A 72,089-nucleotide genomic window follows, 5' to 3' on the forward strand; every position below is an offset into this window, starting at 1 on the left:
TGTATATCTAAGTACGTAGCAAAAGCTATAAATCTATAAAGCCAAAATGTCGTGTAATTTAGAATGGAGGGAGTAGTTGCCAAACACACCTCAAATGGATAAGGTTGTGCAATTTTTTATAAAAATCCTTCCTTTTTCTATAAATTATTATTATGTAACCGTACGTCCTGGTGGATTGTTTATGTGTTGCACTTTAATCACCATGGTTTAACATAACTGTACCTCATAATGCTCATTTTAGACCTTATCACTCCCGCTCTCTCCCTCGGCCCATCGTCACCAGTGGCGGATGCACGATGCGGGATAAGGGGGGGCTAAAACAATAGAAATGTTGATTTGCATGAAGATTTAATGGTGAAATCAAGCTTTTGTTACAGTAATTAGGCTTGAAATCAAGAAATTAGGGGGGCTGGAGGCCCCCCCCCCCCCCCCCCCCCCCCCCCCTCCTCCTGTGGATCCGCCGCTGATTGTCACGTACTCTTATACCCTTCCGCTTTGAGTTTCAAGCTAGAAAACCTTCGTCTCCGTATTACCACTCCTGTCATGGTCTGGCTGCCCGAGGGCATATACATGTCACGGCACACTGGCAGGCATATGAATGGTCTTTTACCTTCTTTTAACTCACATCAAGTGCACACAAAACATAAGGATTAATTTTTGTTGCACTAATATTTATTATGAGCCTTGAAATTTATTTGTTCAAGATTGGGATAAGCCCAGTTAAGTCCAACAAAAATAGGTAGCTCACTGTTATTGGCATGAGCACTCGAAATAAATTGTACGTACTAGCGCACGGACATGTTTCTAGTGTATTACAAAACCTTAGCTTAATCATCAAACAGTACATTCTCAAAAGTGAAATCTGGATCATCTGAATCCGTCATCTTCATCTCCAGCACTTGCTGCATGTCCTCGGGTAGCTTCTGCATGATGCGGACCAAGAAATCCATGAAGCACACGGTGTTGAGCGTCGCTTCCTGGCCTTTCCTCCTATCTTGCTCAGCGACGGGCTTCAGGGCCTTCGTTATGTACGTCGAGCATTCCCGGCACCCATCGTCCTTGTCTTTGTTGAGTTTGCCAACGACACTGCTCGGTGCCTCGAGCGTCGGCCTGTAACCCCAGCAAAACGCGAGGTTTGATGACTCTGAACACTTTAATGTGACGACGCTCTCCAAATTTGCCATGAACATCTTGCCGGTCGTGAGATCGTGCAGAAAGAGCCTGTCGGCATTGTATAAGTTGTCCCTGTAGCATAGGACGAGCACGCCGCCGCAGTCCCGGGCGCCTATGATTGAGCCAGGGTAGATGTGGCGCCCCAAACGTAGCTCGCCGATGAGGCACCTCCGGTGCCACTGGTGATCCACATTGAGCAGCCACAGAGCACAGCCACCGCCATACTCCATCACCACGCATGGACGGCCGGACAACTCCATCAGCCCGGACGTGTACCCAAGTGGATCGCGCGCGATCGGCAAGTCGATGGAAGTGACCATCATCGACGTCAAAAGCAAGGATTGCTGCTGGGTTAGTCTTGCTGTGGCTGAGGAGGAGGTAAATTTTGCCGTCCATGTAAAGCGAGTGCTGGCTGATTGCTGCGTTCCCCCGTACAGCCGGTAGCTCTATCTGTGTTGGTTGCATCCCAAGGCCAGCCAACGCGTAGGTAACCAGCGAAAAATATACAGTGTCATCCTTGCGCCCGGCCGCGAAGGAGAGGTGGCCTCGACGACGACGAGCTGCTTCTGCTTCCTTGCGGCAGCCGGACAGGAGTATAAGCTTGTAGGTTTTACTCCTCTGGCCGTAACCCAACCCGAGTGCGCGATACTCTTTTACGTCCGTCGAAGCATCTGCATCTGCACCTGCACCTGGGACGGACACCTCCTCCACGGCGTCTGCGACGGCCGGGTTCCAGAGGATGCACCTGCTCCGGGCAGAGTACTTGGCACCGGCAAGGAGCACGATGTCGTTGCACGTGTTGATGTATGATGTATCTCACGTCCGAAAACCTCGGTCCCGCGAGCGCGGCACGCATCGGGGCCGGGGCGTTGCTGTTGAACCCGCCGGCGCCACAAACGTGGAAGCCCTGGAACGCGCTGGCGGGCACCTCGTTCTTCCCGGCGGGCCGCGTCCTCACGGTCGTTGTCACGAGGTACGCGATGTGCGGGCGAGGCAGCGGCGGGGCGAGCCGGCAGTGGAGGCTCCGGAACTCGGGGCTGCGGATCAGCCGGCGGTTCTGCTTCGAGATCGAGCGCGATGGACGCCACCGCGGTGCGCGCCGGGACACGGGCGAGGATGTTGCCCACGACGTCAGTCGCACAGGACTGCTGCAGCATCGGTAGTCGGGCTCCATGTGGGGTATGGCGTCCGGTATCCACGAGACAAGACATGGGTTGTACCATCAGAGGTGGCCCAGCCCATAAGATTAAGACGTGTACGGCACTGTTCAGTGTGCACCGTAAGTTATTGTATAGTACCAAATATAATATTTTTCTTGTAATTCTACCCCTCCAGAGTATATAAGGAGAGACAGGGGTCCCCTAACGGACAAGATACATACATCTGCAGGCATGCGATATCATACGATAGCTAATACAAACCAACATACCACAAGAGTAGTGAGTCACGTCATATTGATGGTCTGAACCTGTCTAACTCTGTGTCTCTGTTGTCTTCTTGTTCTTGATCTCACGCTCCTCTGCCGATCAATCTACCTTCGTGGGATATACCTCGAAGGACTGTCGACGATATTCTGTCGACAGTTGGCGCGCCAGGTAGGGGCTTGCATGATGTTTCCTTGTCGAACAAGATGGTTTTTTCCACAGGCTCTTCATTCCTCCCGCAGCCTGGCTAGATCTTCACGGTCGGATCGATCTCGTGGATCGTCAACGCCGACGGAGTCGGAGAGCTCCTCAAGCCGGTGCAGATCGATTCTGCGTCGATCACCCCCGCACCTGTGACTGCAGATCCGATCTCGAAACCACCTCCGAGGTCACCTTCATCAATAACTCGCTTCCCGCTTTCTCGCTACCAGAGGAGGCAGATCAACAACGACGATCTGATCACATCAATCGATCAGGTTGGTCAGAAGCTCGTCGATTGTCTCTCCATCGCCGAATCGGCTCTGGACACTCTGGTTTAGCGCCGACCACCCTCCGATCCAGATCTATCGGAGGCTGCTCGGGATACTCCAGGGGTTACGGCCCTACTCTTCGGGTTCACCAACGCCACCGTCGCTTACCAACATGCCCTGAGGGGCAGATTCACCGACCAGGTTGGAGACGTCCATCCTCTCGCCGACCAGATAACGCCATATGTCGCCCTCTGCCACGCCGATCAGACGTTCTATCTAAAGCTAAGTCATGCTTTAATATTTTTCTAAATATTCTCCGATATTCGTTAATCGCCATAATATTTCTTCGGGCTGTTTTCTTCATGTTTGCTCTCCAAACAATTTTTCGAACCCTCGAACAGTCCTGTTGATGCTCGGACGCCTTCAGAGACGGCCATGTCTCTGGCTCCTCCCTACACGTGCACGAGCGTCTGCCTTCTACGTTATGGGTGATCGGCAGCGGCTCCTTAGCTACGCATGTTCCTCCTACACGTGCACGGGCTCCGCGCTCCGCGTTATGATTAACAGGCTAGATAGGGCCGGAGACTCAGCTACACACTAATTGTTCGGGTGGTTTATATTAAATACATCTTCACATCAACTGATCGGCGAGCTACATGTGCTATTTCATCGTCATTGCTGATTTTTCTCCGGAGTTCATATATTTTTACATCATGTACTACCCGTTCTACATGTTTGTATTACAGGATCATCGTCTAGGTGATCGGACCACCTAGTGCTCGGGCTTCTCCACCGATCAACTGGTCGGACCGCTAGGTCCATAGACTTCGTCGCCGACCAGTTGATCGGACTTTTCGCTGGTCGCTTCTACTCAATGTTCATTTCACCGCCGACCAGTTGACTAGACCGTTCATCGCTCGTCCTTCATCGCCAGCTACGTCGGTTACTCCTCGGTCCTCGGATTCTTCGTGCTCGAGGACTAAGTGGGCACACTTCATCCCACTTCACCTTGCGGACATCGCCAGTTACGCCGGGGACTCCTCGGTGCTCGGACATCGTTAGCTACGCCGAGATCTCCTCGGTGCTCGGACATCGCCAGCTACGCCAGGGACTCCTCTGTGCTCGGACATCGCCAGCTACGCCGGGGGCTCCTCGGGGTTCGGACATCGCCAGCTACGCTGGGGACTCCTCGGTGCTCGGACGTCGCCCGCTACGCCGGGAACTACTCGGTGCTCGGACATCGCTGCCTACACCGGGGACTCCTCGGTGCTCGGACATCGCCAGCTACGCCGGGATCTCCTCGGTGCTCGGACATCGCCAGCGACGCCGGGGACTCCTCGGCGCTCGGACATCGCCAGCTACGCCGGAGACTCCTCGGCGCTCGGACATCGCCAGCTACACCGGGGACTACCGACCATATTCTTGATCTCATGATCCTCTACTAATCAATCTACCTTCGTGGGATACCTTTTAAAAGACTACCGACCATATTCTATCGACACTCCCGCTCCTCCTCTTCTTCACGTCTGGCGTGCCTAACGCCGCCACCAGCCTTCTCTTGCTCCTCTCGGTCTCGCTGTCGCCTGCCCTCTTCTTCCCCATCGTGTCGTATCGTATCGTATCGTATCGTTTCGTATCTAGGACGCGCACGTTCGTTGCTGTTTTTATTCCGAGACACCAACGGTCTTCGTCATTGGGAAGATTTACTCCTACCTTTTGTGATTCAAAAAAAAAAAGAAAAAGAAGAAAAACTTTTTGAAGGGTGCACCATCGTCGAGTCGCAGTTGTATTTGGAATGCATCTTGGCAACTTGATTTGTACGGGCCTACGGGAGATTCGAAGTTGACGTGACGGACCTGGTTACTTTGTTACTCCATCCACGTCACGGGGACGACCGGAAGGAAAGAGGAGGAGAGAGCGTGGGAAGAGTGGACGTGGAAGACCCACGAGAAGGCTGCCACGCCGACGGCATCGGACGTAGGAGAAGAAGAAGAAGAAGACGACCGGGACTCCGGGAGGACATGCCGACGACGCCATCCAACCAGGTCTTTGGCCTTGCAACACGGTTACACGGGAGTCATCTTCCCTATCCCTGAAGAGGTTGACACTTGACACCTCGTCTGCCATTGTCGGCGGCGAAGAGAGAGGGAACATTATCCTGCAGACGACGCCACAAGGTTGTTTGAATGTTTGTCACATGTCTGGAGCTTGTAGCGTGGGCGTAGTGGCGCGACGTGCCGAGCAGTGCAAAAGAGCTCTCGCGGTTTGCATTGACGGCAATGTCTCTATCTCCTCGCCCACCACTCAAACGGACAAACGGTGTTGTGGCCGACGAGACTACCGTCACAACCATCGAATTGCCGGGGAGCGCATCGCATTGCCGCCGCAGAAGGGAGGCACGCCAAGTCGGAGCTGATGGAGATGTCCTGCCTCCTGTGTGCGTGGCGCGAACGCGGTGAGTATGTACGCGATCCATAGCACGTGAACGTCCCGGACCAGCCGAACGACGCTCGTGTCTCCGGGGAGCATCGTCGTCGCCGCAGAAGTGTAGAGGCGGTGTGCCGCCGGATATGTAGTTATGATTAAGATGAAAATCTGAACATGAGCACAAAGGGGTGGTGGCGCAGTTGGCTAGCGCGTAGGTCTCATAGCTGAGCTGAGTTATCCTGAGGTCGAGAGTTCGAGCCTCTCTCACCCCAAATCAATTTTTTTTCCTTTCCCCAATATTTTTCCCGCCTCGAGCTGTCGAGCATGCTGCCTTTCCTGCCGAATTCGCGGCCCCCTGCACGCAGCCCAGCGCCACCCTTTTCTTTATTTATTATCCTTTTTATATCTGCGAGATGGAACAAGAACTCATCATAAGCACATGGTCCGAGCTGAGATATCTTTGCACATGCCGAGTTGGAGTCGCACGATACTTTATTAGCGGAGACTTCACAAACATTCTCTTATCTATCCGCAGGGATAAAAACTTATACCGTTATATATATATATATATATATATATATATATATATATATATATATAGAGAGAGAGAGAGAGAAAATTTTTTATTTGACACTGAGAAAATAAGTTGTTTTTTAGCTCTGAAAATTTTTTCGTTTCCTATTTGACACTCACTTCAATTTTCATCCCTAATATGACACCGCAGTCAAATCTACTAGCTAACGGTGTTAAGTGGCTGTTAAAAAGACATTTTTTCCTCTAGGCGCATGCAGACGTTAGGCCCTAGGCGCATGCATGCAGCGTATCTGGTCGCTGGTTGCTCTCTTTTTTTTCTCAATTTTGCTAGACATGCCGCATGCAAGCTGGCCGCTGTTTTTTTCTTCTTCTCTTTTTGCTGGTGGCCAGTGTGCAGACGCTGGGATGCCATTTTTTCTCTTTTTTTTTCAACATGATACAGCAACATGATTTGTAAGATGTTTATACAATATTTTTTTCACTATTTACACAGCATGATAATGACACATGATATAGCAAGTTCATATGAACAAGGGGGTTAATTCTCTTGTGTTACAAATTAGTTTGCCAAAAGCTAAGTAAAACAAAGAATAAATAAAGGGAGAAAACGGGGGTTAATTCTCCTATAATCAGTTTGCAGCTAGCTGTGCCTTGATCTGTTTCTCTGGGGCAAAATTTCTTCATTGTCTTCTGCCTCTCTCTTGCGGTTGTTGTTGTTATTGCTGCTGCTGCTGTCGTTTGTGGGGTTACTGCATTCGTTGCTGTTGCAGTTGCTTTGCTGGTGCTGTTCCTGGTAGTGCTCCTGCAAGTGTAAAGCAGAAGGTGAACAACCACTGGCAGTGTGAATTTGACTGCTAAATGACATTCATTTGCATCATGAGTACTCAAAAGCGCAAAAAGAGCAAAGGAACTCTACTTACATGCCTACAAGGCGATTACCTTCAGCGAGTTGCCTGCACTTAGCATCTGTAGGCCATCATCGTTTGTAAACAAGCAGCAAACCATTGTTATGTCCTCCAACTTCTCGAGAGTGGAGAGTGATCTAAGGGATTCATTGCTCACCTGCAAAACAAGAGACAAGAAATTGGAGCTCACTTGATTCGCGCACGCGAAATAGAATCTATGTTGGTAAGGGAACAATCTCATAAACTATTAAACTCTAAGAAGAATCTTAATGTTTTTTAAGGAAACAACATTCTACTAGCATTGCCACATTTGTCCCCCATTCTAGTCAGTTCACAAATGATTTAACACTTCTGAATTCTCGACAGGTCAAGTCACAATCATTTTCAATTGAATCCATCAGAGGCTTCAGACCAATCGTACTACTGACCAAAGAGACTGATACGAATTTCAGGGATGCTACCTTGAGGTAGGAGATGTCAACGCTGCGAAGTTCGGGGCACTTCTTGGCGAGCAGCTCGATGCCAAAGTCGGAGATCTCACGGCACCACTTGACGCTGAGCTTCTCCAGCCCGGGGCACCTGACGGCGACCTTGGCGAGCCCGACGTCGGTGACGCCGAGGCACTTGTCCATGACGAGCTCCCTGAGCCCCGCGGCAGCGGCGAGGGCGCCATCTCCCTATCCTCAACGGCGACGCAGTGGGATAGGCCTCGGCTCGCGCGAAGGCGCGGCTGGCGAGGCGGTAGGACTTGCGGTCACGCGGGTCGCACACGCCCGCCAACGCGTGCGCGAGCAGGTCCAGCGACAGCGCGTCCACGCCCTCACCGGCGCCGGCAGAGGAGCTGCCGGGGTCGTCGTGGCTCATCTCGTGGGGCGACGATGGTCGAGATCCGATCCCGCCTGTCGAGCTGGTTGTGGGGAGCGCGTGCCGACCGACGGGGCTCGCGCCCGCAGCCTTCGTGCCCCGCCCAGGGGGGCTCGCCGCCGCCTCTGCAACCAGCCCGAGGGGGCTCACCGCCGGGGGGGGGTCGCCGCCGACGCCTGTGCGCGCCGTCGGGGTGGGCTCGCCGCTGCCGCCCACCCCGCCCGAGGGAGCCACCAGCCGGATCCACATCCTCCCCCGCGCGGATCTCCTTCCATCTTGCCGCCGACGCCCGGCCGCCGCCAGGAATCAGCCCGCCGCCGGATTGGTCTAGGGTTCGAGCCTGGGACACTCACGCACGGGAGAGAGGATGGGAGACGCACACGCACAGGAGAGATTCGACGGAGGCTAATTTTGACCCCAATCAAAATATCTGACAGCATGTCCCAGGATCTCTAACGGAAGAAGCTAACGGAACGGACGGTAGTGTCATATTAGGGATGAAAGTTAAAGTGAGTGTCAAACAGGAAACGAAAAAAATTTTAGGGTCAAATAAGAAACGACTCATTTTCCCAGTGTCAAATAAGAAATTTTCTCTTATATATATGCATTTGCCTACAAGTATGGGATGATGATTCATGATCGTAATGCACGGGCGTCGTCCTGTCCAAAGTCAATTCGTGGCTGACCAGGGGGGCATCAACCGTGCGTGCTGCGCGCGCCGACCGCCGGCGCCCACATGGGCGACGCCGGCCCGACGGAGACCATCCAACAGAAGCACGGCCTATATGCTGCTGCGTACAACGTACTGGCGCGCGTTCGGTGGCGTGGTGCGCATCACGTCGTCCCAGCTAGAGCTAGAGGTTGCCCATGCAGATGCAGAGGAAGCAGAACCACAGCTGGAACGGAGAGGACTGTGGACGGACGACGGGACGACGTCGACCGGTTTCTTGGTGGAGTTTCGGCGTCAGGCGGGCGAGAGGTGTTTTACCCGTCTCTGACTGTACTTCAATGGTTCTACCTGCCAGTGGTTACTGTTTTTTAGTGCTCGAGGACTTCTACTTCTATCTGCGTGCCATTTTTTCTGCGCCTGCTTGTGGTTGTGAGCTGGAATGCATGGAGATCGATGTTTCATATTTCAGTTGGGCCTCGCTGCTCGGTCTATGGTTTGCGACTGTTTTATGGCTTTGGCTGTTCTCCCTACCGTGTATGCCAACAAGAGTAAAGGATACCACCATCAAGTTGCTAACGTTAAGGCGTTGAAGAAATATATTTGGAACATCAAAATTGGAGTTCCAATGAAGAAAAGGAAAATTGGGCACTGTTAGCCAAAATCGGTCTGAGCATATTCCCAAACTGATCTGGTCGGTTTCTCTGTGTTCCATCTGGCAACACAGTCGAGCCCTGTGAAAACCGGCTAGGCCGTTTTCCAGAACCGGTCAGGTCAGTTTTTAGAACCAGACGGGCCGGTTTTAGTGTTCTGAGTACGGTTTGTTTCCAACTCATTAATCCATTTTCGTCCGTGGGAAACTTCAAGATTGTGTCCTAGACATGTTTCCTACCGGGTTAAAACACTCCCTCCATTGCCGATTAAAGAATTCAACTTGCAATTGTCATAAAAATACATCTACTACTTTTTTTACCCTAACTTTTGTAGCCCCTGTTTATTCGTCATGTCTTTTAACAAGATTTGGCGGCATTCTATGTGATCTTGCCGATCCCAGAGCAACCTCGTTGTGCCCCTCCTTGACGTGGCTTCCCGGGAGGTGTTCAGGAGTATATATATATCAAATGAAGAAGGGTTAATTGGATACATGCCATTACAAATATTGTGTTTCAGAGATATATCATTACTATTCATGATATGGGAAGCGCACCATTATAATTTTGCATATCTCTACAATATACCATTACTTACCCCTTTCACATGTGTATCGCAATTTAGACCAAATTGATTGCCCTCATCTTCTTCCTCCCACCTCCCTCTCTCATATTTTGTACGAGCTGTTCACTGCTGGACATGGCCGGGTGTGTGAATATCTGTGCGCAGTGCGCACCTCCCTGCTCATTAGCCCACAAGTATCGCGCTCTCGCTGCCCAGCTCGTCAGCCCCGCCACTGCCCACTGTGGCCGTGCATGCGCACCGGACCCGCACCTCCTGCTCCCGGTCCGCCACAATGGCACATCCGCGGCACTGCTGGCTTGCGAATGGATGGAGCACTCCAGCTTGTCCCTGCGGCACGCCGCACGCTAATTAGATGGTCACAGCGGGGCTAGCTACTCTACAATAATGGAGCTAGCTACTCTATAACTAATAAACGAGGTACATCACGTACATGGACCTCCGTGCAGCCGGTGCTCAGGCACATACGGAGTACTGGCAATCCAGGAGTTGCTCAGGCACCTATGAGAGAGAGAGAGGGAGGTGGGAGGGAGAAGATGAGGGTAATTTGGTCTAGAAATTGTGATAAACATGTCGAAAAGGTAAGTAGTGGTATACTTTGAAGATATATAAAATTATAATGATATGTTTTCGATATCGTGAATACTAATAATATATCTCTGAACCGTGATATTTATAATGACATGTATCCAATTAACCCGACAAAGAACGAGCGATCGCTCTAACTGACTTGCTGGTCGATCTCGCTATTCAACCATGTTTTTTTTCTGCATGCTAGATCGCGTGTGGGCTCGGACGTGCTAGTCCTTGCTGGTATGACTCAATTCGGCTTAACAAGTATATCTAACCTATGCATTAGCGCGTCTCCAATGGTGTTAAAACAGTTAGCTTATAGAATATTTTATTCAACAAAAAGAAAAGAGAATATAAACTACCTCTTTATAAAGAGATAAGCTCATGCACTTTTCTATGATTAATATATCAATGTTTACACAATTTTCTATACTAGCATGTCTATTCTATTTTTTAAAAGTTCGTATAAGCTAACGAGTTGTTTTTTAAGACCGAGAGGAATGCTTGTGGAATGCTTGTGTTCCTCTTTCCTCATAGAAAAAGGGACTACATTGACGTCTCATCCTCTAGGCCTTGTTTAGATTGAGGTTAGGAATTAGTATTTAGCATTATAGCATTTTCGTTTGTATTTGACAATTATTATCCAATCATGGTCTAACTAGGCTCAAAAGATTCGTCTCGTAATCTACAATCAAACTGTGTAATTAGTTATTTTTTTTATCTACATTTAATACTCCATGCATGTATCCAAAAATTTAATAGGATAAAGAGAGAGTAAAAAAACTTATCTGCCTAGGTGCCCAAGGCGCGACTGTTCTCCCACCCAAGTCCCAACATCATCACATCACTGCATCCTATGGGGCTCATATTTTAATCACAAAATAAACGTGCTTTCTAGCAACTGAACCGGACGGGACGTCCGGATGCTTGCAACTACAGCTGTTTCCTGCCCTGTTTCGCATGCCCATGTGGGACCCGCACCATCCCGAACGCCACCAGCATTGAGAAGAGGGGGAGGGGGCGGCGATTGCCCAGCCGACATCGGGAGGAGGAGCAAAAACTAAGGCGAGGCAGCAGAAAACGAGGAGGAAGATGCACCCGATATACTTTCAAAATATCCAGACGCAACGCTTGCAACATATGCCTGAAGGCAAATAAAACACTTGAAACATGCATTTGAAACACTTGCAAAAACACATGTAAAACACTTGAAAACCTTTGTAAAACGTACGCAACATCCAGATAAAATACTCGCAACATATGCGTAAAACATACGCAACATCCAAATAAACACACTTGCAACATATGTCTAAAAAATAGATGAAACATTGTGAACAAAACCTTGCAATATACGTGTACAACCATTGCACATATTCAACATCCCGATCTACTTTTATAACATCCACATGAAACATTTCCAACATACATGAAAACATCTGAAACACTTAGAGCATAGGCTTGCAACATGCGTTTTTCACCCTTCTTCCGTACAATGCGGCGTAGAGCGGGGGTAGGGGGCGGTTCCAACCAGCTAGCAGTCGAGGATGGTGGCGCGGCCTGATAGTAGCCAGTTACTCCTGCACCTGGCCTGGGCTAGGCCAGCGACGGCCCCCTCTCCAGGTCGTCTGGCCTAGGCGTGGCAAAGGATGGAGCACGGCATGGCACTGTAGGGGATGGAGACGCCGTTGCACTTGCGTGAGTACGCGCATGGAGCTTGGAGGAGGAGTGCGAGGTGCCGGCGATCGGGTCCGGTGGCAGCTGTAGTCAGTGGGGCAGCTGGCAGCGTTCCTCGCACGGAGGATTCCTCCTCTCTGCGGGGGATGGCGGCGGCGGCACGCCAAAGTGGGCGCGCGACGCGGGATGGAGGCGGCGACATGGCATATTGGGACGGTCGGACGACCACACGACGCCGTGAAGCCGTGATGGAAGAGCACAGAGTGAGGGAGACAAGCGTTTCCGTGGGGAGATTTGATTTTTTTTTCTCGGGTTCGAACGGACGCCCGTGGCCAAGTATTACCGTAAAATAAAAGTTGGTTCCTTTAATATATTTTTAATAAGAAAAAAATGATTTCCATAGTAACGTTTTTGAAAATTTGTGATGCCTAGAACCGCATGATTCCATTTGAGAGAATTATTTATTTGGCACTAAAACAAACCAGTATTTCGTATTTGGGACTCGAAAATTTGAACTTTCTTATCTGGCATCAAGTTGAAATTTCCTTTCGTAAATGGCACTGCCGTCCATTTAGGGCAGTAACGGTGTCAAGTGACTGACAAAAAGACATAAATACCCTTGTTTGCAGCAGAAACCCATGGTGCCAAATAGAAAAGTTCAAGTATTTTCGTATGGTGCCAAATAGGGAAGTTCAAGTATTTTCGTATGGACGGTATTGGCCTCAACTACTTCCCTCATCCAAGTCACTGACGTGTAGGCCCCACGCGTGCTCATCGTCAACTGCAGCCTCTTCAACCCGACGCCGTCGCTGGCATCCATGGTGGTGCACCACTACAAGATGCGGGAGGACGTCAAGTCGTTCAACCTTGGCGGCATGGGGTGCAGCGCGGGGCTCATCGCCGTGGACCTCGCCAGGGACATGCTGCAAGCGAACCCCGGGGTGCTACGCCGTCGTGGTGAGCACCGAGAACATCACGCTCAACTGGTACTTCGACAACGACTGCTCCATGCTGCTGTCCAACTTCCGCATGGGCGGCGCCGCCGCGCTGCTGTCCAACCGCCACGCCGACGCCGGGCACACCAAGTACCGACTGCTGCACACGGTGCGCACCCACAAAGGCGTCGCAGACGAGTGCTACGGCTGCGTACCAGCGTGAGGATGGCACATGCCGCGTCGGTGTGTCGCTGGCGCGCGAGCTCATGGCCATCGCCCAAACCCATGCCCTTGGCCGCGCAGCAGCCTGCCGAGATACCGCCAGCGCTACCATGCTGCTCTCCCTCTCGCTCGCGGTTATACCTTTGCTCGTTGAGTTCTCCTAATCCGAAAGCAACGGCGGCGCCGCCAGCAGGTTTCCCTTCCCTCATACCGGTACTTACGCCACCCACCATCCACCTCGCAGCTCAAGAGGGCGACGCACAGGCGCAAAGCGGAGTGGGCATCGATCTGGGCGGTGCTTCAGCGCGGAGGCGGGCCCATCTCTTTGACGACCGGTGATTTCGCCCACACAGCCTTCACCGGCGCACGGGCGCGAAGCAGGCCAAAGTCGAGGTGTGCCACAAGGTCGGGGAGAAGGCGCGACGGCCAGGCCGCAGCCACGAAGGCCGAGGGCGAGTGCGGCCTGCACGTCGGCGGGCAGGAGTCGCGCTTGCCTGGGCCTCCAGGCGCGGAGGTCGCGGCGCGGTCGTGAAAGCCGAGGACGGTTGCGGCCTGCACGCCGTCGGGGAGGAGGCGCGCTTGCCCGGGCCTCCAAGCGCGGAGGTTGTGCTCCTCGGTGGCGTCCGATGACCACGCGTTCGCATGTCGTATGGGGAGGGAGCACCGGAGTTGGAGAAGGCACCAGATCGAGACAATGGACAGGAGAGGAGAAGGGGAACAGGGGCGGCCTCCCGCGGGGTGGCCTACTCGCGCTCCGGCCCTAGAGGCAGGGCAACTTCGCACAGTGGCACAACAGAGCCGGTGAAGAAAGGGAAGGAGGTCGCGGGATCTGGGCAGTCTTCTGTACGTAACAGAGGGTACATTAGACATACGAAGAAAAAACTGACACGGTCAAGCCAGTTAACTAACGGATGACCAATGAAAATGGACGGAAGTGCCATTTAAGAAAGAAAATTTTAACTTGATGCCAAATAGAAAAGTTCAAATTTTCGAGTGCCAAATACGAAACACTGATTTGTTTCAGTGCCAAATAAATAATTCTCCCATTGTATTTTGGAGGTAAAACAAGTAAACAACTGACACCAAGGTATGCTTTCCCTATGCTTAGAGTTGGCAGTAATTCAGGTTGGTTTTCAGAGACGAGATGGAAACAGGAAAATAGCCACTCTAGTCCCATCTCTAGTTTGATAATACAAGGTTGATGCTACTAGATTCACCATGAAAAATATATTACATAAATTTTGTTCACAGTCTAATTAATAGAAATTTGATAGGCCTGCTTATGTTGTGAACTGCTTATATTTGTTGTTAGATTGTTAGAAGGATTATAGGTAGTGAATTAAGTTCATTATGATGGAATATAAGAATCCAGAATTGATTTTTCGATTTTGGATGGGTGCTCGTATCTTCATAAATTTATTTTCAATATGTAATGGTGTTACCTTTCAAAAAGAAAAATGTAGCGATGTTTGTTTTCAGTGATAGACATGCTCATTGGCACTAAGACTTTGATAAGCTCAAGATTAGTTTAGAGTTTGCGTGGACTAAAAAAAGATTGCTAGTAGTATTCTTTTGTCTTGCCCAGTAGAGGTTAAAAAACTGGCTTTCGCCGTTTCGCGGAGTATGTATAGAGAAGTGTGTGTTTTAAAGGACCGAGGTGTTAGCCCTGTCACGGCCATTTTTTGACCACTACGGTACAGACTACAGTCCCACACACCAACGCCAACTGCCGAGTTTGAATTTGCTCGTACTACGAAAATCATGCTGCTGTCCTTGGCATTTCAGGAACTGCATCGCAGTTCGCAGGCGGTGATTAGAGGAAGGCTAATAATACAGTCGGTTTACTGGCTGTAAGGTTTTTTTTATAGTTTTTTTTCAGCCCACTCGTATAGTAGTTAGCTCTTTACAGTTAATACATGGCCCACTTATCTCTCCCACAAACTTTCTTGGTTCTTGTGCCTAAACCGGCTGTAAGCTTACAGCCCGCTTCTTCTCTCTCTCCTCCCCTCTCTCCTTCACCTCAGCATTTAGTCGACTTACAGCCTACTATTATACTTGCTCTTAGGGCAGTTCCAATGGTGCATTGATGATGGTTTCTATCCTCATTAAATGACTTGCCACGTAGGCAAAATGCTGACATGGCAACGTAATTAATGAAGAAAGAGAGCAAAAATCATAGAAATGGTTTCTTCATGAAGAAATCAGGTCTACTCTTGACCCAATACACTAAGAAACCATGAAATCACCATTGGGAAGAAACCACCAGTTTCTAGGAAGCTCGTGTCGCATTCTCATTGGAGAAAAAGATAGAATTGGGAGAGAGAAAAAGAAAATAGTTATTACTCATAGAAACCATAGGTTAGAAAACAGTACTTTTTTAAATACGATATCCTATGTTATAAAAACTACTAGTTTCTTTTATTGGGAATGCCCATACTCGCCGGAACGAACTGTAAACTACTCCAGCTGACCATCGATGGCCATTGATGATGGCCCGGCGGCCCGGCCGGGCTCGTTCGTTGAGCGGCACGAGTTTCCAGGAAACCCAAGGAGCAGGACGACACACCGACCTGGAAAGCCTCGCGATCTTATCCAGAATCCCGACGCGAGCCGCCGAGCGGTTTTAAAAACAGACAGCCAACCGGCTCGTTGCACTGACCGACTCACCGACCGACGACTGGACATGTGTCGAACTACTATCAAACACCGTACTACAGTAGTACGTACATTACTGCAAAATTTAGAATGCACAACCATGCGTGTCAAAATAAACTCGCAACAGATCTTTCTCTTCTTCCTCGAAAACAACAGGGAATCTGGGTCAGGGACCACCATGCTGCTTCCTTCATCATTATGGAAAAACTAACACGACAGGGAAAGGGAAAATAAGGCCTCGTTTAGATGGTAAGTTTTTTCATTCTCTCTCTATCATATTAAATCTTTAAATATATGTATAAAGTATTAAATGTAGATAAAAAAATAACTAATTATACAGTTTGATTGTAAATTACGAAACGAATCTTTTAAGCCTAATTAGATCATAATTAAACAATAATTATCAAATACAAACGAAAGTGCTACCGTACCGAATGCTAAACCGGCCGACATCGGCAAAGGATTGCGTCTACTTCCATACGATAGATAGACAGATGTTCTCACAAAGAACAGAAAAGAGAGAGAGATGGGACGCAGGCACGCTGCACGCAGCGCGAGTGACGTGATACTGATACCACAGCCGCAGCCCGCAAGCGGCGAGCCCGAAACGTATAAGGTTAAATAAGTCATTTATAAATTAAAAAGTAAAATAAGTGATTTATTTTATTAAACATCATTAACTTATAAGTCATCTTTACTTATAAGTTTTAAGTTGATTCACCTCTGCTTAAAATTTATAAGTCACATTTTTCTACGTAAGGCCCACATCTTTAATGAGCTTATAAGTCATCAACAACTAAACAAGCATAACTTATAAGTCACTGGTTTTTCAGTCACCTGACTTATGAAAACCAGGTTCCAAATAAGTCACCTACTGATAAGTTAAAAAGTAAAATAAGTGACTTATTTTGTCAAACACCACCAACTTATAAATTACCCCTATTTATAAGTTTTAAGTTGGTTCACCCCTGCTTAAAACTTATAAGTCACTCTTTTCTATATAGGGCCAACATCTGTAATGAGCTTATAAGTTATCCACAACCACATAGTTTATAAATCACTAATTTTTAATTACCTAACTTAATAAGTCATCTGATTTATGCAAACCAAACGTGCCCTACCCAGTTGGGGGAGGACGAACGAATTCCATTCCAACCCTCCCTGGAACCGGCCACTTCGCCTGCCTCCCGCTCTCCCTCTCTCTGTCCTCCAATAAAAACCTGCGAGGAAAATGTGAAGACACACCCCACGCGACCCAACAGGCAACAGCAGACGAGACCCGCAGGGATACTGACCGGAGGCGGTGTCTTCTAGTTCTAGCCGCAACCGCCCGCAGGCCCGCAGCCGCACCGCTCCGTCCGCGCCCGTCCATCTTCTTCTCCAACTAGTGGCAGCGCGGCCGCAACCGCTCACCGACCACTCCTTCCCCCAAATTTCTCCGCATTCATAGCGCTCCACCTCCCTGCCTGCCCGTTACGCCGACGCACGCACCAAAGGGACGAGAGCGAGGAGGCCAAGCCAAGCAGCAGCGGCGGCAGAGCCAGACAGACGCAGGCGCCGCAATGCAGGGCTCCAACACCAAGTAAGCGTCCGTCCCTCCGTCACACCCCTTCTGTGCTGCTTCTTGATCACTGCGACTCCGCGCGCGAGGTGGATCCTTCACCGTCTGATTCTGACGGTGGTTCCGTTTCTGGGTTGGGCCGCAGATCCGGCTCGGCGGAGGCGAAGAGCAACGGCAAGCCGAAGCCGGACAAGGAGAAGAAGGGCGGCGGCACGCCGCCAACCCCCAAGGACAGCAGGCCGCGCAAGCCGGCCGTGCCCAAGGCGAGCGCCGCCGGCCATGGCACGCCGCGCGCGGCCGACAAGTCACCCGGTTCGGGGTCGGCCGACCGCAAGGCGGCCACGCCCAAGGCCGCCGCCGCCTCCCGCCTCGCCACGCCTCCGGAGGTATGGCAATCCGCGACGACCACCGTACCACCGCCTGCGGTTCGCGGGCGCGGAAATCCGTGTGCTTTTTTTTAGCGGAATTCAGACTTGTTTTGATTGATGGTTTCAGAAGCAAGGGGGCCAGCCCGCGAAGCCGACGCAGGAGCAGCAGGCGGCGAAGCCTGCTCAGGAGCTGCAGGCGCAGCTTGCCGCGGTCCGAGAAGAGCTCGTGAAGGCCAAGGAGCAGTTGGTGGAGAACGAGAAGGAAAAGGGCAGAGTCCTTGCGGAGCTGGAGCGTGCCAAGAAGGCGGCTGATGAGGCCAATGCCAAGCTGCAGGAGGCGCAGGAGACTGATAAACTCCCTGCCAGCGAGTCGGAGCAGGCAAGCGTGCACGGCCAGCAGGAGGCTGATGCTGCTGCGCTGCGGTCGACAGTGGAGCAGCTTGAGAAGGCCAGGTATGAGCTGGCCGATGCAATCGATGCCAAAAATGAAGCTCTCAGCCAGGTGGATGATGCTGTTAGGGCTTGTGAGGTGAAGGCTCAGGAAGTTGAGCTCCTCACTGCAGAGGTTAAGCGCCTGAAAGAGCTGGTTGATTCCAAGATGGACGGCAAAGGGAAGAAGGCTGCAGAAAGAATTCAGAATCTTGAAGCAGAGAACTCTGCATTAAAGCTCAAGCTTGAGAAAGCAAAGGCTGCTGAAGAGAAGGCAATTCAATTGGAGCGCATGGTTGATGAACTTAAGAGTGATGTTGGTGATGCTAGGAAGTCTGGTTCCAAGTCAGAGCTGTTAGCTGATGAATGGCAGAAGAAGGCAGAGCTGCTTGAGGTCAGATTGGAAGAGGCTGATCAGTCTAATATTTTGAAGGGTGAGTCTTTGAATTCAGCAATGGAAGAGTTGGATTCAACAAGTAGTTTGCTTCGTGATAGAGAATCTGAAGTTGCTGCTCTTCGGGACAAAGTCAGGTTCTTGGAGGATGAGCTGGCAAAGCTCAAGAGTGATATTGTTGTGTCAGACCAACGGGCCAATGCTGCGGAGAAAGAGACGGCAGATCTATGGACAGAGGTTGAAGGGCTTAGGTTGAAGCTCCAGACAGCGGAAGAAGAGAAAATGGAGGCCCTGAGCAGTGATAAAAATGCAAGCTCAGAAATAGAGACCTCGAATGAACAGAAGAACCAGCTGGCTGACGAGCTTGAAGCTACTAAAGATGAGCTTGAGAAAGTTAAGAAGGCAATGGAGGGTCTGGCCTCAGCCTTACAGGAAATGTCAGCTGAATCCAGAGAGGCGCAAGAGAAGTACCTTCTCAAACAAGATGAGATTGAGCGTGCTCAGGCACAGGTAGATGAGCTTAGCCTGAGTCTGAAGAATACTAAGGAGAACTATGAGCTAATGCTTGATGAAGCAAACTATGAGAAGGTTTGCCTTACGAAATCAGTTGAAAGGCTAGAAGCAGAAGCTAAGGGTGCGCATGAGGAATGGCAGTCCAAAGAGCTAGGTTTTGTCAACTCTATTAAGAAATCAGACGAAGAGATCGGTGCTATCAGAGTTCAGATGGACAGGACCTTGGAGGTTGTTAAGGAGAAAGAAAATGAAAACACTGAGTTGCAGGAGAAGCTGCAGCAGCTTGAGTCTCAGCTAATGGAAGCTAACAGAATCAGGGAGGAAGCCAACGCTGAAACTGTCCAATGGAAGGAGAAGGTATTAGACCAAGAGAATGAATTGCAGAACATAAAACAGGAGAATGACGACCTGCAGGCAAAGGAATCAGCTGCTTCTGAGAAGATTAAGCAACTCTCTTCCCAGCTTGCAAATGCAAAAGATGGCACGATAAATGGTAACACCAAGGAAGGAGATAATGAGAAGGGGGACACTGAAGATGAAGATGAACCTGTTGTGGTAGTTTCCAAAATGTGGGAGAACAGCAAGTTTGCTGACTATGATTCATCTAAGGAGAAGGAGAATGATGGTGACTCACAGGTTGATTTGGAATCAAACAAGGAAGATGCAGGTCTTGACAGCAATGGGTTGCACTCAACTAAGGAGAGCAGTGGCAGGACATCACCAACTAAACAGCACCAGCAGCATAAGAAGAAGCCTTTGCTGAAGAGATTCAGTGGTTTGCTGAAGAAGAAAAGCGAAAATTAGCATAAAACCATCTGATGATATTCTTTGTTCTATCCTTTGTGACATATTTCTTTGACTAGCAATCTAGTTCCTGAGTCTTCCCCCATGTTATGGTAAATCAAATGATGGATGCTTCAAAGAATACAAAGTGTCGACTGTATTTACATAATTGCATCCGCTGAGTTCATGTCTTACATTTTTGTATGTTTGATGATCATTCGTATGCCAGCTCCTGTAATTGTTTCATTATATGCTTGGCTAACGTTGCTGTCTATGAAGCAGAGATTTTCGAATCAGTTATTATACTACTAAAAGGTCAAAAAAACCTGTATGAGCAGTGACGATCCCCATGTTCCTGAGCTGACATTACAGAGTGATGATAGCAACGGGTCATGATGCATTATTGGACGGAAAAGGCCTGTTAAACATGTGAGCCAGTAGGGTTCTTGATGAGGCTGTTGGCCTTCAATAATCGATTTGCTCCGGGTACCCTTTTTTTTTCCTTTGGCAATTGCCCCCACTCCCCTAAAGTTAATATAAGATGCTACTCCTACATTATAAGGTGCATGCTATTTCCAAATTATTCAGTTGGCTCACAAGGACCTGGAGTGATGTGCCTGAATAAATGAGTCCATCAGCAACACCAAAAGATCAGGTTCAGTTCAGATGAGCAACTTCCGCTGCTCACCACCGTATCAGTTTAAACTTTCAGGAATGCATGCCAAAATACGTGAGTTAAGATGGGAGTCTGAACATGGGCAGGGGTCACCTGCTTTGCCATTCTCTGGAGATCAGCAGCTACATGAGGAGATGCATGGACCATGGTGCAGAGGGACCACCGCACCGGTCTTCTACTACTATTCTCAGTGAAACCATGTGAAGCTCTGGCAGCTCCCGCGTGAAATGAAATGGTAGGATTCAATTTCTCAATGTCGACGGTTGACACCTTTTTGTATCGTGTACTCCGATGTTTCACAGTTCACTGCATTCTGCATTCTGGTTGCCCCAGCAGTAGTAATGGTAAAGAGGCAACAGTGTCCGGTAAAGTGGAGCCGAGAACACTGCAGCGTGATGGAGAGCAGTTTTTGGACCTTTTGTTGTTACCGAGTGCTTGTTTAGTTCCTAAAATTTTGCAAAATTTTTCAAGATTCCTCGTCACATCGAATCTTTGGACGCATACATAAAGCATTAAATATAAATAAAAAATAAAACTAATTACACAGTTTAGACGAAATTCACGAGACGAATCTTTTAAGCCTAATTAGACTATGATTAGATACTAATTGCCAAATAACAACGAAAGTGCTACAGTACCATTTCGTCAAAAAAATTCGCCAACTAAACATGGCCCGATTCTACAGAATAGTACAGTCTGATCTCTGCAGCTCACAAAGTCACACGTGACATGTATATACTGAAAGTTTTCAACTTTCTGCCGCTTAACAAAATTGACTGAAATGGAAGTGCACAACTGCCCAAGCCAATTCATGCATGAAGGATTGCGTCAGTAACCAAGCACCAGGAGGGGGAAAGATGTAAGGTAATAGAGTATAATTTTTTAATTGATATAGAATGGGATTCCTAACGCTTTTTAACTCAAAATGTAAACCTATGTGACTATGTCAGTAAAGATACATGTCCACTGCAACCTCAGAGTACATCTCCTAGAAAGAGAATTCCTCGGGTAAACATTTGCCAAACTTGCTGGATAGAAAGTTCCTGTACTTCCCCTTGAGTTCCCCAACTGCAACCAAAGATGTATTTCTGTCGGTTAAAATTGGACTACACTTTATGGATATCACTTACCAAGATATTGAGTATGTAGGGCGTCAAGAACTATTTACCTCTAAAGTCATCAGTTTTGATGTCAGGAAGATTGTGAGATAGTGCCAGCTTCAATAATTTCATAAACCCATTGTCTGTCAAACAATATTTGTCATCTTAGTGTCCATTCCAGGAAAGCAAAGTGAACAATACGAGAAAGGTAATGTTATATTACCATCAATGTACTTTCCAGAGTGCTTAGCATTGATCAGATATGCTGGTGTATCATCTTCTTTCAACTGCAAAGGCAGCACATCAATCTTCAGAGCCAATACCAGAAAGACAGTAAATGGGTATAAGGTAGAGAACTAGTATGAGTTACTAAATAACAACAACAACAAAGCCTTTAAATCCCAAACAAGTTGGGGTAGGCTAGAGTTGAAACCCAGCAGAAGCAATCAAGGTTCAAGCACGTGAATAGCTATTTTCCAAGCACTCCTATCTAAGGCTAAATCTTTGGGTATATTCCATCCTTTCAAGTCTCCTTTTATTGCCTCTACCCAAGTCAACTTCGGTATTCCTCTGCCTCTCTTAACGTAACTATCCTGGCTTAGGATTCCACTACGCACCGGTGCCTCTGGAGGTCTCCGTTGGACATCTCCAAACCATCTCAACCGGTGTTGGACAAGTTTTTATTCAATTGGTGCTACCCCTAATCTATCATGTATATCATCGTTCCAAACTCAGATCCCTTCTTGTATGACCACAAATCCAACGCAACATATGCATTTCAACGACACTTATCTGTTGAACATGTCGTCTTTTCGTAGGCCAACATTCTGCACCATACAACACAGCAGGTCTAATCGTCGTCCTATAAAACTTGCATTTTAGCTTCTGTGGTACCATTTTGTCACATAGGACACCAGATGCTTGGCGCCACTTCATCCACCCTGCTTTGATTCTATGGCTAACATCTTCATCAATATCCCCGTCTCTCTGTAGCATTGACCCTAAATATCGAAAGGTATCCTTCCTAGGCACTACTTGACCTTCCAAACTAATATCTTCCTCCTTCCGAGTAGTAGTGCCGAAGTCACATCTCATATACTCAGTTTTAGTTCTACTAAGTCTAAAACCTTTGGACTCCAAAGTCTCCCGCCATAACTCCAGTTTCTGATTCACTCCTGTCCGACTTTCATCAACTAGCACTACATCGTCCGCGAAAAAGCATACACCAAGGGATGTCCCTTTGTATGTCCCTTGTGACCTCATCCATCACTAAGGCAAACAGATAAGGGCTCAAAGCTGACCCTTGATGTAGTCCTATCCTAATCGAAAAGTCATCTGTGTCTCCATCACTTGTTCGAATACTAGTCACAACATTGTTGTACATGTCCTTAATAAGCCCGACGTACTTCATTGGTACTTTATGTTTGTCCAAAGCCCACCACATAACATTCCTTGGTATTTTATCAGAAGCCTTCTCCAAGTCAATAAAAACCATGTGTAGGTCTTTCTTCTTCTTCCTATACCGCTCCATAACTTATCTTATTAAGAAAATGGCTTTTATGGTTGACCTTCCGGCATGAAACCAAATTGGTTCATATAGACCCGCGTTATTGCTCTCAAGCGATGCTCGATAACTCTCTCACATAGCTTTATAGTATAGCTCATCAACTTAATTCTCCGGTAATTAGTACAACTTTAAATATCCACTTTATTCTTGTAGGTCGGTACCAATATACTTCTCCTTCACTCGTCAGGCATCTTGTTCGATCGAAAAATATGGTTAAATAGCTTGGTTATCCATACTATAGCTATGTCCCCAAGGCATCTCCACACCTCGATTGGGATACCATCCGGTCCCATCGCCTTACTTCCTTTCATCCTTTTCAACGTCTCTCTGACCTCATATTCTTGGAATCTCCGCACAAAGCGCCTATTGGTGTCATAAAAAGAGTCAGCCAACTAAAAGGTTGTGTCCGTATTTTCACCATTGAACAATTTGTCAAAATACTCTTGCCATTGATGTCGGATATCATCTTCCTTCACCAAAAGATGCTCCCTTTCATCCGTAATGCACTTAACTTGGTTGAAGTCCCTTGTTTATCTCTCACGAACCCTAGCCATCCTATAAATGTCCTTCTCTCCTTCTTTCGTACTCAAATGTTGGTAAAGATCCACGTACGCTCTACCCTTTGCCACACTTATAGCTCGCTTTGCGGTCTTCTTTGCCACCTTGTACTTCTCTATGTTGTCCACACTCCTGTCATGGTACAAGCGTCTATAGCATTCTTTCTTCTCCTTAATAGCCCTTTGGACTTCCTCGTTCCACCACCAAGTATCTTTAGCCTCGCCTCCACTTCGTTTGGTTACTCCACACACCTCTGAGGCCACCTTCCGAATGTTGGTTGCCATCTTCTCCCACATGTTGTTTGTCATCTTCCTTCCAAGAGCTCTTTGATAACCATTTCCCTAAATACCTCTGACGTCTCCCATTTCAGTTTCCACCACTTTGTTCTTTCAATCTTAGCTTGTTTATTCCTACGGGCACGCACCTGAAAACGAAAGTCTGCCACCAAAATCATATGTTGAGAAACAACACACTCCCCTGGTATCACCTTGCAACCCAAGCATGCTCGTTTGTCCTTTCTTCTTGCGAGGACAAAGTCAATCTAGCTAAGTGTTGTCCGCTACTGAAGGTCACTAGATGAGATTCTCTCTTCCTAAAGAAAGTGTTGGCTATCATCAGGTCAAAAGCTACCGCGAAGTCCAGAACTTTCACCCCCTCCTGATTCCTACTACCATACTCAAAACCTCCATGAACTGCCTCGAAACATGCGCTTGTAGTACCTATATGTCCATTAAAATCTCCTCCTATAAAAAAGCTTCTCAATACTAGGTACAACTCTAATCAGGCCATCTAAGTCTTCCCAGAACTGTCTCTTAGCACTCTCGTCGAGGCCTACTTGGGGGGCATACGCACTAATTACGTTCAAGACCATATCACCAATGACAAGCTTGACTAAGATAATCCTATCTCCTTGCCTTCTCACTCCCACCACACTATTCTAGAGGCACTTATCAATCAAAACTCATACTCCATTTCTATTCGCGACTGTCTCTGTGTACCAAAGCTTGAAACCTGTATTGTCCACCTCCTTCGTCTTCTGACCCTTCCATTTAGTCTCTTGAACGTATAATATATTTACACGCCTCCTAGTCGCGGTATCAACTAATTCTCTTAATTTACCTGTAAGCGACCCTACATTCCAACTACCTAAACAGATCCTAGTTGGTTCGACTAGCTTCCTTACCCTTCGCACCCGTCGACTCAAATGTAATAACCAGAGAGAAAAACAAAGAAATAGAGCCACCTACATGTGAGAATAAGGAACTTGCAAGCCCAAGTGGGTCAGCAGGAGAGGGGGCCCTGCTGTATGCTGGGACAAATTTTCCATCGTGATATCCAGTCAAGAAATGGTAAGCAGCCTGGCCAGCAGAGAGCTTTGATACAGATGGTATAGCACCAGTGCTGAAAGTAGAAAAGACCAATACATTGTTAGCAAACTTAGTCCCATTCCTTCTTGTCACAACTACAAATCTTTTTTCATTTTAATTATCATATAAGAGATGTTAATGTTCCTGTTTAGCAAAAGAACTTTTGTAACACTCCACGAACTGCATGTTTTAGACAAGACAAATGTCATCAAAGCATGGACTGTTCATTACCTATCAGATGATACAATAATTACTGCAGTTGGTTTGGTAAACAATTTTGGCTCCCTTCTTGCCTTTGTTGGGAAAAGCACAGTAGACCCTTTAGAAGAGATGACTACACCACAGTCAATGGACAATAGAGCATTGTGGATTTCTAAGCAGGACATCATGATTTCCACCGGGGCAAACAATAATACAATAGAACCACCAAAGCACAGAAGCCTGAAATACACAATACGAAAGGAAAATAAGAACTTTACAGAAACATAATCAACGAAGATTAATAAGCTGACTTTACCAGCCTGGAACCGGGAGGCCTCCTCTTGCAGACAATATTGGAGCTGTCATAGCAGTAAGTGCATCTTTCACAAGAGCTGAATCAGCAAATGCTTTACCGCATAGGATTAGAGATGATCGTTCAATATCCGCTGCTGCAAATCCATTAGCATATTGTGTTCCAGAACCAAGAATAGTCTTAACATTGTTACTGCTTCAAACATTCATAAAGAAGATATTAATTAGCCTTCCATTATAGCCAACTACAGACTTCGCTTCTTTCTGGAAAATATTACTTGAATGAATGAACAAGTTAAAATCATATGCAAAAGAATGAAAAAGATAATGTACCTTATGGAACTGGTAGCATATATAGTCAAAGGGGATGTGTCATGGGAAATCGCACGATCCGGTATTTTCCAAAGGACATTGGACAATAACATAACCGCAGAGGGGTTATCACTAATGACTCGAACCTTTGCATCACATTCTGCTGAGGAACCAATGGCACCATCTTGAACATATAGACATGAGATAGATGAAAGATGAAACGTCACCTATACAAGCAAGCAGTCTGTCAACAAACAGGGGGGATGTTATGGCTAAACTAAGAAGAATAAAAAAAATCTTGGATGCTGAAAAAAGGGGCTAACAGTATTTCAGCTCCATTCAAGATAATCATCATTGAATACCATCCCATTGAGGGATGAAGCCAAAACTTAGAACCTACCAGTTTCAGAAGCTTTGCAAATTGAGCTTTTGAAACACCAGGGACACCACCAATGACATCTCCTCTAACATGAAGTGGTATACCAGACAAGCAGTCTGCATGTTCCAGATGCAGTCACAGAGTTATAGTATCATATACCAGTTGTACATACACATCATTACAGGACAACAATAATTTGCACATACCTGGGTAAGTAGCACCTCCTTCCTGAAGCTCAGATGTTTCCTAAGTTATGGAAGACCTTATCTTTCACAATGACACCTTTCCCAGCAATAGCCCACTTAAGACCATATGAAACTTCTGGGTCTTCTCTGTGCAACAAAGGGTAGATCAGAAAATTTGCAGATATTTTGTAATGACTGGTCAAATAGAATAAAATGAAATATCAAGCTTGACATAATAAGCAGTTAGTGACATAGGTATTCCCCAAGTCGAAATTTTGTGGCACATGTCATAGCTTGTCGTTTGGGAGACCCATACGGTATGTGAAGCTCATAGGCCTAAATATAGACATTAGATCAAGAAGCAACTAGGAAGAGGAGAGTATGGCCACTGACCACACTTACCTTGGATAGGTGATAATCTCTCATTGCTTCTATGGTAAGCACACTGAAACTGCAAAATTCAGAAACCAAAAGTTTTGTCAGGCTTCACACAGAGCACTTCTATTTTTCACAATCACAACGAGCAGACAGTCCTATTCACAGATTCGCTGTTTACACGGAAACCTCGTTTATTTCTACCATAAACCGATACTCGTAACCAGCTCTTAGACCATCCAACCGCGCGCCACGCGGAAGTGCAGCACTCTAAACTACGGCCCATCTATTCTAATCGTTTAGTGAACAACACCTCCCTCTCCCAGAGGTACACGCTTCTGGCCCTCAGGATGTAAGACGGCAAACCACATCCGAAATCAACCATATCAGTGCCGGTCGCGGAAGGAATGCAGTGGGTCGCAAGCAGCATCACGCGCCCTGAAGAGTGGGAATCGGACGCACCTGTCGGAGGCCCGCCGCCGGCGACGACGCTGCGGCGAGGGCTGCGCGGCGAAGAACCCCGAGCATATGCGGTGCGCCGGTGCTCCACTTCCCCTCCACCGCTCCCCGGCCTGGCCGTGTTTTGCTGCGGCGGTCGCTGCCTGCTCGCCGCAGCGGCGGAGATGGGGACGATCCCAGTTCAACTTGGGTAGCCCAACTGGCCAACAGTGCGGCTGCTGGGTAGCCCATGTAGCGTCATCAGCCCGTGACGATTCGCTTGACTGGTACGTGTTGCCAAAGGCCCAACAGTAGTTAGCACTAGGGGTGGGTGAATCCCAAAGACGAATTGCACGCCACGTTGGCCCAGCTAACAGCGGCTATCAACATTTCTTTCCTTCAATGACACAACAACGGTTCCAATTCAACATTCAAATATTCTAGCTTTAAAAAATTCTCGGTTTCACGAGAAAATTGGTCCGTTTCAAATAAAAACTTTAGCTTAAAAAACTTCACTAGAAAAATGAAGCATTCTATCTAAAAAAGTAGAGACGAACTGAGCGCAGGGTCAGCTGTTTATATTTCTGATGGTGAAAAATTATTTTAGAATTTAACAACGTTATCTTTTAGTAGTGTGTTCATCGTGATGAGTGCATGTACACATACAGCGTGTGTACTGTGTAGTGTGATTAAAAAAAACTACGAACCAGTTTTGTTTAAAAACTGTACGTCGGCTAGTATCTATACCTTCATGCTCACCAAACAAAAATAAAGGTTTTTGGGAGAACCGAGCAGAGCTCGGATGGCTAGCTCAGCCGGTGGGCAGGACAGCCGGGAATCGCACTCACGTCTCTCATCGGGGTTCGTCTCCCAAATAAATTTTGTTGCCTCTCGCGAGTCACAGAGAGAATGCGACGCACTCCATCACCCACAGGTTATGGTTGGATCCGGTGATCTCACAAAGGACGTGATCCAGTGATCTGAGTATAGTTGTAGGTTTGCTTGTGTACATGTGTAGGGTTGGTGTGTGTCTGTACATAAGCAGATACTACAGTTGTACCCAGATGAGAGGCACAAAAAAAGTTTTTTTTAATCTTACCATTACAATTTTACAAATTTAGAGATACACCATTACAATTCAACTATTTGGAGAAGTGCTATTATAATTTTATCTCTCCCTCATCCGTACCATTTTATACGTATCCCACATACATAGGCCCACTGTGGCATAGGTATAGAAAATACGTATGGACGTGAAGCCCCGCCTCCTCCGTTAGAACAAACCCGCCCGCCGCGGTGAGCGGCGGTGCTCGCCCGCAGCTGCTGGCAACCAGATGTGCGAAGCCGTAGCCTCGTTCCACTGGCAGTCAGGCCGCACGGTCGGCGCAACCGCGTCCTTCGCTGAAGCCGTCATCTGCGGCTACCTCGCCGCGGTGCTCATCCTGCCCCGCATCCCGCCGCTCCCTCCGCCGGCGCTCCGTGCGGCATCTGCCGCCCACAATGCGGCCCTGCTAGCGCTCTCTATCGCCATGGCCGCCGGGTGCGCGCTCTCCACGCCGCCATCTTCTATTCTGGGCGCACGTGTTCTACCTTTCCAAGCTGTACGACCTTGGCGACACGCTGCTTATCCTGCCCGCCATGTGCTACCTCTGGCTCGCCACGCGCCAGTCCCTGATGCCCATCGCGCTCCCTAACCAACGCCGTGGCGCGTCCATCGGCGCGCGCTTCTTCCCAAACTCGCACGACCTCTGCGAGTGCCACGCTTCTTCTCCGTCGTGCTCGTACACCTTCACATGCTTGTTGTTGCAGTTTGCAGCAGGCCAGGTCAACGTTGTAGTGCCCGAACTTAGTAAGCTAGAAAAACAAAGTAACACTAGAAAAATGATGTCCAGTCCAAAGCTTAAGCCACCGGAAGTCCGGAACCACGGAAGCAATGAACGGTGAGATCATTGCACTGGTTGCCGGACGTTCCGCGCACTTACTCTCATAAGATACGAACGCGTCGATGCAGGCATACTGGACCTGCTCCACGGACAGGCGTCGCGCGTCCCACTTGCTCATGGTCACTGACTTGGACTTGTTGATGAGCACGCCCATGACCTCGCGGGTGAGCGTCTTCAGCGACGCAGAGCTAGGGCTGGGCGAGCGCCTCCACCGCGACAGTCCCGGCCTGATGCCCATCCCGATCGCCGCCAGCGACGCGGCGGCGTCCATCGGCACAGGCTTCTTCCCGGACTCAGCACGACCTCTGCGCAGGCCGCCGCGGGCGTTTGTCGCAAACTCCGCCTCGCGCGCTCGCTGCCGCGCCGCTCGGGCACAGGCCACCATGGGCGCTCGCCGCCAGTTCCGCTCGCACACAGGCCACCGTGCGCCAGCGCCACCGTTCCGCCTCGCGCACAGGCCGCTGCAGGCGAGCGCCGCCGCTCCTCCTTGCGCGCTAGCCGCCGTGGGCGAGCGCCGCCGCTCCCCCTTGCGGTCTGACCACCGCGGGCGGGCTTCTTCTGACGGAAAGAAGCCGGGACATGACATTCATACGCGTTTTCTGTATTTATACATGACTGACAGTGGGTCATGTACGCTGAAGGTGTAGAAAATGGTATGGATGAGGGAGAGATAGAATTATAATGACATTTCTCCAAATAGATGAATTATAACGGTATATCTCTAAACTTGTAAAATTGTAATAGTATGGTTAAAAAAACCCCATTTTTTTCGCTCAATGACCATGCGCTGGAGTGCAGTGGCATTGGAGCAATATAAAGTACAAGATCAAACAGACTCTTGTAGCTGTACACTCCAGTCATCTGAAGCACCTTCAGATGATTGTGGCCTCTGGGGCAGTATGTCCTCAAGTCCCAGGATAAATTGCCCCGTGCCATGCCACTCCATCTGCAAACAAATAATTCCAAAAAGTTTTCATATGGACTAGTAATTATTCATAGATGGCAATTAGCAGAATTATTTCCCATCTAAGAGTAAGCCGCATCATAAAAAGTTAGAAGTCTATTTCAGCCATACAACTCTGAACCCTTTTTATCTAGCTGGTTTATTTAAAGGCGGTTTTGTATTTTCTAAAAACAATAAAAACTGGCAACTGATAGATTATATTTTTAGAAATATTTTGGTATTAGTTTCATATGGACTAGTAATTATACGTAGATTGCAATTAGCAGAATTATTTCTCATCTAACCACATCATAAAAAAGCTAAACCCATTTTTTTTACCATGTACCTATCAATACACAAATTTAACAATCTAGCTGGTTTATTTAAAAGGTGGTTTTGTATTTTCTGAAAACAACAAAAACTGGCAACTGATAGATTATATTTTTTAGAAATATTTTGGTATTAGTTTCATATATTTTGATTTAAAATGAATTAGTTATGATTTTTTTTAAACAAAAAACGCCTTTGAAACCACCTAGATGGCTAAATTTACGTTAAGAAAGCTGTCCATGGAGGACATTTTTCACAATAGCAGTATAGAAGTGCAAGATAAACTTTCACAAATTTGAAGTATTCAGTTGCATAAAATGGAAAAAAAAGGTTACGCAACAGCTAAGCCGCCATAACACATGAATGATACACAAACATATGATGGTATATATAACAAAAACTTCAATGGGACCATGAATAGAATATTGCTGAAGAGATAACTTACATGCAGTTCCAGTTCTTCCAAAACTGGAGCCAACTCCAAAAGGTAAGCAAGACGAATAATACCACCAGTGTGCTCATCATGATGTCTAAACATCTCCATGGTCAAGACAAGATGCTTGATGTTGAAGAACACGGTAGGTGTCGGTGTGGGACCCACGGGATACCCCGCAAGGAAGGGAGAAGATCTAGTCTAACTAGGAATTCTTCCCATGTAATCTTAGTAGTAGTATTATTCTGTAATCCTACTAGGAACACTCATTGTAAACCAACTAGGATTCTGACCTCCTGACTATATAAAGGAGGGCAGGGTTCCTAGAGACGGGAGAACAGAACAACAATTGTACGACACAACACTTTATAATTAATCCAACGCAAAGGCTAACGCCGACTGAACGTAGAGCTATTACTCGATCGAAGATCGAGGGCCCGAACTAGGATAAATCGACTGTCTCTTGCGTTAACCGTCGAGTTCCGCATACGCTGAAGTCCGAACAAACTGCCCCGGGTACCCCCGTGGCAGGCTATCGGTGGTGAAACATCGACAGCTGGCACGCCAGGTAGGGGCTTTCGGCGACTTTGCATCCGAGAGCTCGATGGACCTCGACAACATGATCTTCTCGAAGGGATCAACCTTCATCTTCGGTTCGTGGATCTGCGAGGCAAGCGACGATGGCAAGCTCCAAGGCCGTCTCCTCGAAGATTCAGATCATCATCAGGACTTTTCCATTTTGGCGACAACGACAGATCAACTTGCTGGAAGATTCGTGCAGCTCACGATGTCCGATCCAACTCAGATTTCGCGGCTTCACGCAACCGATTCAAACTCAGGCTCCGCTTCCGAGACTGGAGTCTTATCTGAGTTCTTTCGAGAAACCGAGTTCTTTTCCAATAAGGCTCCGGGACACGACATCAACCTATCGAGAATACAACTCGGAGTACACTCAGAGTACTCTAAAGAAGACGGGTCTTTTTTCCGTTTGGTCTCGGCAACATGGCAACGACTTATCGGGCACAGCTCGAAAGATCTCTTAATCCAGTGCTTGGAATACCACTGACAGGAGCTCAGAAAGGACTCGTACTAACCATAACATCTCAAGACTGCATCATCCACTGGCCAGGTTCTGTTCCTGAGGATAGCAGAACCCGGCTAGTTGACACAACAACGACTAATAGCTCTACCCTACCAAGAAGGAGACTCGATCTATGACCCTAAAGCCTCTACTGAAGTTATCAACAACTCTGACAGTACGAAAACCAACGCTGATGACAGAACAACTCACGCTCGAGAAGTATTTATGATTCGTCGTCCTCGATCACCATTGGTCCCCCCAGAAGCGCCCGACGTCAGGTCTTCAGATGAATCCGAATCCAACATATCACCATTTACCCAGGGGCACGATGGTGAGACCAAGAGTCAGAGGCAAGCTAGAGAGAGAGAGAGAACAAATTGAAACAAGGACGTCAACACCGTGCTAAGCAGCGCAAGGAAGCTTGGATCAAATATGAGTCAGACCTAGCCGAGTACAATAGAAGAAAATCAGAGCGAGAGGTCGAAGAAGGATGAGCGGTGAATACACCCTACAATAAGATCCGAGAAGCACTAGAAGAACTCAGGGCGACTTCACATCCCAATGAAAAACAAGAACAGCTCCGGGACTTCCTTTGATCAACAGTTCTAAGGACACACGACGGAAGGGCCCGCTCAAGACTACCTGACAAGTCAGCATCTTATGAGCAGGAAGATCAAAATCAAAGAAAGTCCGCTTTCAAGAGACTTGGTCCAAGTGGAAGTCACAACAGAGAAAGTAGAAGAAATCATAGTCAAAACGACCGAGTCGAACAACCAAGAAAGGCCAGAAGCAAAGCACCTACTCGGACAGTCATGCAAAACTACTCTCACCAAGACAACAGTTGGCAAGAAGGGGGCGCTGAATTAGAATACACAGAAGCCAGAACACATGATAGATTCTCTTGTTTTGCAAACAGACTTGCTTCAATATGACTGCCTCACAAGTTCAAGCCGTCCAACCACTCCAAGTATGATGGCAAGACCGAACCAAGGTAGTGGCTCAGGATTTACTCATAATCAATTGAATTGGCCGGAGGAGACGATGACATCAAGACCTTGTTCTTTCCCATGACCCTAGAAACCATGCCCCTTCAGTGGTTTGACAAATTGAATCCAGGATCAATCAGAAATTGGGAGGACTTACAAAGAGCTTTCTGTGAAAATTTCGTGGGTATCATTACACACCCAATCACCCATGCAGAGTTAAAAGGACTCAAAGCAGAAAGTAGGTGAAAGTCTTAGAAATTACTATCGATGATTTGGCGAACTATGAGCTCAAGTACATGACATCACCCAACGAGAAGTAATCGAAGCTTTCTCTCATGGAATCATGGCTAGGTGGCAATTTCAAGACTTCTGCAAAGAAAAGCCAAGAAACAATGAAGAATTCAGACGAAACAGTGGAAAAGATGATTACCACAGAGGAAAAGAAACAAGAAAGATTCCCGGATAGAAACAACCGAGACAACCCTGAACAAGCAAAATCTTCGAAATAACAGACATCAGGAAAGAAAACGTGGACCAGACAACACCATAGCAGTGACTGACAAATCAAGGAAGTTTTCCAAGCCCAGAAGGTATGACGACATTGAAAATATGCATTGCATCTTGCACCCCTAAAGAAAATCACACCATCGGAGATTGCTACACCTTCAAAGATTGATACACAAGAAAAGATAGTAAGGAGAATACTAAAGAAGGCAATCAGAAAAAAGAAGAAGACAACCACGAAGACAAGGGATTCCAAAAATCCAGGAGGACAGTAGCAGTAATCTTTGCCGGGGTTCTAGATTCTAGAAGCAAACATCAAGAAAAGCTAGCGTTACGAATCATCATGGCAGCAGAACCAGGCTACACCAAGATATCTCAATTGGTCACTAGTATCCTAATCCAATTTTCAAGAGAAGACCAATGGACTAGCGTGGGAAACACATGCCATTACCCACTGGTTCTAGATCCAACTATTGACGGTATGACTATCACGAAAGTACTAATCGATGGGGGAGCCGGACTCAACATCATTTTTTTAGAAACTCTAAGGAAGATGGGACTACAACCGTCGGGATGATTACACCAACAAGCACGCCTTTTTATGGCATAGTACCCAGCAAGGCAGCAATGCCACTTGGACAAATCACTCTATCGGTTACTTTTGGAACTCCCTCGAACTACCGTACAGAGTTCATCAAGTTTGAAGTTGCGGACTTCGATTCATCATATCACGCAATCCTTGGGCGTCCAGCACTAGCAAAATTCATGGTGATACCGCATTATCCGTACATGTTGCTTAAGATGCCAGGGCCTAACAGTGTCCTCTCTCTTCGAAGTGATTTGAAGCGCGCTTTTAATTGCGCTGTTCAGGCAATCCAAATTGCAGCAAAAGCACAGGCCGCCGACGGAAGAAAAGAAATAGCCACTGTTGCAGCAGAAATGAACCCGGAAGAGCTAGTAATACCAGCAAAAAACCCAGCATCCTAGCACCATCAAAAGAAGCCGACGTCAAGCAAATCGACCTGGGCACCGGTGATCCCTCCAAAATGGCAACCATCAGCGCCCACCTCTCGGCAAAATAGGAACTCGCGCTCACCAACTTTCTTTGGGACAACAAAGATATCTTCGCTTAGAAGCCGGCCGACATGCTAGGGGTTCCAAGAGAGTTGGCTGAGCACAGAATTGATATCAATGAAGGCTCCAAGCCTAGTAAAGCAACGATTACGACAATTCTCACCCGACAAGACGGCAGGAATTAAAAAAGAAATCACAAAACTAATGGCAGCCGGATTTATCAGAGAAATCCTCCATCCAGATTGGCTAGCAAACCCAGTTCTAGTACAGAAAAAGAATACGGACGAGTGGCGCATGTGTGTCGACTACACAGATCTCAACAAACACTACCCGAAAGATCCATTCGGGCTACCACGCATTGACCATATAGTTGATTCAATGGTAGAATCTGTCCTATTATCCTTTCTTGATTGCTATTCAGGATATCACCAGATCGCGTTAAAGGAACAAGACCAGAGCAAGACATCTTTCATCACTCCGTTTGACACCTACTGCTACAAAACAATGTCATTTGGACTAAAGAATGCTGGTGCCACTTACCAAAGAGCTATCCAAACGTGCCTTGGTGATCAAATCAGGGAAAACGTAGAGGCATACGTGGATGACATAGTAGTAAAGACGAAGAACCCGGATACACTAATTAAAGACTTAAAGCAAACCTTTGAAAATCTAAAAAGATGGAGGTGAAAAATTGAACCCAAACAAGTGTGTATTTGGAGTTCCTTCAGGACAACTACTTGGATTCTTGGTCAGTCATCGCGGAATCGAAGCAAGCGCCAAGCAAATTCGAGCCATAACAGAGATGGGCCCTCCTCGAAGTGTCAAAGATGTGTAGAAACTAACAGGCTGCATGGCGGCCCTAAATTGTTTCATATCAAGACTGGGCGAAAAAGGGTTACCTTTCTTTAAATTGCTAAAGAAGACAGATAAGTTCGAGTGGATAGAAGAAGCCAATGAAGCCTTCAAGAAACTCAAGGAATACCTCACCTCCTCACCCGTTCTCACACCTCTGAAGAAATATAAAGACATGATGCTATACATTGCGGCAACTTCTATTGTGATCAGCACAGCGATTGTCGTAAAAAGAGAAGAAGAAGGGCATGTATATAAAGTACAACGCCCCGTATACTACATCAGCGAAGTACTGTCAGAATCAAAAATCTGGTACCCGCATGTGCAAAAATTACTCTACGCCCTCCTGATCACTTCACGTAAGCTTCTCCACTATTTTGAAAGCCACAAGATCACCGTGGTGACAGATTTCCTACTCGGAGACATCCTGCACAACAGAGACACAACAGGGCGCATATCTAAGTGGGCAGTTGAACTAGGTGCTCTCAATATCGATTTCACCCTATGGAAGGCAATTAAATCTCAAGCCCTGGCCGATTTTGTTGCCGAGTGGACAGAAATTCAACAACCTATGTCAAATACCATCCTTGATCATTGGAAGATGTACTTTAATAGATCACTCAAGCTAGGCAGAGCCAGTGCAGGTGTTCTCCTAATTTTTCCAGATAGAAAACAACTCAAATACGTCCTTCAGATATTATGGCAAGCTACAAACAATGAAGCAGAATACGAAGCCCTCATCCACGGGCTACAAGTGGCAATTACCCTCGGAATCAAGCGTCTACTTGTATACGGCGATTCAGTAGTAGTCATCAATCAAGTCAACAAAGATTGGGACTGCACCAAAGAAAACATTGGCGCTTACTGTGCTGAAATACGAAAGCTCGAAAAACATTTTCAAGGATTAGAAACTCTACATGTCCTGCGTGATTCTAATATTGCGGCAGACATCCTCTCCAAGCTTGGATCGGATAGGGCGAAGGTCCCACCCGGTGTATTCATAGAGGAGTTATCAGCTCCCTCTATTAAACAACCCGATGAGATAACCCCTGAAATCCCAGCTAAAGGCACCCATATTTTGGTAATCGCCACTTCATGGACCTAGATTTTTATTGATTACATCAAAGAGAATAAGTTGCCAGCGAAAAAAAGAGGAAGCTACCCGAGTTGTTCGTAGAAGCAAGAACTACGTCCTAGTAGGAGACAAGCTCTACAGAAGAGCCGCATCATCAGGAGTACTCCTAAAATATGTCTAATTTGAAGAGGGCAAAGAGATGCTAGACGAAATACACTCAGGTTGTTGTGGAAATCACGTCGCTTCAAGAACACTAGTCGGCAAAGCATTCTGCACCGGATTCTACTGGCCAACCGCTTTAAAAGACGCAGAAGAACTTAGTCAGAAGATGCAAAGGCTAGTCAAATGTTCGTAAGACAAGCTTATGTGCCAGCTCATAATCTCATCTGCATCCCACCCGCTTGGCCTTTCTCCTGTTGGGGCTGGATCAAGTAGGACCTCTCAAGAAAGCAAAAGTCAGATTTCGAGTACATCTTCATAGCAATTGACAAGTTCACCAAGTGGATTGAATACAAACCACTCGCAAAAATACAGCGTAGCCAAAGCAGTTGAGTTCATCCAAGACATTATGCACCACTTTAGCATGCCCAATTGAATCATCATAGATTTGGGTTCTCCCTTCACAGCCACTGAATTCCAAAGTTGGGCACAGGACTGCGACTTCAGCATAGATTACGCATTAGTCGCACATCCAGAGGCCAACGAACAGGTAGAAAGGGCTAATGGACTCAAACTAGCCGGATTAAAACCAAGATTGTATGAAAAACTAGTGGACTATGGATCAAAATGGATTGAAGAATTACCCAATGTCGTATGGGGGCTACGGACTCAAATAAGCAGAGCCACCGGATACTCACCTTTCTTCCTAGTTTACGGATCAGAAGCCGTACTACCTACCGACTTAATCTAGACGTCACCAAGGATAGAACAATATGACGAAAAGAGAAGCAGAACACACCCTGAAGATTAGAGCTCGACTGTACAGAAGAAGTCAGAGTAAATGCTATCCTTCAATCAGCAAGATACCTCCAAGGATTAAGGCGCCACTACAACAAGAATACCTAGTCTCGATCATTACAAGTCTAAGACCTAGTATTAAGAAGAATACAAAAAACTGACGGACGCCATAAACTACTCGATCCATGGGAAGGTCCTTTTATCGTCAAAAAAGTCACCGGACAAGGCACATACAGGTTGGTAACTGAAGACAGGAAAGGAAGTCAACAATACATGGCACATCAGCCAGCTAAGAAGATTCTACGCATGAAAACAACTCAAGGGAAAATATATATACAAGCCACAAGAGATCAATGTTCATGATCAATAAAGATAGCGCTCATCAACACTATATGTACTATTATGACCTATCAATATTCATAATCAATAAAGATGGTTCTTTCTCAACAAACATATGTCTTATTATGGCTTTCCCCGAGCTGTTTCCAATGAGCATACCGGCCGAGAGCAAAAGAGCTGAAAAGATGCTTGAGCCCTGCCAATGAGGGTAGCTAATAAGCTAACACCCGAACAAAAAAGCAAAATGGCTGAAAAGACGCCTGAGCATACCGGCCAAGAGCAAAAGAGCTGAAAAGATGCTTGAGCCCACCGATGAGGGTAGCTAGCAAGCTAACACCCGAACCAAAAAGCAAAATGGCTAAAAATACACCTGAGCATACTGGCCGAGTGCAAAAGAGCTGAAAAGATGCTTGAGCCTGCCGATGAGGGTAGCTCATAAGCTAACACCCGAACAAAAAAGCAAAAAGGCTGAAAAGACGCCTGAGTATACCGGCCGAGGGCAAAAGAGCTGAAAAGATGCTTGAGCCCGCCGATGAGGGTAGCTAACAAGCTAACACCCGAACTAAAAAGCAAAATGGCTAAAAATACGCCTAAGCATACCGGCCGAGAGCAAAAGAGCTGAAAAGATGCTTGAGCCCGCCGATGAGGGTAGCTAACAAGCTAACACCCGAACCAAAAAGCAAAATGGCTAAAAATACGCCTGAGCATATCGGCCGAGAGCAAAAGAGCCGAAAAGATGCTTGAGCCCGCCGATGAGGGTAGCTAATAAGGTAACACCTGAACCAAAAAGCAAAACGACTGAAACTAAGCCTGAGCATAAATCAGAGCAGTTTCAAGATAAGACCCTCCAGCTCCTTGTTCCAAATAGCAAGAGGCTCGGGGGCTACACTCAGAAGATCCCAAGAAGCACTACACAGTTTCACTCAGGAAAGCACTCAGACGACACTTGTACCTACTCAGTAGGACCTGAAGGAACAAGACAAGGCTTCCAGAGCTCTACCATGAAGTGCTCGGGGGCTTGACAATCCTAGGATGTTTTTGCAAACAAGGAAAGGACCAGACGCCGACCATATCTCGAGTTAAGCCGAAAAGAAGAAGCTGAAGATACTCAAGATCGCTAGTCCTAAGTCTTTTTAGTACTAACAAGAACATAAAGTTTGTTAAGACAACGATCTATATCGAGTTGTTTACAAGTCAAGTCTGTCAAGACATCAATCTACATGTATCGAGTTATTTACAAGGCACAAATGAAAGCCAGAAAAGCACAACGATCTATACCGAGTTGTTTACAAGTCATAGACGAAAGCCAGACAAGCACTCGATAAATCAAGGAAGTCTATCAAGACATCAATCTATGTATACTGAGTTGTTTACAAGGCACAAACGAAAGCTAGAAAAGCACTCGACAGATCAAGGAAGTTTGTCAAGACAATGATTTACCTAAACCGGGTTGTTTACAAGACAAAGAAATACAGACAAAGAAGACATCAACAAAAAATGAAAAATCTCCATTCAATCTTCAAGTATAGTGTTCTATTACAATAGCTGGAATACAAAGGTCGATTACATCAAGCATTGTCATCAGGAGAAGAAATATCAATGTTAAGATTATCTACAATCTTTCTGGCTAAATCATCGACCTTAGGCTCCAACTTCTCAACAGCATCTAGATACTCTTGACTCTTGGCTTCATCGGCAACCTTGGACAAAGGAAACTCCGGAGAAAGAACCCGGACCTAGGCAAGACCATTCCTAGTACATAGATGGGCACACCTCCTCACAAACTCCTAGAAACGGGTTGGCACTTGGGGAATAAACTGAGCCCAAGAATAACCATCATCTGCTGGAGTCCAGAGAAGGTCGGCTACTGACCACAAAGACTTCCACAAAGCATTCCAGTTCTTAGTAGCCGTTGCCAACTTGTCGGACAAGTCTTCAACGGTTTTTTGGGCCTACACAAGATCCCTGTCGGCTCCATGCCTAATCAACTTAGCAAGCGCGAGTTCTTCTTTAGCTCGAGTAATTACCTCCTCAGCCTTATTATGGTTAGTATGAACAAGTGTCTTCATCTCTTCGATACCCTCTGAGAGCTTCTGCTTTTCAACTCGGAGAGCTAGACCAGGCAACAAAACACAAGTCAGCAGAAAGGCAAATTTGAATACAAAAGGAAACGAAAAAGAACTCGCAATACCATGGCACTCTTTCTTCATGGCCTCCATGTTTTTCAAGGCCTCCTGAGCAGCTGCATCCCTCTGCTTTTCTACCTCAACTACCCGGGCACGGAGAGTCTTCTCCTCCATCTGATGCGTCTGATGCTCGGTCTCCAACTCAGCCCAATAGAGGTCAAGCTCTGCCTTCAAGGTACTCACCTCAGAATACAACTTTTTCTTGTTTTCAGATGAGAAAAAGAAGCTGGTATGATCATGAGAAAAAGACTGAGCAAAAAGAGAGAGAAAAACAAGACATAAGGATAAAAAAACAAACATCCAAAGAAAGAACTTCAGAAAAACTTACCTAGAGCTTTTCCCCGAAAGAAGTCACAAAGGTCGCCAAGTTTCCCCAGGCAGCAGTCAGCTCCGACAATCGATGAGTGGCATCAAATTGCTGCACCACGTCATCAGCCAAAGGCGGACCACCAGAAGCAAGAAGAGGAGAGGGAGAAGCCGGCCGAGGCAAAGAAGGCACGACCAGGGCAATCTCCTAGGAAGCCACGGCCAATCCCTCAGATGAACCCGCCACCATGGCCACGGTCACCTCAGGAGTCAGCAAATCAGCAGCTACGTACTCTAGTCCCCCTCATAGCCACCTCGACGACCGTGCGTTCTGAGTCTCGAGACTCAGTACACAAGGGTGCACTAGAGGTCTGACAAGAAGTCGACTGGAGGATCAGAGAAGACGAAGGCCTGAAAGTTGACAAGGAAACTCGCCAATAAGAATAAGAAAAAAAGGAGGACAGAAGCAAAGAAATAAAACCATAATTCACTCACTCAGCTATCTTCTTCTTCATAAAACCAAAAGAAGACCTCGCAGGGGGAACCACAGCAGCAAAAACATCGCCACCACCCTGCGACGGGAGTAGCGCGACCGGTACTGGAGCCCTAGAAGAACTCGAACCCAATGACCGCTTACTACAAGGGAACAAGACCAAAGTCAAAACAAAAAGAAGGGTTCAACAACAGGAAAACGAGAAAAGAACTCACCGATGAGTAACAAGGGCGACATCATCATCCTCCTCTTCTTCACTCTCGACCAAGGCCACCATAGCGCTAGCTGAAAAAGGACAAAAGTACTTGGTCAAAGATAAAAACAAACAACAAAAGGGCAGAGCGTATCAATATGCTCACCTAAGAGCATGCTAGCTACAACTAGAGTACCTGGACAAGCACTCGACTGGCGAGACTTCTTGGCAGCAGATGGAGCAGAAGAAGAACTATCTGCTCGCCCCCTCTTTCCAAAAGTACGAGGAGCTCGAGGAACTGAACGAGGAACATACTCTTCATATACATCAGAAAATACGGAAGAAACACTAGGAAGCACCATGGTAGTTTGAAACTTACTGGCCAAGGATGCCCCAGCAAGACTACCCCCAGCCTCCACATTTGCAGGACAATCATCAAGGGGAATTGGATCAGCAAAATTATGCCACAATTCCTATAAAAGAGTAAAACAACAAGACAAGAAAGATTAAGCAAAAATGGACACAACAAAAGAAAATCAAAAGTACCCGCATAAGAAAAGAACAACTCACAGCAGGGGGCGGGTTGTTAGCACTGTACTTAAGGACAGCAAGCGGGACAACGCTTACTCCTTTCAGCATCTTTTGAAGATTCGAGCACCTCCTCATCAGTCAACTCAAGGGCAGGGACCATACGAGAAGGGTCCTCCGCCCCAGAGGACTCGAAACCGTAATGCTCTCGCTCCTTCAAAGGTTGAACTCGACGGTGAAGAAAACTAGAAATAATTCCAAAGCCGGTCAAGCCTTGCTGTTTCAGAGTGCAAATCCTCTCAAGAAATGGCTTGATCATCTGGAGCTCAGCCGCCGTCACAGGATTCTTTTCCCATCGGTCATTAACTAAGGGACCAGATCCAGAATAAATGGAAAGAGGAGGAATCAAGTTGGCGGCATAAAACCAGTCAGCATGTCAATCCCTCACAGAAACAACTAGGTCATAGTCAAAGAATTTGCTCTTAAGACCCTGGCGAAACTGAATCCCACAGCCACCAAGAACATTGATGTCATCGTGGTGGGGTTGGGGCTTCAGGCGAAAGAAGTAACGAAAGAGAGAAAGAGAAGGAGGAATTCCAAGAAAAATTTCACAAAGATGAACGAAAACAAAAAGATGAAGGACAGCATTGGAAGCAAGATGGTTCAGGCTAATCCCAAAATAGTTGAGAAATCGGTGAAGAAAGGTAGAAGCAGGAAGGTAGAGACCAGCATGGATGAAGGAGACTGAAAAGAATAATCTCACCAGGACTTAGAGCAGGGACCCGATGCTCGCCCGATGCTCGCCTGGAGCTCTCCAATCAGCAAATTCCTTGCTCTGGAGCAGACCATCACTCATGAGCTCGCGCAACTGGTCCTCAGTTGTAGTCAGAGCCGGCCAGACCTTCTGAGCAGCCCTCATGGCCATGAATTCTTGATTTTCAATGATAGAGAGCGATGCTTCCTCGTCGACAAAGGTCGCCTGGGACTTACTCGCCGACTTCTTCCTACCCATATACTAGCAAAAGCAATGGGGCACTAAGAATCGAGAAGACTCAGACGACAGCGCTCAGATGACGGCGACAATGGCGGCGGCGAAAGTTTGAAGACTAGGGTTTCAAAGAAAAATTAGGGCAGTAAGGAAGAAGAAGAGGAAAGGCCCTTAAATAGATTTTACACCAGTAAAAACGCGGCCCACCAGGCCCGCTTTTAACACAGCATGGAGACGCAACGGTCCATTTACTGACACAGCTAAAATGATGGATGTCACAAATCCACACAACGGTACAGTTCAACGGGCAGATTTCAGACTTATCCATCCTAGCACCACGGCGGAGTTATCATATTACTACAAAAAGAACTCATCAACAATAAAGCAAAGAAGGGTTACCTCACAAGGAGCGCAACAACCCAGTCCTTACAGAAAGAACTCAGGAAATCTCATCGACAACCGGGACATCAAGAGAATAAAGAATGATAACTCAGAAGACAAGATTCTTTCTATTATAAATGGTTTCAGAAAATAGAAGATTACACATCTTATAAGACCCAACGAACTCGGCACTACGACAAGCAAAGTAGCAAAGAGGAACCCGGACACGGCTAGGCTCTGGAACGACTACGTGTTCCAAATTGCTACTCGGTAGGACAAACCGCCCTCGGCTACACTATTTTTTTCAAAGGACGGACGTAGTGCATCCAAGGTGGAAATCAGCAGCACGACGGGACAACATGGAGCAGAGAAGGTCGGCAGGCATCTGTCTACCCAAGTCCGATGTGATGCTGGATATGGTGTTGATCTGCACTGGATAGTCTCAGGGCAGGCGACGAGGATCAACCCAGAACTGCCAGATGAAGGATCGCATCCCACATCACAAGACTCCCTCTAACTACCGCCACGTACTTCCAAGTACAATGCTACTGTGGAATTAGCCTACCTCTAATCCCCATCACAAGACTCCCTCTAGCTACGACAAGATACACAAGAACTACAAAATATGTCCGGTGGCTGCTCTACTTCAGTAACTATCATATTCATGACTATAGAGATTTCAGACCACGCAACAAAGTGCTCGATGAATCAAAACAGCACACAAAAAGGTATTTATAGACCAAAGAAGCGATGCACATAGACCGGGAGCACCAACGGAACAAACCTAACAAAGGACACAGTGAAAAGACAGAATTCAATGTAAGAGGACTCAGGCGTGAAGGAACAGTACTCAAGGACGAGCATATTCGAAAGGATATACCAACACTGTACAACTCGTGAGCAAACAACATTTACACTCAACCACTACCATACAACCACATCTAACAACAGCAGAATACCAGAAAATATGCCAAAACCCTGCACCAGAGTTCTTTTTGAATAAAAGAACCCGGATATACGCTCGGGGGCTGCAACAGGCAAGGTTTTTCAGCTCTTTTGAACAACATAAGATTCAAGACCCTCCAACTTTTTGTTCCAAATAGCAAGAGGCTCGAGGGGCTACACTCAGTGAGTGCACTTTTTCCTTAAAAAAAGCGCACATCACTCAGAAGACTTCTTCAAGACAAATCACTTCAAGGCCACACGATAAAAAGAATCCGGACATAGCTATATCCAAGCTCTTTTTACAAAGAACCCGGGTATATGCTCAAGAGCCCTTCGACGAAGAATCAGAGCGATTTCAGGAGAAGACCCTCCAGCTCCTTGTGCCAAACAGCAAGAGGCTCGGGGGCTACACCTAAATGGGAGTACTTTTTTCTTCAAAAAGGTACAGACCACGCGAAGATCTCACAAAGCGCTACACGGTTTCACTCAAGAAAGCACTCGAACGATGCTTGTTCCTACTCGACAAGACCTGAAGGAACAAGACGAGGTTTCCAAGGCTCAACCATGAAGTGCTCGGGGGCTTATCGGTGCGGGACCCACGGGATACCCCGCAAGGAAGGGAGAAGATCTAGTCTAACTAGGATTCTTCCCATGTAATCTTAGTAGTAGTATTATTCTGTAACCCTACTAGGAACGCTCATTATAAACCGACTAGGATTCTGATCTCCTGACTATATAAAGGAGGGCAGGGTTCCTAGAGACGAAAGAACAGAACAACAATTGTACGACACAACACTTTACAATCAATCCAACGTAAAGGCTAACGCCGACTGGACGTAGGGCTATTACTCGATCGAAGATCGAGGGCCCGAACCAGGATAAATCGACTGTCTCTTGCGTTAACCGTCGAGTTCCGCATACGCTGAATTCCGAACAAACTGCCCCGGGTACCCCCGTGGCAGGCTATCGGTGGTGAAACCTCGACAGTAGGGCATTTTGTAAATTCTTGCATCTGACACATGAGGGCAGTCATTTAGAAAATTCATAATTAAAGCACATGAAAACGTATTAAATTTTCATTAGCATTGTGCAAACCTTGGTGTTTCCGCACATGATAAGTTCCATGTTGAGTTTCCGCACATGAGGGATACCACATGGAAGCTCTGTGAAGGCATAGTTAAAACAGTCAGACGATGCTAGCAGCGCAACAGTCGCCTCTGCTGGGGCCAAGCATCCATTGAGCACAAGTTGGCTTCGGACTGTCGTGAAACTTGAATACATCAAGGTTTGGAGCTTGGATCTCAACCTTTTGCGTCCCATTGCAATGTTGCACGCGCAAGTAGCGCAACCGATACAATGGCTGCGACGTTTGCAAGCCACGCAGGGGTACAGCGCACGATGCTTCTTGAGATTTGTGAAGCCACAGAAATCAGGTGGTGGATTCAAGCAGAGAAACATGAGGCGCAATGATCTAACAGAAGAGCCATTGGAGCCGCTGAAATTATGCAGCGGAAAGATATACCTGCTGTCATGGTCATCGCCCCAGGACCCCTGAGAGAAATCAAAGACAATGTGCCTCGCTTTCGACATATAGCAGAGAAGCTAACCCATCTGTCAACATGGCGGGTCTGTCGTTTGCGGAGCTTGAATCTAACCACAAACTTTTTCAGAATGGTAGACCTGAGCTGACGCACGACACTGTTGACATTGCTGATGAACTTCTGTCGGTTCTTGACTGCATTGCTGCCGCTGCTGAACATCGTCTCCCTAGTGAACACCAGGTTCTCGTAGCATCTCCAAAGCCCTTCGCCACTTACGAGACAGTATGCTCATTCGCGCAGCTTCTTTGAACTCCAGCCGTGACAATACATCACGTAGGATATCCTGTGGAGCATAACGTATAACTCAGTCTCGACCAAAATCAATGTCTAGAAAGGAGAGGAGATTCGATAGGACTTACAGGAGGCAGATGCTGAAGCCGCGGAGCCTTGGCTCTAGTCTTCTTCTTAGAACCGTTATTATCCATATATCCTTCAGAGCCGGATGCCACTTTTTTTGCTTTTATAATCCGTAGCGGATATCAAAAATCAAAACTTCAGGACAATAAAAGAAGAATCGCACAAAATGTGAATAAGATCAGATTCGATTGGAGAAAATTTCCAACCTAGCTTTGATTCAACTACACGGGAGACGGGACGGGGACGCGGGATGGAGATTGGAGGCGTTCTGTCGTTGCAGGGAACAGAGAGAGGGCTCCGCGGCTGCGCTGTAGCCTTGAGGGCGTTGTTGTCGGAGGGTCGGGAGACGACGGCTCCGAGGCTGTCGTCGGCGCATCGTCGGGCTGTGGATTATTTACATATTTATCATCATTATGATGTGAGTAGTATAAAAAAGTACTATGTCAGTGATTCATGTGTTAGTGATACAGTATAAGATGTCATCCGTAATAATAGTAAATATAATATATTATATTATCACAGCAGCCGTTTTACAAGGAGGTCCGTCGGCGGGGGGCCGCAGGGGCGTAAGGACGCAAGCACCCGGATTGACTAATCGTGCAAAGCGCCGGTTAAAGGTGGGTCGGTTGAGCCATCGATGGAGTAGCGCGTTGACAACCGAAGGATGCTGTTCAAGTCGTCGCCGGAAGTTTGGAAAAGAAGCTCAAACCAGGATCCCAGGTGGAGGCGGAGTCGACGAACCAACACCAGAAGAGGAGCCGCCTTACTAAAGAAGAGAACATGAGGACCGGAGGCTGCTGTATGGAGATGGATGCGGGCGGCGAAGGACGTGGATCGGACAGGAGCAGATCTCAGCGGAGGCGGGTGAAGGTGGAGACTGGGATGTTGAAGAAGAGATTTGCTAAGAAGAAGAGCGAGTTTATTTTATTTCTACTGACCTTGGAATCGACGTCGGCGGCGGCGAGGACGAGAATGGCCACAGTGGCGGCGATGGCGATGGCAAGACAGGACTTTCCACGACGGGAGGCAACACCCATCCGGGCAACTCACAACTACTATATACTAAATACAAGAAGGGGGGCCCACTCCGAGCCTTCTCCAGCGAGGTCGCCGGAGGCTGGAGGGAGGGGGCCAAGCTAGATCTGGACTGGTGCTCTCGAGGAGGAAGACGAGTTCGCTACTACTCGGTAAGATGCATACCGGTCAAATGAATGCACACCGCCTCGTTGCTTGCGCTTTTAGCCTACCATTCGCTCTGTCCGTGAGTTTATTAGAAAAAAAATCATTTATCTTTATCCCTCCCAATTCCTCCTCCCCTGTCGCAGCGCCTTGCAGCTGTCTCGTCCTATACGTGGACGAGGGACATGCACTTCCCTCGCTGCTGCCACGTGCCCCATCCGCCGTCGCTCGCTCAGCGCCCTGTCGCGCGTCGCCCGCTCCCCCCATTGAGAGCATCGCCCGCTCGATCGACACAAGCCGGTGCTGATGGTTGTGGTGCTCTGAAAGGTCGAGACGGTGGACTAGAGGGAGGTAAATAGTCCTTTCTAAATTTAATCGTCGCCGGCTAACCAAAACAAATGCGGAATTAAAACAATCGGTCTAGCCAAGACTACATCCCTCTATCGAAGTTCATAAGCAGCTTATAAAGATCCTAACTAGGCAATAAAGGTGTCGGGCTAGCTAGAGCTCACCTATCTAATTCTAGTAGTAAGGTCACACAAACCCTATGCCGCTAGTATTTTGCAAACCGAGGAGCTCCTACACAATTCTAGTAAGCAAAAGCACAAAGCTCCTAAACTCACTAGCAATACTCAATAACAAAGCAACTAATGCCAAATTAGAAAGGGCAAATACTTAGCTACACAAACTAAGCAATGTGACTAACAAGATTACATAAAACCAAATTAGTTATGCAAAGGAGCTACTTCTATGCTACACAAGCAAGAAGATAACTAATGAGCTACACAAGCTAACTATATACAAGAGCAACTACACAAGCACAATATATATGAAAGTAATTACAAGCTTGTGTAAGGGAATTGCAAACCAACGGGAAGAACAATGTTGACACGGTGATTTTTCTTTCGAGGTTCACGTGCTTGCCAACATGCTACGTTCCCGTTGAGACAAGTTCCAAGGTTGTCGTCGGTCCTCTTGCTAGTGGTGATCCACAAGTCACACTCTCCCACGTGGAGTGCTTACCACAAGCTCTAGCACTTGACCTGGTCCGGACCACTTGTCGCCCTTCGTGTCTCGCTCTACTAGAGTTGCTCTTCGTAGCTCCCGTGGAGGAGCACAATGACCCTCACAAAGCTCTTCTCTGGAGCACCGCATAAGCTTCTTGCGGGATTCGACTGGAGACCACCACCAAGCTATCTAGGAGGTGGCAACCTCTAAGAGTAACAAGCACCATCGGCTTACAACTCGATCACCTAGTACCACTCGAAGCAACCTCATGATGCAATCACACTAGAATCGCTCACTCACTCGATCGATGAACACTATCAAGCTCAAGTGAGTTAGAGGGCTCCCAAGCACACCTACACACAGCCACCAAGGCTCAAGGGTGCTTAGCTCTCGGCCAAAGGCTGACCAACACTTCTATTAATAGCCCCATAGGCTAAAATAGCCATTACCTCTTCACTGGGCAGATTTCAGGACGATCGGACACGTCGGTCGTATCGACCGGACGCATCCTGCCAGCGTCCAGTCATGCTACGACGTCCACGTGTCACTCTGTGTTCAACCGGAGCCGCCCGATCTCAATGGTAACTTTGCACGCCAACGGTCACATGACGACCGGACGCAACACAGCGGGGATGATCAGACGCTGCAACGCCTAAGTCCGGTCGTTTCTAGAGAGCTCCCCGAGCCTCTGTTTTGAGACCGGATGTATCTCAGCTTCCGGTCCTCACTGGCTTCTCGCGCCTACCTACGCCAGCGTACGTCGGTCTGACCGAACACAGGCCCTGTGCGTCCGGACACTCTTCATGCCAGTGTCCGGTCACAAGACCGAGACCGCGCGCTCAACTGCAGCCACTGACCGGACACGTCGGTCCTGCCGAGGCCAGCGTCAGATCACTCATAGTGACACCTTCTCGCCCCTATTTCTTCACCGAGTTGATTCTCATTAACTCTAACTTCTTTTCCTTTGCAAATGTACCAACACCACTAAGTGTATGTGTGTTAGCTTTTCACAAACATTTTTAAAGGATTAGCCACTCAACTTGCCACGCCACTCGATCATAGTGACGATGCAAAGTTAGATCACTCGAGTGGCACTAGATGACCGATATACAAACAAGTTTACCCCTCTTGATAGTATGGCCATCTATCCTAAAGCCGGTCACAAACTTCTATGCACACCTATGACCGGTGAAATAAAATGCCCTAGGTTATACCTTTGCCTTGCGCATTCTATTCCATCTCCTCCAATGTCGATGCAACATATGCACCAACACGATCAACAAAGATATGATCCACTTTATATCATCACGTGATCATATTGATTCATCGATCTTGACTTCACTTGCTTTTCACCGTTGCCTTCGTTCATTGGCGCCAAGTCTTGCTCAAGCTTCACCACCACGCGGTCCATCGCTCTAAAGCCACCAACTTATCCTTCACGCTTACCATCGATCCATCAAGCCAAGTCATGTCTTGATCTTCTCCACCTTGATCACATGACTCAATGTCATGTCTCATGTGCAATGAGCTCCTTATCATCACATATATGAGCTTAACAACATCTCTGAGCCATTTCCACCTCCATGGCATATGTTGCTCATACACATGTACATGTGGACTAATTACATGTGTATCTTATATAAACACAATTAGTCCATCTAGGTTGTCACTCAATTACCAAAACTAAACAAGACCTTTCATGCTCGCGCGCGCCGCCGGTGCTGGATGCTAGTGGTGCTCGCATCCCGCCACTCGTCGCCGGCTCCCACGCCACGATCGGAAATGACCAGCACAAGCGCTCCCTCTCTCCTATGTTGCAAATATATGTTTCAAGTGTTTTAGATGTTTCAGAGGTATGTTGCAAGTGTTTCACAGACATGTTGCAAGAGTTTGTTCTAAATTTTTCATTTGTTCCAAACGTATATTGCAAGGGTTTTGATCTGAATATTGCATATGTTTCATAAATATGTTGCAACAGTATATTCTAAATGTTTCATCTTTTCTAGTCTTTCAGTTGCAGCAAGTGCTTTCATGTTACAAGTGTTCTATCTAGATGTTGTATATGTTTTTACACATATGTTGCAAGTATATTTTCTAAATGTTTCATCTATTTCGGACGTATGTTGCATTCAAGTGTTTTTTGTTGCACGTGTTTCTTGCTATTCGGAGAGTCAAGGGGGCGGGGAGTGATGGTGGCACCATCAGGCAATGGGGCAGCGGCGAGCCGGTGGTCAGCAGACGTGGTGCTCGGCGCGCTGGGGGCCGGCAGTCGGAGCACGACGAGGCAGGCGCACCTGCGGGGCGGGGCGAACGAATGGGGACGGGGTGCGCGGATGCGAGCAGGTCGAATCTAGGCAGACGGTGTGGATTGCGAGCGAGTTGTACGGACCCAACGACAGCGCGATGCACATGCGGGCAGGGCGAATTAGTGGACGAGGGGGGGGGCAGGCTGTGCAGGCGGCCTCAGGAAACGACCGTCGGACGGAATCCTATCCTGTCGAACGTCCAGGCGCTAGCACGTCTGTTTTAAAATGTAACTGAGTTTATAAATAATATTAGCAACATTTTTATCTCCAAATAATTTTATTACAAAAATAGATTGAACGATCTATCTAATGATACTAATTATATACTATAAGTATTAAAATTTTATATTTTATAAATTTAGTCAAAATCAAATATAGTTGACTTCTTGAAAAATGAGAACGACAAATAAAAAGAGACAGAGGTAGTACTCCTGAGCCAAAAAGAATGGAACTATGTATTGCATGCCAGTTAGAGTCATTCACATTTGATCATGTTTCTAGTAAATGGTATTGTCGACACGGAATTTTGTTCCGTGCTAAGGACACATGAGCAAGTTAGAAGGGTCCGCTCGATGGAGCTGTAGATCCGCCTATCTTCTGCATAGGAATGGTCGATCCTACACACTCCTCCTGAGATGTGCCAGTCAATTTAACCCTACAATTAATAAGGAGAGAAAGTTTATCAGTAATTAAGGGCAAAACGTGCCGGTATTGCCAGACAGTCCCGAATGTGCGGCTCTGAGAGCCGATATGAAAGAAGATCGACTAAATAGTCGATTCCGATATATTCATAAGAATAAATCGGTTAAAGCTCATGGGGTTGTGTAAGAAGAATCGGTTATCATTCAAGATGAATATCATTCTTTAAACAAATATTTGTCAATGACAATAAGATATTAACAATAATTAACTCATGCTAAGCCAATAACTACAAGTAATCGAACCCCTTTTGTATAAATAAAACAGCTCATCATCATTTGACCATTTAATAAAGATAAATCTAATGAACATATTAGATCTTATCTATCGCCATGATCAATGGGGCATGAGGCAGAATCATGCAGGCCATATAAACAACAATAGACTCGACAACCCTAACTTATTACTAATATCAATGGGGCATGAGGCAAAATTATGCAGGCCGTAATACAATAATAAGATCATGGGGCTAACATATCTTTTAACCTATCGCTACTTCAACAGGTCTCGTGATGCGAACTGTTCGTGAAAGCGCTCGATATCAGCTAAAACAGCCGATTCAGACATAGCACACAGTTAAGGTCATGTCCTCTCAAGAACAGATCTACCAAATAACGATCCCCACTCCACGGTGCTGACAGTGGGGTGTGAGATAGAATCACACAGACCGTGATAACGGGCCATGGAACAGTTTTCGCTAGCCAATAAATCTACTCAAGATCAAATATGCCTTAAATGCTTGCTATGCACGATCAAGATTGATGTAAAACAAGCCGATAAAACATAACTCATCATTTAAAGTACAGATTAGATCGGTTTAGATTAACAAACGATGGGTTAAAAAAGATATAAGGCCGATATAGATGAATCTCAATCGGACGAAGTGATATTGCTGTAATTAAATAAATAATAGAAGCAAGAAGCAATATCGGTAACTTAATGAATCTATCCAAAGGAACGCCACCCTTAGATAGAGCCGATAACTTGACCTTAATCTAGTTCGAGCAGTGAAGGTCGACCGGATTGATGCAGCCGTACTTAAACTAGACAAGAGTCGATAACTAACTTATACCAGAGTCACAGTGGAGGTCGACCAGATCGATGCAGCCGTACGAACAGAGGTATAAGCCATGACTAGTACTTACAGACAAGCAGTGGAGGTCAATCGGATCGATGCAGTCGTACTTGCTGAAGAACTCGCCTGAGATCTACTCTACTCCTACTCCTAAGGAGTGGCTGGAGCCAAAAAAGTAAATAACTAGTATTTGATTGATTATGTATCCTTTACAATAGCCGAGGTTTGATATTTATACGTGGAGCCTAAAAATAAATCCTACTCAAGTATAACTCAGTACAATCTTTGGTACAAAGAAAACTATTTCTATTTTGAGATAACTTGGAATTCTAATCTTTCCCCTTTTGTAGAGTCCGATATGTATTTTCTCGATGCCAATCATATCTCACCATTGTTATCTACTGACGTCATTTAAAGAGAAACGGTCCCAGTGTCGCATCCGATCCGACAGATATCAATCCTTACACAATCGACTCCTTGATTGCCACAATCTTGGAAGCATGTGAGTTCTCGCGTTCTTCTCCCTAAATTTTGGTGTAAACAGGTATTCATATTTATAACATTAAATTAATTTATTATGAAAATGCATTTCATAATTAATCTAATAGTATTTGTCACTTGACACATATGCTAGAATTGTATTCTAACGGAGGCAGCAGATGCATTGGCAGTGGTGGAAATACCAAAGTAGCACAACAAAGTTTTCTTTTATTTTCAAGGACGGCAAAAGCTTTGCCGCGATTTTTATTAGATAGAGAAATTAAAAATACAAAGTGTTTGGCCCAGTTTTTTGAGTAGAAACCGGGCCCAAAAATCACCAACTGGTAGAGTGCACCACTCATCTCGGCCAACTTTAGAAACACCGCCCGAACATCTAACAACTTTGCCCCACTACTTGCTCAAACCTGAACCAACTTGGTCGAAAACGGCCCAACTAGCAACACCACTGCACTGGCAACTATCTAACAACTAAAGCAACTAACAACAATTCAGCCCTAGAACCAACTAGTAAAAACAAATATCACTACTAAACAACACCGAGTTCCGATGAATACTTCCATCAAACCACTAACTGCTCTTGAATATTTCCATATCACCCTTTGGTTAGCTTGCCCCTCTTCTTGTTTTTTGTTGCCCCACTTCAATTAGCACCGTGAGGGCATCCATCTTCGCCTTGGTGAGCGGATGCTCCAAATGTTGCACAAAAAATTCAAATTGGTCAGCTTCCTCTTTTGTTGCTAGTGGCGATAAGTCTCCTAGCTTGTTGACATGCAACTCCTCTGCAACTTGGATTGCTCCTTTTCCTTGTGTGGTTTTGGATTTCCCTGCTAACCTAATGCTTTTGCGTTGTGGGGTAAAGAATGAGAGTTTTGGTGCTGGTGGGGTTTGAGAAGTTATAGATGTGTTTTCCATTTCATGATCATTGGGTTCTTCCTCAGGAACTGGTACTAGGTACTTGCGAGATTAGAAAGGCTGGTACAAATTTAGAAATTGAAGCAAAAAACCCATCAATTGTAATTTCCTTAGCTATCATAGCTGGATCTTGTGGTGAAGTGGAACCCAATTCAATCTCAACAGTCTTGGAAGGAACCTGAGTGATAACTGGTTCCTGTAGTCTAGAAGAGGTGGTATTCTGATCATTGATAGTTTCCCAACCATTACCATGTAGATCAGTGTGTGCTAGGTCAACAACAAGCTTCGGTATTCCAATCTCTAGAGGTATGCCTCCTGAACTAGCCCCAAGCGTTGATGCCTTACCATTAGCAACATCCACAGCCTCCCTTAAATTGTGCACTGGTTCCACTGTAGAACATGTTGGGTGCATCGCTTCCTCATCTTCATCCACTAGTGTTGTCGTACCACCTTGTAGGTTTTTTGTCGACGCTTCTGTTGGTGGGTCCCAATCTTTATGAGATGGTATTGACATCTCTAATAACCATGAGCTTGCATCAAGGTACGAAGGCAACAGAGTGGGATGTTGGGAAGTTTCCACAGATGTGTAGAGGCTGGATTCGAACAACATGGGATCATAACTAAAGATACTTTCATTAAAAAGAGGGGCAGTACCCGGCAGGATGAGACGCACATCATCAACAATAGCAGGTGTATGTTCCCCCATGACCTAGGAAATAGGCATCACTGAAGGATACCCTCTTGAGGCTAGGTGCTTGCTTCTTATGATCTCTATTGCTCCTACTACTAGCATGACCCACCACCTCCTTTGATCCAATGTCAAAGTGATTCTTATCCATATCTTCACTACCTTTGCAATTGAAACTCCTTCGCATTCCTTTGAACGACCATGAGAAGTCTGGACTCTCTTCTCTCTCCCAACATTGTGGCAGGCGTTGAGAGTGGAAGCCACTCTGATGGGACGAATGCATTCTGGGTTGGTGAGGTGCAATATACTCTGGAGACTGACGAGAGGGAAGTCTAAGACTTGGGCAAAAACTTGACATGTGTCCCTCTTCCAAACAACGCCAGCAACGAGTGTTCCTTCTGCAAGACACCACCATGTGCTCGGTAGAGAGACAATTGAAGCAACGCCCTCTCATATGATGCAAGAATTTCTGTCTCCTCACCACATGCTGTTCAACTCGGTGTGGCTATTCGCCGGCTATGGGGAATCTTGGATGCTCATTTGGTTTGTGCCATTCACACTTGCCTTCCTTATAGCGCTAGCATCTTTCCTTTGTGTGCTAGAAAAAACTTCTTCCCTCAGCCCTATCTGTCTTGGTAGCTAGCATACCAGAATGGCCTACATAGTGTCTCCACCAGTAGTGGCTCTTTGCATCCTCCCAGTCCCCGCAACCATGGCCTCCCTCCATAGGGTGTGACGAACGACAGAGCCCTTTAGGGACGTGGTTGCCAGCTGGTGGTGCTCGGGTGGGTGCTGCTCTTGAGTGCTTTGCTGATGGGGAGGATCTTGGGGCTCATGAGATATCTGTGCACCGGAAGCGTGCCACCGCTGTTTACAGGTTTGAATTTTGCCATCAGGATGAGCTAGGTGCCACCGCTGTCCAACAGAAGTGGAAGCATGCCCAAATTTTCGAGGGTTGACATCACTGCCTTGCTCTGCTTCGATCTTACCTTTCTCCTTCTCTTCTCTGGTGTGGCGTCTCTACAGGGTCTCGTCATGGACTTGAGTCTTGCCTAAGTCTTCATCTGAGCCATTCGCTATCCGTTGGAGGAGGTCTTCCAGCTATGGGTCTAAGGACGACAGGGTTAATTGCTTGCAAGGATGCAGTTGATTATTGGAGTTCGACGCGAAGAACTGCTGCAGATCATGCACGATGCTTGGAAGAATGGGGCGCCCAATTGGAGAGTGCGCTCCAAACAGATCCTCTGTCGAAACTAGGGAAACTTCATCCAGTGAAACCAAAACGTTCCCAGGGTGAGCTGCAGATGACGAACCTAAGGCGAACGACCCCTGAATGGGTAGCTCAGAGAGGGGAGAAGCTGGATCTGTGGGGGGGGGGGGGGCATGTTCTGATTTGGTGGATTAGTGGTGGATTTTGGGTGTCAGGAGGCCCGGGGGCGTAAGGCCCATCGCCTGATGCAGGAGGGGTTGTAGTGGCATTCCGGTTGGGCAGATCGGGTTCCTCGAACGGGGGGGGGGGGGGGGGAGATGGGCTTGGATCTGGCCAATGGGAGGTGGATCTAGCGTCGGGATGGCAAGATCTGGGGGAGGTTCATCGCCGTCGGGGGGCGGGGGCGGGGTGGGAGGTGGGAGGTGGAGCGAGAGCCATCACATCGGCCTTATAATCTACTCTCGACTGGTTTGTGCTCGTCGTCGACGAATACCTAGACACCGCACAACAAAGTTTTCTTGTGCCGCTCTCTTTTTTTTTTGCGAAAAAGAGAGTCATGTTGATTACTCCATACTTTGGAACCTGCGCATGCCACGTTGCTGAATGTGATGTATGTTTCGCGAATTACGGGAGTTCATGAGAGTGACAAGGAGCACCTGGCCAAATCTCGATTTCAATTTACTTTTCTATGCGTCACAATAAATAATTTATTATGATTCGATCTCACAAAACTTAACATATTTGTTATACGAAGTGTAAACAGCCAGTTTTAGTGGTCTGCACAAGGCCAATGCAAGTACTGAAACATCTAATTTCATTGTCAGTCACAATCAAAGATGAGATGCGGCCTGGGGGCACAATCAAAGAACAAAGATGTGAATGTCCACGGTAGATCCAGATGTAGATGCCGCCACAATCAAAGATGAGATTAATGGTTCGTACGCGCTTCTGTTGAGAACGGTGAGCTTGCAGAGCCTCGATATGCTTCACCTATACGTACCAGAGAAGTGCCAAGAAAAGAAAATCCGGCAAATCAAGAAAAAAGTGAACGTTACTTCGGTTGGACGCAGCAATGGTGTTTCTGTTGAATCCTGAATAGGTAGTTAGAATATTCGGCTTTCGCTTACGCGATCCGCCAATTTTGTAGCTGCTGTTCAGCTGCCACGAATCACTTCTGATGTAAATGCATTCTTTGGCGAGTTCAGACGGCCCCACTGCCTTAAGGCATCGGCCATCTGTGATGGTTTCCAACGGTCTGTTCGCTGGTTGATTTCTGAGCTGAATAAGTCCTGATACTGGTTTGTTGTGAGAGAAAAACACCGTTGGCTGGCTGAAACCAACGAACGAACAGGCTTAAATTTTCCTCTTATACAGTGTTTGATTGCTGCAGCTACCATCACGGTCCGGGTTGGTTTTCCCGTTGTGATTGTTTCCCATGTGTGTCGTGTGTTGAGTGTGATACCGAAGCAGCAGTACCACGCCCAGCAATAAGTCCACTTGTAATTGTTGGATCTGCGATCTGGATGGTCGGCGAGGCATTCCATAATTTCATTCCTTGTCGATTGGCACAAGCTTTTTTTTTTTTTTGTGGTTGTACCGAATGCTGCGGCATTTGTGGTGGATCATCCGTGCTTTAGTTATCAGTAAGGACTTTGCTGTGTCCTGTGCTGGTAGTATAATACCAGTGTTAAAAAAAAAACTGTATCTGATTCTTTTGCTGCTGTATGCCCGTATGAGTGTGGTTGAGCATTAGCTTGCTGCTTGGCAATCCAGGTGACTCGGGCTTCGTCAGTTGCAATCCAGCAAAACTTTGTTGCTTCAGCCTATAGGGACAGACAGGATTCTGTTGTTCGAATATACGTGGCATTTACAAGAGGAAGATGCCTGTGAGTCGAACGGAATATGATGTTGATGTTATATAAGATGCCATGCACCAATCAGTGGTCGCTGCTTTCTCCTTAACTGCTGAAGCTCACTACTGTCCTCGCCACCTGATCGTTTCCTCCAAAAGCAATCCATTGATCCAATCCAAGCATATGCATATTGCATATTCTTTTCGATATGCTCCCAGGCCAAACTCAGCTCACGAAAGCAAAGTAGCAAAACACCCGGAACGCGTGAAAATTGTAAGGTGAAGAACACGAACTGCAAATACTGACTGCGAGTCCATCATAAACCAGGTCCTGCTCTGAAACTCTGCAAGACTGCAACTTTGAAAGCAGCAGCACCTCTTTGCCTCGTCGTAAGCAGGCGAACTGCAGTCTGCGGAATCGCATTCTCTGCTCAGCAGCGAGTAAATTTCAGCGGCCAAAAAGTTTGGTCCACCATGTGATGTGAGAGGCACGCCACGAGGAGGGATCAGGCAGGCCACTGGGCACTGGCACGACCGCCCTACAGAATTCGCTCTCGGTCTCTGTCCAACGGCCGGTGGCGACCTGTCCTGTCGCCACCCGCCACACGCCAGCGGCGTGACAAGCACGGGCGGCCATCCCATCCTCGTTTACAGATGAACAAACAAACAGTGCTCTGTTCTAGATGAAACGGACATCTTTGGTGTCGATTTCACGGTGGTGTGCACATACTGTACAGACACTGTGTACCGCAAGAAATACTGGCAAGGAAAAAAAAACAACCAGAAAGTGATGTTTTTTTGCACCGGACGCTTTTGATGCGCCCTGTTGTCGTTGGTACACAAACACAACGGCGTTGGTTCACGTTCACTGCATGTGGACGCGCGGAAAGGCCGGCGCGGCGCCACCCCAGTTAAAAACAAGCGTGGCAGCTTTGCTTGGACAGGCTCCCCGGTGGTTAAGTTAAGCTCGTCCGTTGCATGGTTATCTTATCGGTAGGCTAATCAGAGAGCTCGATCTGTAGGAAAAGGCGCGTGGGATTAGTTTGACCGTGGTGAATCTGACGGCAGGCAACCATGTGCACGCTACGGGCCACGGCAGTGGTGGAGCGTTGAGTAATCACTCCTTCATGTCCTACTAACTAACCTGTAAAACTGAACGACTAGACATATTCATTGTTCCTTTGTGGATCAGATCTCCAACAAGCACTATTAATAACTGCAGGTAGTATCCACCGCTACGGCGCGCCTACCGTGTTGAAATTTTGTGACGGTGTGATGGTGAAGGACCGAAAACGGCGACCAGAGGGGGATGAATGGGAGCCGTAAAATTTCTCACAAAATTTTTAGGCCGCTGTCCCAAAATCACCGTCAAGCACAAGCGAGTTCATGAACTAAAATACCCAAGCCAACTAGTGATAAGAGTATCTACAAAAATTCCTCAGAACGGTAGAAACCCAACGCAACAGACGGAACTCGATTCGGGACACAGACGACCAAGCTGCACGCAAAACAGAAAACCAGAGCTAGAGAAAATTAACCGAAAAATCCCCTGAAAATTCGTTCATCACACAACAGAGAGTGAAGAGGTAGCACGTAGGCCTGAGCCTCTCGGGCCTATACAGCTAGGAGCTCATGGTAGTTTGGCTGCCTCTTCTCTGCTCAAATCACACAGGAGGGAAGGAATTTAGTTCACACACACTATTGCTTGATTGAGACAATTCCAATAACCAAGGCTGAAAAACACGAGAGCTGCTGCTCCTGCTATTGGTACTGTGCGTGCACAGGTGGTTCCTGGATGAGCATTGATTGGTGCTAGAAGCACTGGTACTGAGACCGCACGGCACTGGAGCGACCCTGCTCTGTACACGGACCGAGAACAAACACAGGGAACAGAGAACGACGAACACTGAGCAACGACAGACTTCACAGGGAGATGGGATCGGAGATGGACCAGGCAGCTGAAGACGATTGGCTGCCCCTGGAGTCCGGTTCCTGCATCAGCACTAGAACACAGAGACGCACGGCGCGGGACTGCACACGCCAAGGGAAACCAGAGAGCCAAGATCGAAGCACGGGAAACGCTGCTCTGCTCAACAAGCAAACGGCGACCGGCATCAGGAGCAGCTGCAGAGCCACGCGAGGGCACGGGACCAAACCGGCCTGGACGCACGGCGCAGAAGCACCTCTGTGCTGCTGGGTCCTCGTAACAGCACCTCCACACGACGAACAGGAAAGAACAGAGAAGAGGCGCTGACCACAAAATCGAAGAAAAACTCGACCAAATCAAAATGATTCGTTCTCAAACTTCGCACAGACCAAATTCACCTAGATACAAATTTATCCCCAAAAGTTCATCGCCTGGGATTGACCCAAACTCCGGGAAAATCAGATCGTAGGAAGAACGAAAAAATTGAGCGAAAATCACAGCTTCAAGATAAGAACCCCAGAGGGCAAGAGGAGGATTTGGGCCTCCATTCCCACTCCAAAACACAAGAATTACACCACGAATTTTTCAGTTCATGTGACCTCTCTCATGAACACTAGAAAGAAATGAAACCCTAGGTGGAAGAGGGGAAAATGAAAGTGGGAGAGAGGTAAGGGAGATGGGGGCTCCCTCATCCTATTTAACAGGGCTATTACACATTCCCAGTTTTGCCCCTGGATACAAATGAGTTGAACCGCTAAGCCTAAGGGCGTTGTTGTCCAACCCGGTGTAATCTTGATCCGACGGCCACCGCGCCTTCTCACCGGTAGCTTCGCCTCGACGCGAACTCCCTGATGCCGCCACGTGCCGTCCGTCCCTCCTCGGAACCTCCGCCCGGGTTTTAAGGCTCAAACCCATAAACCGTCCATCCGATGGTTTTGAGGTCCAAACCATCAAACCGTCCGCGAGAAGCGTACTCCATACGCGTCCCCCGCCATCCGACGCGTGTCACCGCCGTCCTCGACCGGCCGGCCCGCCAAGTCCTCCTGAGCCTCGCTCGACTCACGCGTCCGCCGTCTTGACCCGGTCAACACCGTCACTCCATGTCTTCTTGCACTTGTTGATGTCCCAAGTGTTAGCCACCGCGGCTAGTCACCCGGCCTCTGGGTCCCTCGGTCCAAGCCTCACGTCCGTCCTTCACCGCTCCCGGTCTGTCAGCACGGCACGTCCTCCTTGACCTTCACCTCACCGTCGACCACCGCATCCGAGCTCCACACCTGCACAACACAAGCTAAAAGACATGTCGCACACATAGCTTTCGCCATGGTAGGGTTAGTCACCACTCAACCTACTTCGTGGATCACATTGACAATCACTCATCACAAAACGAACACACAAGGGTACTTGTCAACCTTGTGTTCGCAATCTGCCCCTTGATGAGTGCATTGTCAACACCAATACACGAACAACTTGAGCAAAAAGAAAAAGAAGAAGAAGAGAGAAGAAAGAACTCACCCAAATGACCAAAAGCCAAAGAAAAGCCAAGAACCGGGTCATTTGAAAATGAGCAAAACTTGGTCCCCAAAGACATGGGCAACGGCTCGACGCAACCAAGTAAAACAAAGCTAGCCCTCAAGAAGAGGCAACGGGCTCAACACCACTAGCAAAGCTCAAAAAACCGAAAAACTGCTAGACCCTCCAGAAGAGGCAAAGGCTCAACACATCTAGCAAAACACCTCAAATGCAACTCCCCCTGAACAAGTGCAATCTCTCTCAAATGAATGCATATCTCTCAACTTTAGGTGAAATTGGAAGTTTGAAATTGGAAGTTTCTTCCCCTTGTGTCATTGTGAGTGTGGAAAACTTCTCCCCCTTGTTGACACATGCACTTATCAAGCTAGAGCCCAAAGATTGCATCTCCCCCTCAAATCATGCTATGAATGCAGAAATGCACGAATGCAGAAGCTTCAAGATTATAGTAAGTAGATTGAAAAGAGGCTCTAGTTGATGCTGTCATGTATATATAGCAACACATACAAGTGCTAGCAAATGCTCAAAGTGACCAAATGAAACGAAATATGGCATTTAAGCAAGTTTGATCAAGTTTGAGCAATTCTAAAAGAGGGTTCACCACCAAAGGAGCACATAGCAAAAATAGACAGGAGATCGACCTTGTGCTACACATGTATGCAAAGTGAACTACCCCAAACAAAGTTCACACATCATGTCATGAGACAAACTTGTGGTTTGATCAAATTTTAGACACCAATTGAAATTTATCAGAGTTATGCAGCTTATTACCAAAGTTTGTCAGACAAGTGTGTGCGGGAGGTTATCTGTGCCATCAAAACCTGACTTAGCGACCATGTCAAGCCTATGCCAAAGGCAATCAGAAGCTTAAGACAATGATCTCGGTATCCATTACAGAGCTCAAGTTCACCAATAAGTGCAATTTGGAGCTGTCTCGATACTCTGACATAGAATAGTACAGACCCATCCCGATCTTTTCAAATCACTGAGTTTGATTTTCAAGTTTTAGCACAAATTCAAGTTTCTCAAGCAAGTGTGTAACTCAAAGTATGAGCCGTAGCAACTAAGCATATACATAAAGCAAGAAAAAGATCTCGACACATTCTACGCATGCTAGTGCCACAAGTAGTGGTGAACACATTTCATGTTTCAACAAGTTTTAATCAAGTTCACAGTTTGGAAAACAAGCTTAGCTCATAACATGCATCAATTGATCAAGAGGAGCCTAAGCCAAAAGCACATCATGTATATCCATAACATCTCCAACAAGAGCATAGTGTCAATCTAGCTACTATAAGGATGAAGCTCAGAATGCAATATGATACATGATGATATGATATGCAAGTATGATATAAAACCAAAAACAAAGGCTAAACTACAAAGAAAAGCAAAACTAGAATACAACAACCAAAGTTTTCCTCCTCTAAAAAGGGAAACAAACTCCAAGCTCCCCTCGCAAGCGAGCAAACTAGGCTTGGTCAAGTGGTTTGGTGAAGATATCTGCGAGCTGGTTTTGGGTATCAATGTGGTGCAGATCGATATCACCTTTCTCATAGTGGTCACGCAAGAAGTGAAAGCGAACTTCTATGTGCTTTGTCTTTGAGTGAAGGACTGGGTTTTTGGCTACACTTATGGCACTGGTGCTGTCACAAAACAAAGGCACTCGCCTAAACTCTAACCCAAAGTCTCTCAGAGTAGCTATCATCCAAAGCAACTGGGAACAACAAGCAGCAGCAGCAACATACTCAGCTTCTATGGTGGATTGGGCGACGCTAGACTGCTTGCGAGAAGACCAAGACACAAGAGAAGATCCAAGAAACTGACAAGTCCCTGAAGTGGACTTCCTCTCAACACGACAACCAGCATAATCCGCATCAGAATACCCACAAAGAGAAAGAGAGGAGGAGGCTGAAAACCAAAGACCAAACTCGAGTGTGAAACGAAGGTACCTGAGGATCCGCTTGATGGCTTGACGATGAGACGTGCACGGCGAAGACTGAAAGCGCGCGCACAAGCAGACTACGAACTGGATGTCTGGTCTCATCGCTGTTAGGTACAGTAGGGACCCGATCATGCTTCGGTATTCCTTCTGGTCCACGCCTTCTCCCTCCTTGTCCTCATCTAGGGCCGTCGTGGTTGACATAGGCGTCGAAAGAGGCTTGGCCTCACCCATATCAAATTTCTTGAGCACGTCCTTGGTGTACTTGCCTTGGTGCACGAACGTCCCCTCATGAGTTTGCTTGATTTGTAGCCCGAGGAAGAAAGTCAATTCGCCCATCATGCTCATCTCAAATTCCCTGCTTATAGTATCTGAAAACTTGGCAACAAGAGCATGAGAAGAGCCACCAAAGATTATATCATCCACGTATATCTGAACCAAAAGAATGTCTGTGCCTTGCTTGAGGAGGAACAAAGTCTTATCTACGGAACCCATCCTAAAACCCTTATCAAGCAAGAAAGCTTTCAAACGCTCATACCAGGCTCTCGGGGCTTGTTTCAAACCATACAAGGCTTTGTGGAGTTTAAAAACATGGTTGGGGTACTTTGGATTTTCAAAGCCAGGGGGTTGCCTCACATAAACCTCTTCCTCTATGTACCCATTCAAGAAGGCACTCTTTACATCCATCTGATACAGCTTGAACCCTTTCGAAGCTGCAAATGCTAAAAGAATCCTAATGGCTTCTAGACGGGCAACAGGAGCAAAGGTTTCTTCATAGTCTATTCCCTCTTTTTGGCAAAAACCCTGAGCCACTAATCTCGCCTTGTTTCTCACCACCACCCCATCCTCACTCTGCTTGTTCTTGTAAACCCACTTTGTACCTATGGGGTGGCACTCTGGTGGAGGTAGAACTAAAACCCACACTTGGTTCCGCTCAAAGTTCTCTAACTCCTCGTGCATAGCATTAACCCAATCGGCATTAGATAGTGCGTGTCCAATATCTCGAGGCTCAAAAGAAGCTACGAAAGCAGAATGAGCGAAATGGGAAATATGATAAGACTTGGAACGCGTTACCCTTTCGTCGATATCGCCGATCATGGTCTGAGGAGGATGGCGTCGCTGGATATGTCGAGGTGCACCCAAAGACGAAGTTGCCTCCCCCTCATCCACAGCTGGGGCCTCCTCAGTCGATTGAGGAAGCGGCTCGCACGGACCCCATGAAGTAGAGGTGGAGGGCTCGGGGCCGTGAGCCGAAGTGGTCAAAGCTGGCTCGATCAGGGCAGCCGGTTGAGATGGCTTGGGATCATCCCAATCGACGTCATCGTCATCCTCAACAAAAATGCTATCACCCATCTCTTCATCACCTGCACGTTCAAAGACCGAAATAGAAGAGGGCATGGTTTCGTCGAAGGTGACTTCACAAGTCTCCACGACACGGTTAGTCTCAAGATTAAGCACACGGTACGCATGTGAATGAGAAGCGTAACCGAGAAATATACCATCCGAAGATCTAGATTCAAACTTGTTAAGACTACCTTGCTTAAGAATGAAGCACCTGCAACCGAAGACTCAAAAATGACTCACCTTGGGTGGACGCCCAAACCGCAACTCGTAGGATGTCTTCTTTAAGAAAGCACGAAGAAAAATGCGGTTTGAAACATGGCAGGCGGTGTTGATGGCTTCGGCCCAGTAACGCCTAGGAGTCCTATGCTCATCGAGCATCGTCCTGGCCATTTCAACCAAAGTCCGATTTTTGCGCTCAACAACACCATTCTGCTGAGGGACATAGGGCGAAGAAAACTGATGTTCAAGACCCAAGGAAGCACAAAAGGTGTCAAACTGAGAGTTTTTGAACTCAGTGCCATTGTCACTGCGGATAGCTCGTATGGCATTCTTTGGTAACTCAGTTTGCAACCTCAAGATCAAGTCACGAGCATGAGAAAACGCTTCGTCCTTGCCCTCCATGAAAAACACCCAAGAATAACGAGAAAAATCATCCACGATCACAAGAATGTACCACTTCCCTCCCTCTGACCGAACCCAAGCTGGACCAACAGTGTCCATATGGAGTAGCTCACCGGGTCTCATGGTCATGACCTGAGTCACTGGAGGATGGGAAGCAGCCACCATCTTTCCGTGGCGACAGGGATGGCATACCAGATCCTTCTCAAACTTAAGTTTGGGCAATCCTCGGATCATGTCAAGAGAACTCAACCTCACTAGGAGATCGAAGCTCAAGTGACCAAGTCTCCTATGCCACTTCCACAAATCAGAAGAAGATCCGGCAACCAAACAGCGAGAAGAACCGAAAGACTGAGAGAAATCAGCTCTGAAAACTCGGCCAAAAGGAACGATCTGACAAACTAGATGTCCCTGAGAATCGAGCACACGAGAAAGTCCAGTCTTAAAGCGCACCTAAAACCCATCTTGAAGGAGTTGCGAAACAGAGAGCAAATTGAAATGCAGGCTTGAAACCAAAGCAACGTCCTTCAAGATAAAAGACTCATTGACCCGAATGGTCCCACGAGACAGCACCTTACCTTTGCTATTGTCCCCAAATGTGATGTACTCCTTGTATTGCATGGGGTCGAGGCTGGAGAACCATTTGGAACTTCCGGTCATGTGGCGCGAATAGCCGGAATCAACAAGCCACGTGTTCTCCAGGTCTCCGCTCTGCATCAATAGAAAGACAGGGGGTGAGCAAATGGCACAACACTGGGGTTAGTGAAATGAGGAGAATACCAGTGTTGAGTCATTTGCCCTGGAAAAGTGTTAGGAAAAACACCATACATGCCATGTCCCATTTGAGAGAAGCGATCACCACGTGGGGGGAAACGTGGTCCGCTAGGAGTGCGGGACTGAAAGCCACGATCACGAGGTCCAGAGTCATATTGATCATGACTTGGGCCACGCCGGGCATGACCACCTCGTGGTCTCACCACCTGAGGCCTAGCACCTTGAGGCATTGCACCTCTAGGCCTAACATTGTGCCTCTGAACAGGTGGTACATGTACGCCATGTGGAGGACGGTACATGTTCCGGTTGTTCAACTCATACTCGCGCCGCTCATCTCTCTTCCTCCTAAAGCAAAACTCAGCCAAATGACCATCTCTATGGCAATAGTCATAGTGGTACCTCACCTCTCTCTTGGGTGGTGGTTGACTCACTCTTTTGTGGGTGTGGTTCACTCTCTGAGGCTTTTTGGCTTTAGGAAGGGGTGCACTAGAGATGTTGGGTAGAGTATCGAGTGAGTTCCAAAAGTGGTTCGGTTTGGGAACCCAAACTTGCTTGGATGGTGGAGCTTTTGGTGGTTCTTCAAACACACCATCTTTGATCATAGGCTTGGTAGGCTCTAGTGGAGGAATCTTGATCAATTTGGGAGTGTTGGTGGGTTTCTCACTTGGGTTCAAACCACTATGTTCACCAACCTTGCCATAGACATGCTCACCCTTCCCACCTATAGCAAAGCCTACTCCTGATGAGTCAGTTCCCCTCTTGAACTGGCTCACCATCATGCCAAACTGGGGCTCACTGCACGACACCCAGCTCAAGATAGACCGAAGTTGTGTGTTTTCTTCCTCGGTTCCCATCTTGTCGTGCCTGCAGGACTCAAGCTCCAACACCAAAGCTTCACATCGAACACATGTAGTGGTGATGCTATCTAAGTTGGCCTTCTCAAACTCAGCAAGTTTGGCAATCTTCTCTGCCAACTCAGATTGCAAGCCTGAGCAGGACTTGCACGCACCGAGCAACCCAGAACGAGACTTCAACTCATCACATTCATCAAGCAAAACAGCATACTTGGATTGCAAGTCAGAGAGGTTAGACATGTGTATAGCGCACTCATCGCACTCCTCCTCCTCTAACACCACTACACCACTCTTGGCAAGCTCCAACTCCTTCAAAGCAACCTCTAGCTGGTCCTTAAACTCTTTTCTCTCGCGGGCAGCACGCTTAAGCAACTTATCTTGACTCATCAATGTATCATTCATAGTATCAAGCTCAAGCATAAGTGAGTCAAGTGTGGGCGGTACCTCGTTTTCATCATCGTCGATGTCGACGTCCTTTTTGAGCCTTGCTCCACCGTCAACCGCCATAGTGCAAAACCCACCACGGTTTGCACCGGTGACAAAGCAGAGACCGTTGAGCTTGTCCTCGCGCTTCTTCTCGGACTCATCGTCGGTCGAGGGACAAGAAGAGTGATCATCGTCGGAGTCGTCGTCGAGGTCGCTGAGGGAGGCGAGGAAGGCACGTTCTTGAGCTTTGGCCTTCCTGCGGTACGCCTTCTTGATCGCCTCCTTGTCGAAACCGCCCTTGGCCTTGTGCTTGCCAGAGGTGTAGTCGCGCTTATCCTTACGCTTGTCGGAGTCATACTTGTTGATGAAGGGCTTCTTCTTGGGGCAGTGCGCGACGAAGTGGTCCGGATCTCCACATCCATAGCATCCCTCCTTCGGGCCACCACTGCGTCGGCGATTCAAACGGTTGTTGTGAAACCGAGAGAACCGACTGATGACGAGTGCCAACTCATCATCCCCAAGAGACTCCAGCTGCTCCTCTGTGACTGACATCAAGCACGACAAAGAGAAAGAAGCTTGTGAAGGGTCAGTCAATGAACTTGAACCACTACCTGAGACCAAAGCCATGGTTGGTGCAGAAGGATTCTTGAGCTTGGCTTGGGTTTGGTAGTCGATCTCTGTGGACTTGAGCTTGCTGAAAAGCTCGTCAACGGTGAGGGTGTCGTAGTTGGCGGACTCGATGATCGCCGACACCTTCACATCCCATACCTTTCGATCAAGGGCATAGAGAAGCTTGAGCGCCCTCTCATGATCACTATAAGGTAGGTTGGCCTTGTTCGCTTTCATTTTGTTGACGATAGTCTGAAAGCGGGAAAACATGGCATCGATGGACTCGCCATCAAGCTGAGAGAAGTTCTCGTACTCACGCTTGTACGTCTCATAGAGTCTGGTCTTGACCTATGCGGTCCCCTCATGATAGCTCTGAAGCCTCACCCAGATCTCTCGAGCTGTAGTACAATCGGAGACACGCTCGAACTCAGAAAGCGAAAGACTCGAGAAAAGCACACTGTGAGCTTTGCTATTTGCGTTGTGTCGATCCTTGTGATCCTGGGTGGTACGGGCCGCGGTAGGGAGCACAACGTAAGTAGCATCCTCGCAAATTTCCCAGACGAGCCAATCAATCCCCTGGAGATGCGCAGACATGCGGATCTTCCAATAAGGATAGTTTGACCCATCGAAGTGCGGTGGTTTGCCAGAACCACGCTCCATGTCGCCTTCGTGGATCACGGACCGATTAAGGTGGAATGATCCTTAACCGGCTCTGATACCAATTGAAGGACCGAAAACGGCGACTAGAGGGGGGGGTGAATGGGAGCCGTAAAATTTCTCACAAAATTTTTAGGCCGCTGTCCCAAAATCACCGTCAAGCACAAGCGAGTTCATGAACTAAAATACCCAAGCCAACTAGTGATAAGAGTATCTACAAAAATTCCTCAGAACGGTAGAAACCCAACGAAACAGACGGAACTCGATTCGAGGCACAGACGACCAAGCTGCACGCAAAACAGAAAACCAGAGCTAGAGAAAATTAACCGAAAAATCCCCTGAAAATTCGTTCATCACACAGCAGAGAGTGAAGAGGTAGCACGTAGGCCTGAGCCTCTCGGTCCTATACAGCTAGGAGCTCATGGTAGTTTGGCTGCCTCTTCTCTGCTCAAATCACACAGGAGGGAAGGAATTTAGTTCACACACACTGTTGCTTGATTGAGACAATTCCAATAACCAAGGCTGAAAAACACGAGAGCTGCTGCTCCTGCTATTGGTACTGTGCGTGTATAGGTGGTTCCTGGATGAGCATTGATTGGTGCTAGAAGCACTGGTACTGAGACCGCATGGCACTGGAGCGACCCTGCTCTGTACACGGACCGAGAACAAACACAGGGAACAGAGAACGACGAACACTGAGCAACGACAGACTTCACAGGGAGATGGGATCGGAGATGGACCAGGCAGCTGAAGACGATTGGCTGCCCCTGGAGTCCGGTTCCTGCATCAGCACTAGAACACAGAGACGCACGGCGCGGGACTGCACACGCCAAGGGAAACCAGAGAGCCAAGATCGAAGCACGGGAAACGCTGCTCTGCTCAACAAGCAAACGGCGACCAGCATCAGGAGCAGCTGCAGAGCCACGCGAGGGCACGGGACCAAACCGGCCTGGACGCACGGCGCAGAAGCACCTCTGTGCTGCTGGGTCCTCGTAACAGCACCTCCACACGACGAACAGGAAAGAACAGAGAAGAGGCGCTGACCACAAAATCGAAGAAAAACTCGACCAAATCAAAATGATTCGTTCTCAAACTTCGCACAGACCAAATTCACCTAGATACAAATTTATCCCCAAAAGTTCATCGCCTGGGATTGACCCAAACTCCGGGAAAATCAGATCGTAGGAAGAACGAAAAAATTGAGCGAAAATCACAGCTTCAAGATAAGAACCCCAGAGGGCAAGAGAAGGATTTGGGCCTCCATTCCCACTCCAAAACACAAGAATTACACCACGAATTTTTCAGTTCATGTGACCTCTCTCATGAACACTAGAAAGAAATGAAACCCTAGGTGGAAGAGGGGAAAATGAAAGTGGGAGAGAGGTAAGGGAGATGGGGGCTCCCTCATCCTATTTAACAGGGCTATTACACATTCCCAGTTTTGCCCCTGGATACAAATGAGTTGAACCGCTAAGCCCAAGGGCGTTGTTGTCCAACCCGGTGTAATCTTGATCCGACGGCCACCGCGCCTTCTCACCGGTAGCTTCGCCTCGACGCGAACTCCCCGATGCCGCCACGTGCCGTCCGTCCCTCCTCGGAACCTCCGCCCGGGTTTTGAGGCTCAAACCCATAAACCGTCCATCCGATGGTTTTGAGGTCCAAACCATCAAACCGTCCGCGAGTAGCGTACTCCATACGCGTCCCCCGCCATCCGACGCGTGTCACCGCCGTCCTCGACCGGCCGGCCCGCCAAGTCCTCCTAAGCCTTGCTCGACTCACGTGTCCGCCGTCTTGACCCGGTCAACACCGTCACTCCATGTCTTCTTGCACTTGTTGATGTCCCAAGTGTCAGCCACCGCGGCTAGTCACCCGGCCTCTGGGTCCCTCGGTCCAAGCCTCACGTCCGTCCTTCACCGCTCCCGGTCTGTCGGCACGGCACGTCCTCCTTGACCTTCACCTCGCCGTTGACCACCGCATCCGAGCTCCACACCTGCACAACACAAGCCAAAAGACATGTCGCACACATAGCTTTCGCCATGGTAGGGTTAGTCACCACTCAACCTACTTCGTGGATCACATTGACAATCACTCATCATAAAACGAACATACAAGGGTACTTGTCAACCTTGTGTTCGCAGATGGGTGGCGAGGAGCCTTTTTCGTCAGTCCTACTCCTCCATAGCTGCGTGCGTTGCTGCTCCAGCCTCAATACCGGCAGGTCCAAATCCAGTGCGCCCTCCGTCTGTCTCACGTGAGTTCCGAGTCACTGCTGACTGACTGACTCTGCACAAGCGCTTGATCTGCCTGCCATGGCGAGATCCGTTGCAGTTGCAGAAGAATTGCAACCACCTTTGGTGTTCGTCGAGTTGGATCCTAGGTAGGAGTAGTGACAAACACATGACAACAAATATAGTATCCACATGAGATTGAGATCTGTAACCTGTTTATTCTGCAGGCTTTGTTCGGTACATGGATGGTTTCGACCGCCAATTTGTCTGAAATCTGCAATCGTTCCACGCCGAAGGCCGCGTAGCCCTGCCTCTCTCTGAGACTGAGCTGCGATCTACAACGATCGTGCGGCACATGCACAAATGGCCAAATGGGGAGTTCGTTGTTTTCTCTGGACTGAACATGGCAGTGGCAGTTAGCGGTTAGTGGTGAGGTGGTGGTGGGTACTGCTGCATGCGTACAGTCAGGGTACCTGTATACGAACCAACACATGGCAAGGCCGGCGGGTCCACGGTGAGACCTACGGAGGCAGCATCTACGTGCTCCAGCCCATGTGATGTGGTCAGTCTGCTGATCATTTCGCCCAAACAAATCCATCCATTCCATTTCAATTATCGCCGGAAATTTGGCAAGGACATTCTCAAAACCTGGCGGTTCAATTCAATCCGCCACTTGTTTTTGAAACTGAAGCTGTGACTGCGACTTGTCGATGTCTATAGGAGTACGGGGGGGGGGGGGGGGGGGGGGGGGGGGGGGGGGGGGGCGGAGAGCGGCGGTCGTCAGACGCTGCGGTTTATATTTTACAGTACCTATTATTGAAGTAAAAAACATCACGCGGTGGCGCTGCAAGCGCGCGCCGCTGCTGTCGATGGCAAAGCAAAAACGAAACAACAGCACTAGGAGCCACGTTGTGGTGTGCCCAAGCGGCAATCACGATCACAGCGGGCCGGGCGGTCCCAACGGACGACACCGATGGATTGAAAATATCGGAAGCCAAAAAGCCCAAACCAACCAAACAAGCAAAAGAGCATTTTAAAACGGGAGCACAGCTATATATTTCGATTTCTCAAAAGAAAAAGGCTGTATATTTCGAAAATTGGCGGAGGTTGGAGGCTACATCCAAGCAACGCAACGGTCCATTTGTATTCGACTCAGCTTGTTGAAAACGTGAGATAAAACCGACGTGCTTGATGTTTTCAACTAGGCGAAGTCACATCACCAACATTTCAACCATGTCTGGTTGTCTACGCCCAAACAAAACAATGCCGTCCGTAAGAAACCCACACACACGATTCTTTTTTTTTAAATGAAGTTTATTTTTTATGAACTGGCTGCAGTTTTGCTAAAAATAAGCAAGCAAGATAAACAGGAGCAAGCAACCATATCAAATAGGCCGAGAACTGAAAGTTGCCAGAACGCCACAGACCCAACAAAACCTGACCAAAAAGCATGTTTATCTTCACACCAACGCCACGGCAACGCCAAAGCCAAGCAAGAAACACGAAGACGGGCAGAAAATTGTTCAGACAAAGCTTGTTTGGCACGGCTCCTCCCGAGGGGCTCCTCCGGAGGAGCCGGAGCCGTTTTGGAGGAGCCACAAATTGTGGCTCCTCCAAAACGGCTCCGGCTCCTCTGTTTTTTACTGAAAAACGGCTCCTCCAAGAAAACGTTTGGCAGGGCTTCTCTGGAGGAGCCGGAGCCAGAGCCGGAGAGGAGCCCTGCCAAACAAGCCCAAAGGCAATCAGCTAAAATAAACAGGAGAGAGAGAGAGAATATTCTATTCCAGCTCCCGACCCCCCTGTTCTCGCTGCTGGTCTCCTCCCTCCCTCCGCCCCTCCCGTATAAACTCGTCCAAGAAAAGCAAAGGCAGGGAGGAGAAAGGCAAGGGAAGTGGGAAGGTAGGAGAGAGAGAGAGAGAGAGAGAGGGGGAGCCAGGGAAAGCTCTCTTCTTTCTTCTTCCTCTTCCTCCTCTCGAATTCCGTCTCT

At 47.5% G+C, this 72,089-nt stretch overlaps 2 protein-coding genes, 1 non-coding gene and 2 pseudogenes across 3 annotated transcripts in view; 3 read left to right on the forward strand and 2 right to left on the reverse strand.

The window, feature by feature from the left end:
• Positions 1 to 5,679: 5,679 nt before the first annotated feature.
• Positions 5,680 to 5,766, forward strand: TRNAM-CAU (transfer RNA methionine (anticodon CAU)). Its single transcript is given in 2 exon segments — positions 5,680 to 5,717; positions 5,731 to 5,766. It is a non-coding gene; the product is annotated as a tRNA-Met (tRNA).
• An 11,237-nt stretch (positions 5,767 to 17,003) lies between these two features.
• Positions 17,004 to 19,910, forward strand: LOC136496971 (WEB family protein At5g16730, chloroplastic-like). The gene is made up of 3 exons (XM_066492753.1): positions 17,004 to 17,338; positions 17,463 to 17,703; positions 17,813 to 19,910. The coding sequence occupies exons 1-3, from the start codon at positions 17,319 to 17,321 to the stop codon at positions 19,823 to 19,825; spliced, it is 2,274 nt and encodes a 757-aa protein (XP_066348850.1). The 5' UTR covers positions 17,004 to 17,318; the 3' UTR covers positions 19,826 to 19,910.
• Positions 19,911 to 21,182: 1,272 nt separating this feature from the next.
• LOC136498111 (uncharacterized) lies at positions 21,183 to 27,484 on the reverse strand (annotated as a pseudogene).
• Positions 27,485 to 40,774: 13,290 nt separating this feature from the next.
• On the reverse strand, positions 40,775 to 45,856 carry LOC136496067 (uncharacterized; annotated as a pseudogene).
• A 26,051-nt stretch (positions 45,857 to 71,907) lies between these two features.
• Positions 71,908 to 72,089, forward strand: part of LOC136496475 (uncharacterized membrane protein At4g09580-like) — a 2,797-nt gene continuing 2,615 nt past the window's right edge. Inside the window, exon 1 of the mRNA XM_066492164.1 lies at positions 71,908 to 72,089. This exon is cut by the window's right edge and continues 224 nt beyond it. The gene's annotated coding sequence lies outside the window, so the exon portion shown is untranslated.

This window comes from Miscanthus floridulus, chromosome 12 (genome assembly GCF_019320115.1).
Source record: "Miscanthus floridulus cultivar M001 chromosome 12, ASM1932011v1, whole genome shotgun sequence".
In the NCBI taxonomy this organism is placed as follows: Eukaryota; Viridiplantae; Streptophyta; class Magnoliopsida; order Poales; family Poaceae; genus Miscanthus; species Miscanthus floridulus.

Excerpts from the sequence above, each read along its gene's own strand:
- LOC136496971 (XM_066492753.1), top strand. The coding sequence starts at position 17,319 with ATGCAGGGCTCCAACACCAA. Across the intron at positions 17,339-17,462 it reads ATGCAGGGCTCCAACACCAA|ATCCGGCTCGGCGGAGGCGA; the intron begins GTAAGCGTCCGT and ends GTTGGGCCGCAG. Across the intron at positions 17,704-17,812 it reads GCCTCGCCACGCCTCCGGAG|AAGCAAGGGGGCCAGCCCGC; the intron begins GTATGGCAATCC and ends TGATGGTTTCAG.